Raw genomic sequence first — 72,089 nt, forward strand, 5'->3', positions numbered from 1 at the left:
AGAAAAAAAAGAAGAGGGGATGGTGGCAGATACAATGGTGTATGGCGGAGATACAGTGGTGTCTTGGGTGGGAAAAGAAAAATGATGGTAAAGAGAAGAAGAAAAGGTAGAGAGAGAAAACAAAAAAGAGAATAAAATAAGAACGAAGTAGTATACAAGAAAAATGGACGGACACAGTAAAAATATGTATCTATTTTTAACCTTTTTCCCTCTTACATGCGAGTTAAAGTTAAGGTGCGTAAATAATTTTTTTGGACAAGTTTGATGGGCAACTTATGTCTTTTCTCTTGAAATTATGATGTCTGCCGTACGTGTTGGAGTTTGCTGCAAAAGAAAAATATAACTTCATATTTACGTGAATCTGTTTGATTGGGCATAAAATTTAAGAAAAAATAAAAATATTTTAAATTTATGATCTTAAACAAGTTAAAAATGAGTCCACAGTAGTTGTGTGGTTATAAAAGCTTCCCATTAAGGATAGACTTGGAAGTTTAAGCTAAATTATTTTTAAATTTAGAAAGGGCACGTAAATTGGAACGGCGGATCAAAAAGAAAATAGATTCATGTAAACTGAAACGGAGAGAGTAGGTTTTAACACGTGTCTCTTTGTGAAGAAAAGATTTTCTTTTAAAAGTAGGACTACTTCTTTTCTATTATTTTCCGTTAAATTGCAACATAATATTTATAATAAATATTACTGATTTCACGTGAAGAATCCAACTCTTTGAAAACTCTTTGTATAATGTCTTCTGATCTATGCTGACTTCTTTTCCTGTCAAACTTGGTTTTTGTCTTTGTGTTTGATATTATATTCGCTTAATAGTATGTCAATTATTATTTTCAATGTATTAAGATGGCAATACATCAATTTATGCAAATATTAAAGAAAAAACAATTGAGATACGATAAGTGCAATACTTTGAGAATCTACAATTAAGAAATATAATAATAGTACTTGCTAGTACACCATTGAAAGGAATAGGCAAAATTACATTTTTTTTATTTTATTTTTATACGTTTTCTTTTTTTGCTCTCAGATTGTTCCTTCTTTAATTATATATCAACATCTTGGTAATTTAACCCTAAGTCACACCATTAAAGGATAAGAATCCTTTTTCGTCACAATAACCGATGATTAGCCGGGGAAGCAAGATTTTCACCGATAGGATATTCAAAAAATTTAAAAAGCAAACATACTTAAAAGGAATTCAACACCTAATATATATATGAAAAAAATTTAACTTTCTATATACAGTATAATTTTTGGCGAAGGGGGTTCGGCTAAACCCTCTTCCGTCCACCTGCTCTGCCCCTATCGATGACCCTTCGCTTTGCATCGCTTTAAACGATGGAGCTATTGCTTTGACCACACTAGTTGGGATCTCAAGCTAATGAAAGGAAATACTAGATGAATTGTGTTAGATGCTCCTCCAAATTTGAGATATGAGATTCTTCTGCTTTTGCGCGGGTCAATTATACACGGCGTTGAAGAGGAAGGCACCATTTACTGTACTACTATCGGCCACAAAATGATGGCATTGTGGATATTCTTATTCCACTTTTTTGGACAAAGTTAGAGTAGCATAGTATTAAGTAAAAGGTTCTTAATTTCCTAGGAGCGAATGAAAGGGCGGGGCTCTTTTCGTAATAATAGTGGGCGGGTCTCATGAGATCTATGTCGACCGTCGGAATCAAACTAAGGTCAAAAGACCATGTGATTCATTACGGGGCATAGCGACACCCTCGCCCGACGCCATTTCTAGGCCTAGCAGCAGACGAGCGGGTCGTGCCTGAATTCAAACCAGACCAAACACTTCTTTATTTATGCTGGTCCCAAGCATGCAGACCGAACGAAACTATCGATATAGTCTATATCATTGATAACTAATTGTCATTAATACTCGATTATAACTTGTATTTGATATTCTAATTAATAGTTGTATATGTATATTACTGTTCTAAATTTTCAAGGTGGGTCGTCTTTTGGTAACACTTCAAGATGCTTTGGCCGCAATTGATGAACGTCACGAGAGAAACGGATGATTTCGTCTATTTATCAATTGACACTTTTACTTGTTCGATTTTGATATTTTAGCCCCTCTAGTCTATGAGATTTCATCTAGATATCTGAACTTGATCAAAACAAATGTTTTAAACCCCTTTAAAGTTGTATTACTCTCAGTCGCTTGATATCAGAATCCTCATCACATAAATTTTTGTATATATAAAATAAAATTAAAAAAACTTTTGACTTTTTCCTTTGTTTTTTGTTTACTTTCTCTTTTTTCATATTCTTTCTTACCTTTCATTTGTAAACACTAAGTCCCTAATGCATAAGTCCAAATTCTGAATCAAATTTTGTAACTACTTATTGAGATAGTAAGGTATCAACCCACATTCGATAATATCATAATAAATGGAGTTTTGTTTTTCACTTTTAGCCTGCGCCAGAAACTATTTACATTTGATAACTGAAAAAATATATAATTTTTTATAATTTTTTTATATAACACAAATGTATGTGTGTGTGTATATATATATATACAAATAAATAAATAAATAAATATATAAATATAAATATATATATATATATATATATATATATATATATATATATATATATATATATATATATACGCGATTATTATTTTGATAGCGGCTATATAGTGTTATTTTCCCTAATAAATGCTTGTGTTATCACATATGGACCTAAAAAGTAGTTGATTAGTTTTATAATATGTGCAATTACCAAATATTTCTTAGTACTAGGTTGGTCTTTTGTCTAATGCTATCCAAATTAAGCTTTATCTGAAAAGGATTTCGGATCCGAGAAAAACAAAAGGAAAATTATCTGGGAAAAAGTTGTCCTCTGAAAAGCACGTGAAACTAGAGGACAAAGGTCTCTTAGTGGGCCCAACTTTGGGCTTAAACTATTACGGGCCTTTGGATTTTTGTGGGTCCATATTAATTACCTATTTCTTTGGGGTATTATCATTTTTAGCCCGCACTAGAAACTATTTATATTCGGTAATTGAAAAAGTGTATAAAATTTATATAATTTTTTTATATGACATACAAAATATATATTATAAAAAAAAAAAAAAAAAAAATTCGATAATTATTTTGAGAGCGGCTAGACATGTCATTTTTCTTATTTCTTCTTTCCAGGTAGTTATCCTACGCAACATATAGCACAATAATTAGAGTAGCACTATTTATGATAACTTTGATTTTCCTCATATTTGGTGAGAGAGATAATTGTTTTCAGCTTCAATAAAAGTCTAAGAAATTTATAATTTAATTGGTACCTATATAAGGGCTCTGGCATTCATTTGTTACCCAATATGTATAATTGTGTGATAAAAATTTATTCCCATTCGATGTTTACACCAAATTAATTATTAATTAATAATATTATGTGTCTTTCATATACATATTTATTACTTAACCATGCTAATTAATATATTTATCAATTTAATTTTTAATAGTTCAGGATAAATTAAACACTGGGTGGGGGCAAATGTTTACCCAACTGCATTTGGAATTCCACATCTTAAAGAAGATGCAAATTACTTCAAAATGACATACTAGGGCCTTTTATATTGCACAATTAATTTTGAATGCTAAAAACTAACATAAAATTACAAATTTTTATTGAAACAAATTTCATGAAAAAATATTACTAATTAATTTTCATTGTGTTATCCAAAAAGAAATTAGCCTATATTTTTTAGGGAAAAAAAGAGTAGATTCTGTCAATACATTTGTGATTGTGTACCCAACTCAGTGAACCAATTAGTCTAATCTTGTGGTTAAATTGCAAGCATATTAATTTTTGTTTTAAAAATAATTATCATAATATTATTTATTTGAGTGTCGTCTAGTTATCAATAAAATGAGAAGAAAATCATGAGGTCTCATATTTAAATCCAAGTCGGGGCAAAAAATAGTTGGCGATTCTTTCGTACAAGTCTAAGCATTGTTGGACAGAATCACTTGGTATGGTGGTACCTGTGCTACTGAAAGATACCAAATACTCGGAAAAATAATAAAGATGCACACAATTTCGCTCAAACACCAAAAAGACAACCCGGTGCACGAAATATATCTTGCATTCTTGCAGAGTCCGAGGAAGGGCCACATCCCAAAAGAGTATGATGTAGGCAACATACCCTAATACAAACGTCAATTGCTAATTTCACGGCTCGAACCCGTCACATATAGGTCATGCGGAGACAACTTTATCGTTGTTCTAACTTTACACCGAAACAACTTTATCGTTTTTAGAACACCGCTATCGTTAAAAAGAAAAAGTTTCAACTATGGAAATGAATAATACTCCTATTGTAAAAAAATTCTACGTTTATTGGTGGCCCAATAAGTTTAAGGCCCATAATTAATATTTAATTAATGAGCAAATCTCATCCGTCTGATTGGTTACTTGATGGACGTACCGGATTAAGTGAGAACCTCTATAAATTGGTCCTCTCTCCACCCATTAGGGTTATCGTATTTTATTTTTCTCTTCCATCACTAAAGTCGGCGGTAACGAAAGCTAGAGCAAGGGGAGAGAAAGTAATTTGAATTAACGCTTCCGCTTCACGATGATGGCTTACGATTCAGGTATGTTTTCTATATGATTTTGTGTAAGATTATCATGTTCAAGATCCTGGTATGCAATTAAAATTTATGCTCACATGTGGTATCAGAGTCTGGATTGTTTGAACTGATAATTTTCATCAAAGAAGTTTTATATATTTTGATTATGTCAGCGTTATGATGCTGCTTTATAAAATCAGAACTTCACATATTTTTAAATAATTTAATTGTGCGTGTGAAGTCTTCTGTTTATAGATAAAATATTACGATGGATATAAACTCTAGTGACTTTCTGTTTGATTTGTCGATTTCAGTTTTGGATGGTGGAAGTTACATCCCTAATTATTGATTATGAATTCATTGATTTTATCCGCTAAATTCATCTCTGTTTTTAACTCTTAAAAGTAGCATGAGAATTCTTACGCCTCCGCTTCAGATTATTTGATGTTAAAATAATAAAAGTATATTGAAGATAGAAAACGGCAGCTTTGGGGTTTTGATCAAAAATACCATGATAATTGGATTATGGCCCACTAAATATAAAATATAATAGGTAATAATGAGATACTTTATGTAGCAGTTTATCTAATCCTTGCCTTTTAACAATTGTTTGATATAAAGTTTGGCTCGTTATTGTTTCTGTTTGAGAGGTAGAAGTCAATATTTAAGTAATATGTTGTGGACTATTGGTTGATAAAGCCATTCATTGTTTATTTTATGTATGTAATTATTGATTATATAGTTTGTTAGTCATCAAAGTGACCAAACTGGATTATTTAAAGTATTCACATGCATAAAATCTTATAATCTCTATTTTGTGTGTGCACTTATGTTATATAGTTAAAGTGGCCAAACTAGTTTGTTTATGAAAATATGCATACATAAAATTATAATTTATCCATAAAATTAATTAAATGCCTATAATTAAAAATTAGTGGATAAATTAATTCTCACTATTGCTATAACTTAAGGATTTACCCAGAGGTGAATTAATTATTCTATGAATAGTGAATATAATGAGGTAAATTAATATTCTTAGTCAAATATATATTGTCTGTCCAAAGATGGCATATATATATTTGGTTAAAAATATTTAATTACCTATTAAAGACTAAATGATATTTAAATTATGATAGTGTGTCGTAGTATTTACCCAAAGGAGAATTGCGATATGCTTTAACTGTTTTGTTGAATCCATATTGATTTGTGAGCATGTATTATCTATTTTGCAGCTATTCCTTTTAATTCGCTTGCTTCGTCTGTTACTGTGTTCAACGGATTGAACTTCTCTGAATGGCGTGAACAAGTCCAGTTCCACTTAGGTGTGATGGATCTTGACTTGGCTCTGCTGAATGATAAGTCCACTGCCATTACTGATTCGAGCAGTGCGGATAAGAAGTCTTTCCATAAAGCATGAGAACGCTCTAACAGGCTAAGCCTTATGTTTATACGAATGAATATTGCCAACAACATTAAGAGTACTATTCCACAAACAGAAAGTGCCAGGGAATACCTGAAGTTTGTGGAAGAACGTTTTCGTTCTGCAGATAAGTCTCTCGCTGGTACACTAATGGCTGAACTCACGACCATGAAGTTTGATGGGTCGCGTAGTATGCAAAACTATATCATCGAGATGACTAACATTGCATCAAGGCTTCAGACCTTGGGGATGAAAGTGGATGATTCCTTCTTGGCTCAGTTTATTCTGAACTCGTTGCCTCCTGAGTATGGGCCTTTTCAAATTAACTATAACACTATTAAGGATAAGTGGAATGTTAATGAATTGTCCAGTATGCTTACTCAGGAGGAGTCAAGACTTAAGAAACAAGGGAGTCATTCAATTAACCTCATGGGTCAAGGAGTTGATAAATGACTTAAAGTGAAGCCCAACAAGTTCAAGAAGAAGAAAGCACTTGCTAAAGCTCCACATGATGCTAAGAAGGAACATAAGGTAGATACGTGTCATTTCTGTAACAAGGAAGGACACTATCAGAAAGATTGTCTGAAACGTAAAGCTTGATTCGAAAAGAAAGGTACAATGAGTGTTTTTGTATGTTTCGAATCAAATTTAATAGAAGTTCCAAAAAATACTTGGTGGCTTGATTCTGGTGCAACTGCTCATGTACCTACTACGTTACAGGGATCCTTTATGATCCAAACTACAAATCCAAATAAGGATTTCTTGTTCATGGGAAATCGTATAAAGGCTCCAATTGAAGGCATATGCACTTATCGTTTGATCATGGAGACTGGACGTCACCTTGATCTATTACAGACTCTTTATGTACATTCAGTTTCTAGAAATTTGATTTCTCTTTCAAGATTTGATGTTTCTGGATTTGATTTAAAGTTTGAAAATGGATGTTTCAATTTATATAAGAATACTGTTTTTATGGTTCTGGTTTTCTTAGTGATGGTTTATATAAATTGAAACTCGATATTGATTTTTCTGAATCCCTTCTTACTGTTCAACATAATGTTGGAATTAAACGTAGTTCACTAGATGAAAGTTCTGCTTATTTGTGGCATAGACGTTTGGGTCATATATCCAAAGAAAGATCAGAAAGATTAGTAAAGAATGAGATTCTTCTGATTCTAAATTTGACTGATCTTACTATATGTTTGGATTGCATTAAGGGAAAGCAAACCAAGCAAAATAAGAAAGGTTCCACAAGAAGCACCCGACTTCTTGAAATTATACACACCGATATTTGTGGATCCTTTGATGTTCCATCTTTTGGTGGAGAGATATATTTTATCACTTTTATCGATGATTTTTCATGTTATGGATACATCTATTTGCTGAAAAAAAATCTCAAGCAACAGATGCTCCCAAAGTGTTTGTTAATGAGATTGAAAGGCAATTAGATAAAAAGGTAAAGATTATTAGGTCAGATAGATGTGGCGAATATTATAAAAAATATAATAAATCGGGATAATATCCAGGTCCATTTGCAAAGTTCCTCGAGGAACATGGCATATGTGCACAGTATACTATGCCGGGAACACCTCAATAAAATGATGTTGCAGAAAGGCGTAATCGAATACTTATGGATATGGTTAGGAGCATGATAAGTAATTCCTCATTACCCAAATCATTGTGGATGTATGCTCTTAAAAATGCTGTATATTTATTAAACAGGGTTTCTAATAAGGCAGTTCCAAAGACCCCTTTTGAACTGTGGATAGGAAGGAAACCTAGTTTAAGGCACCTGCATGTTTGGGGTTGCCCAGCGGAAGTTAGAGTTTATAATCCACAAGAAAAGAAATTAGATTCTCGAACAGTAAGTGGTTACTTTATTGGTTACCCAGAGAAATCTAAAGGGTATGTGTTTTACTGTTCAAACCATAATTCGAGAATTGTTGAAACCGGTAATGCAAGATTCATTGAGAATGGTAAAGTTAGTAGAAGTGTTGAAAAGCAAAGTGTGGAAATAAAAGAGGTGAGGGTCAATATTCTATTACCCACGAATGTGCCTACTTTCACACAAATACCAAATATTGTTCAAGTTGTTGAAAAACACTTTGATAATACCGAGCAACATTTGGATGAAACACTTTATGAAGAAACTAACTTACAAATATATGACACAAATGAACCACAAGAAATGCCATTAATAAAATCTCAAAGAGTTAGAAAATCGGCTATTTCGGATGATTACGTGGTTTATTTGCAAGAGTCAGATTTTAACATTGGTCTTAATAAGGATCCGATTTCATTTTCACAAGTCATAGAAAGTAATGAGTCTGACAAATGAATTGATGCCGGGAAGGAAGAGCTAAAATCCATGGAATACAATAAAGTTTGAGATCTCGTTGAATTGCCAGAAAGTTCTAAAAGAATCGGGTGTAGATGGGTCTTTAAGACCAAATATGATTCAAATGAAAATATTGAACGATACAAAGCCAGACTTATTTCCAAGGGTTATACTCAGAAAGGAGGCATTGATTATAAATAGACCTTTTCACCGGTCTCAAAGAAAGACTCGTTAAGAATTATTATGGCGTTGGTGGCTCATTATGATTTAGAGTTACACCAAATGGATGTGAAAACTGCCTTTCTTAATGGAGACCTCGAGGGGGAAGTTTATATGGACCAACCATAGGGTTTCGAAACTAAAGAAAAAAGTCAAATGGTGTGTAAACTGAAGAAATCAATATATGGACTTAAACAAGCCTCACGACAATGGTATATAAAGTTTAATGATACCATAACATCTTTTGGATTTGTGAAAAATACCGTTGATCGATGTATATACCAAAAGATCAGTGGGAGCAAGTTTATATTTTTAGTCCTATATGTTGATGATATTCTAATTACTGCTAATAATTTAGTCATATTGCGTGAGACTAAAGATTTTCTCTCTAAGAATTTTGAAATAAAAGATATGGGTGAGGCATCTTATGTGATAGGAATAGAAATATTCCATTATAGATCATAAGGATTATTAGTATTGTCACAAAAAGGTTATATCAAAAGAGTTCTAGAGAGATTTAACATGAATAACTGTTCAGCAGGAATTGTTCCAATTCAAAAAGGGGACAAATTTAGTCTCATGCAATTCTCTAAGAATGATGTAGAACGAAAGAAAATGGAATCAATTCCTTACTCTTCTATTATTGGTAGTCTGATGTATGCTCAGACTTGCACAAGACCAGATATTAATTTTACGGTCGGGATGCTGGGAAGATACCAGAGTAACCCAGGAATTGATCACTGAAAAGCTGCAAAGAAAGTTTTGAGGTACCTGAAAGGAACGAAGGATTACATGCTCATGTATAGGAGATCCAAGCATTTGAAAGTTGTTGGATACTCAGATTCAGATTTCGCTGGATGTATTGACACTAGAAAGTCCACGTTTGGTTATTTGTTCCAATTAGCTGAATGGGCAATATCGTGGAAGAGTGCCAAACAGTCTGTCATTGCTACATCCACGATGAAAGCAGAATTCGTGGCATGTTTTGAAGCCACAATTCATGCATTATGGCTGCGAAACTTTATTTTAGGACTTGGGGTTGTCGACGCCATTACCAAGCCGCTGAAAATTCACTGTGATAAATCTGCAATAATATTCTTCTCCAATAATGATAAGTACTCCAAAGGTGCCAAACATATGAAATTAAAGTACTTTACCGTCAAGGAGGAAGTTCAGAAACAAAGAGTGTCACTTGAGCATATTAGAACTGATCTCATGATTGCAGATCCATTAACGAAAGGTTTACGGCCAAAGATATTTAAAGAACATGTACATAGAATGGGTCTTGGTTGTATTTATGATTGATGTATTTATGATGTTTTGACACTCTGAGCCCATTTATATGTTTATGATATACATTAATGATTCATGTTTCTCATAATGGTGTACACATTATTGTTTTGAGATGTTACATGATAAGTCTCAATTAGACATTATTGTGGACCATAATATTTTATAGCTTATGGACCTGGTACGATGAGCTGCTAATGTTGTAGTATATGGAAGGGAGTATGTAGACAAATTATATATAACCGCCATAACTCACATTTAGTAGTTTATCGTGTTATAGAATTTATGATGGAGATTATAGAAGAGATTTGTTTATGCGCAACTAATGTTTATATGATTAAATATTAATGCTATATGATTATTGGGCCAAGTGGGAGAATATAAGATTTTTTTACATGTTTAAGGCCCAAAATTAATATTTAATTAATGAACAAATCTCATCCGTCCGATCGGTTACTTGATGGACGTACCGGATTAAGTGAGAATCTCTATAAATTGGTCCTCACCCCACCCATTAGGGTTACCGTATTTTATTTTTCTCTCTTCCATCACTAAAGTCGGCGGTAACGAAAGCTAGGGCAATGGGCGAAAAACTAATTTGAATTACCGCTTCCGCTTCACGATGATGACTTATGATTCAGATATATTTTCTGTACAATTTTGTATAAAATTATCATGTTTAAGATCCTGATATGCAATTAAAGTTTATGCTCACACCTATATAAAAATAAATGCTGGATCTGACTCCTACAAAAGCATGAGTTTGTTGAAAGCATATTATTAATTTGTCTCCACTTATGTTTTAAAAAAAAGATGCTTGTAACAATGGAGTCATTTGCACAAGAATCAACAATATAAATTCATAAAGAAACCTTTTTAAATTGCTTGTCAAATTCTTTTACCAAATTAATAATTGTGACGTATATTATTTTAATCAATATAATTAATTTGAATATTCAGGTATTAACATCTCTTGTCACTTAGATTCTATCGACAATGGTTGATTAAATGCTTCAAATTAAATAATAGTCCATAATATAAAATCCACTGTCAGTGACTTTATATCGACACCTTCTGGACCCTTATATTAGTCTCTCTCTCTTTTTTTTTTTTTTTTTTTTGGTTTTCCACTTAGTTTTTTATATACTTTAGGATCTCGACTAATTTTGATTCGCGCCTTGTAAGTTTTATTTTAGGGAAAAACGCTCCCTCTTAGGATTTTCTTTTTTTCATTATCAAGGTGCAAAATCAAAACCTCTAATTAAGGGTAAAGTAATCTTATTCATCCCATCATAAATCTTCGTCCATATATTTATCTATGAAAACTGGCATTTGGTTTGAAATTCTGAAAAAATGTTTTGCAAAAACATTTCACTTTCTTTTTGCAAAAAATGTTTTTTAACTAAATGTCAAAGGAAAAACTTCTCCAAAATAGTTTGTAACTTGGAAAACGTTTTTCTTCTTCTTGGGTTCGGGTAATTTCGAAATTCTGAAAAAATGTTTTTGCAAAACATTTCACTTTCTTTTTACAAGAAATGTGTTTAACTAAACGTCAAAGAAAAAATTCTCCAAAATAGTTTGTAACTTGGAAATCTTTTTTCTTCTTCTTGGGTTTGCATAAATAACAATTTTTATGTTCCCTCCTGTTTATATTATTCGTATTTTAAAATTTTGCAGACACACTATAAAACATTTAATAGCCTAAATTAGACTAATTCTCTATATTCCTTATCTCTTCTAAAACTTTAACTTAACTAATAATGGGCTAATTAAAACAGTAAGAGTGATCTAGAAAAAAATAAAAGATTTTCTATTTTTCAAAAGTTTTTTAACAAATTCAATTTGCAGAACGATTAGTGTTTGGTAGCCAATGTAACAACTTTTTTTTTAATTGCTCTTGAAAATTTAGAACCAAAAATCCAACTTAAAGACTTTGTTTGTTTTTCTTTTTTTAGTTTTCATTTGGTGTATTGTCACCCGATTTTGTTGACTTAGGTTAAGATGCTTAACCACATAATTAGATTGTGATTAATATAATAGTCACAGGCATGTGACAACACTTTCTGTTGGATAATAACAATGCATTTTAATTGCCCAACCACGACGAATCTGCTTATTTGTCCGCTTGTTTATGCTTCCCAAAAAGGAGACTCAACAAAATAAATACTCCATCCGTTTCAATTTTGACGAAGTTGTTTGACTCGATACGGAGTTTTAAAAAAAAAAAATTTTAAAATTTATGGTCTTAAAAGCTTAAGGGTAAAAGCTTTGTGGGGTCATAATATTTTTGTGGTTATAAAAGTTTCTCATTAAGGATAAATGAAGAGTTTAAAGTTGAATTATTTTTAAATTTAGAAATGTGCCATTTATTTTGGAACAAACTAAAAAAGAAAGTACCTCATCTAATTTGAAACGGAGGGAATAAATAAATAAATAAATAAAAGAACAAAAATAATAAAGAGGAAAATGACAGTAATCTTGATGCATATGTGGTAGTACCTTATAAAACTGAAAAAGATACATGAAATTAGACCGTTGGATCCTCTTAATTATATATATATATATATATATATATTATTTTTTTATTTTTTATTTTTTTTAAAAAAATTTCACTCTGTCTGATATTTGATTTAAAATTCGGCTAATCTGAATTTGTATTTGAAAAATCTCACTTTAAAAGATACAAGTGTTTTCTAGCAAGAAGCGACTCAATATCTAAGACTCGACTAGTGGCGAAGCCACATGGTCACAAGCTGACCACCCTTCGTCGAAAAATTACACTGTGTATATAGATAAAATATTACGTTTTAGAGGTATACAACACATATTTAACACCCTTTGTCGGGAATCTTTTTCCACTTCTTTCAAATTTGAATATCTTTAGAAAAAATTCTAGTTTCGCCACTGGACTCGACCCTCTTGTTAAGGACTAAGCTCATATATTTGAACTGTGCTCACTTGCTTAAATATAACTGCTGGTCTTTTTGTTACTGTGACCAATTAATTTGACATTTTACCATATTAAACTAATTCCTGAAAATCATATTATTGAAAACAAGAGAAATCCCCTTTTATATAATTAGTCGGAAAATCGTTACTATTTGATTCAGGCACATATTTCATATAGATATTTTAATAAATCATCAATGTCCGAAAGTCAATAATAAATATGAATTTGGCGTTTTGATTGACTACAAAGGTATTAGTTGTATAATAATTTATTTAAATTTTCTAAAAAATGAAAAATGATGGAAGGTGCGGTCCGAAAGTCAACCATTTTCATAGGTATTCTAATCAAGAACACTATTTCTTTTTAATTTTCTTTTTTTCTTCTTCTTTTTTTTATTGGGAAAATCAGTAGCCTATAATTTGCAAAAACCTTCCTAGTAAGCTAAGTGAATGATGGAAATATTCTTTATTCAGTCGAAAAGATCAAAGCAGAGTTATCAATTCAACCTAAAAGTACAAGAGGGGTGAATTGCTTATTTTTATATTTTAATCGCTACTAGTTGACTAGTTTTCTAATTAGTCGACTAGATGTAATAACGAGATAATATGAAGAGCAGAAATTAAGATACAGAAATAAAGTGCAGGAATTAAAAATACCGAAATTTTTATACTGGTTCGGATTTAATGTGAATCCTAGTCCAGTCCCCTTGGGTTGCAAGGGAGTTCTCTTTCAGTGAATGAGTTTCTAGAGTACAATCGTGAATGGTGTGATTTACATCAATGGCTCAGTTTCTATGTCACTTGTTTCTTTTTGATACAATGCCTCGCTAGTATTTTTCTCTCTTTCTTCTCTAACTTGTTACACAACAGATCTAATAGAGCTACAATGCTTGTTTGCAGTAGAACAAAGAGAGGGTATTTGGTTCAATCAAAGTATATTTTTCTAAGGCTTAAGGATGTGTATAAATACTTTGTAAGAGGCCGTTGCTGAAGAGATTTGCCAACCCAAGAGATTTGATCCTTGGAAAGAAATTGATTATTTCCAAGAATAAGGTTATTTGCCGTTGCTCTTCCTTGATAAAAGGACTTTAATAGCTTTCCTTCTACAGGTCTTGATAGCGCCGGATTTACTTCTTGATTTTTGGTCCTTCTAGTAATAGCAACTTGATTGATCATCTTGCAAGATCTTCGATACTTCTTTTCCTCTTCAATTATTCTCGGATTGATTTCCTTGTCTTTGATTAATTCCTTAAATCTTGGATGTTTTTCTTGAGTTCCTTTAATTGATTCCTCCAATTTTGGATACTTTCCTTGAGTCCCTATACCAAGAGAAATTATATTATTTCATCATTAAAACTAAAACCTAACAATCTCCCTCTTTTTGACGATGACAAAATAATATATGTAAACATCAGTTGACTTCCCTGTATTTTACTCCCCCTCAATGAGTGTGGTTGACTTTGCTGTTGAGACTACTTCCTTTAGTTGACTTCTTCTGCAGGATCTATGACTCCCCCTCAAGAGGTGACGCGTGTACCTCTAGTCTACTTCCCTGTATGTACCTGCACGACTATATATATATATCCCTTCTCCCCCTTTTGGGCATCAGCAAAACAACAGATAACAACATACTATATACTAAATAGGATTTATAGCATGATATGTCTAACAAAACAGTCCAACAACGCAAGAAATATTGTCTAAAACTTCCACATTAGTGACGCAAGAAATAGGTAAGAGTGTTGCAAATCGCCTCCTTCAATTGATCAAAGTTGGCACTAGCTGAGACAATCACTCTATCAAGCATGTTGTGTACCTCCTTGAATGCCTTGACTGCGTTTTTCCTAACTCTGAGAACTGCAACTCTGATCTTTGACACATCAGACCATGTTTCTTTAGAGATCGCATGAATGTCTCCAATAATGGACTGGGTAGCAGCAAGAAGATCTTTGATGGTGGACAACTGATTGTCAATGACAGCAAGTTTCTCAGCAAGGTCAAGGTCACTAGGACTATGATGGGAAACAGAGGGTTTGGACTTTGACTCAGGTTGAACAAGTTTGATCTCACCTTCTTGTTTCTTAACCCATGAGCCCTTCACACACATATACCCCATACTCGCAAATACTCTGGAATTGTAAGATTTTAAAACAAAGATGAAGGGATATTCAAAGATGGAGATATTATGAGCTTTCAGAATGTGAGTGATGGTCATGCCATAGGACAGACTGATGGGATCAACAACACTTTCAATCATAAAATTGATGACTCAGGAGGACAGTTTGATCTTGAGTCTTGTCACAAGACAATAGACAAGAAAAGTATCTCTTTAAGAGAAGGTTGAGAAAGAACCAGTACGAGGAAGCAGCGTAGTTGCAATAATGTGGGTTAGAATACGAGTTTCAAAACTAACATCACTTAGACCTAACTGGTTTGGGAGAGATTCAGATGGACACTCAGCAATACACCATTTTGCTTGATCAAAAGAGATTTCAAAATCATCAGGCCAGTAATTTTTGAAAAGCATGGGAAAATCAGAACACTTACACTGGAAAATTGAGTCAAATATGGCACAATCAAGAACAACGCGCTTCCCTAACACTAAGGATTCCAACTTGTCAGACTTACTAGAGCGAAGATTTGCATAAAATATTTTCACTAGGGATTCATAAACTTTAGGAAGGGGAACAGAAAAGAATTTTGACCAGCCTTGATAGACGAATAGAACTTTTACCTTACAATTTAGGGCTTCCATATTATCAAAGTTGACTACCCTCCCATGAGCAATTGGCTTGTCTTTCAAAGCGATGAAAAAATCCATGTTTGGAGAATCCCAGAAATTTAGGCCAGACTCTAAAGAGCTGGAGAGATCTATTTTCGACTTCTTTGGAGTAAAGGATTCATGGGGTTCTTCCATAGGTCTTTTTCCCAAGACTTTTTCTCCTGAAGTATGAGAATGATCTGAGAGGTCCGCCTGAGAGGAGGCAAAACCTTCTGAATGGTCGGACCCTAGGTCTACTTGTTCTGGAGGCTGAGAATGGGTTTTTGCTCTGGAGCGAGTACTCTTCCTGGTAGAGGCTGAGGGATTTTTGGAGTGTTTGGTCATGGGAAAGCTTTGGTTGAGGAAAGTTTTTGTAGATGGTTTCTAGGCGATAGAGACGATGGAGATTGAGAAGGGGTTTCAGGTATTAAAAGAAGGGTTTCTGACGGTTGAGTACTAAAAAGGAAGGGGTGTTAGTGATCAGACATGATGATTGGTTTTCCTTCTTTGAAATCTGCAACTAATGTGAAAAGAGAGGAAAAGAGAGGGAACTCGGAGGCGCAATTAATGATTAAAAAATGAGCATTAGCCATATAGTAACACATAGGTCCTAATATTAATGATTAATGCAAATAATACCAAGTAATTCTCTTAAAAAGCATACTCTGTCCTCTAGTAAAGGCTTAGTAAAAATATCCGCTAATTGATCAGTAGTTCTAACAAAAGATAGTTCTATATTTTCCTTAAGGACATGATCTCTAATAAAATGATGCTTGATGTCTATATGCTTTACCCTAGAATGATGCACATAATTTTTGGAGAGACATATAACACTAGAGTTATCACAGACAATTGGTATGAGTTTAAAGAATAATTCATAGTCACCCAATTGATGAGATATCCATAGTAATTGTGCACAACATTGTCCAATGGCGATATACTCAGCCTCAGTTGTGGATAATGCGACTGATCCTTACTTTTTACTGTTCCAAGATATCAGTGCCTTTCCAAGTAGTTGGCATGTTCCACTGGTACTTTTTCTGTCTTCCTTATCACCTGCAAGATCAGCATATGAAAAACCTTATAGTTTAAAATTATTAGAGTGTGGATACCACAATCCATGAGAGACAGTTCGAATAAGATATCGAATAATTCTCTTTACTACAGTCAGATGTGATTCTTTAGGAGCTGACTGAAACCTATCACATTTACAGACACTAAACATAATATCCGGTCGACTAGCAGTTAGATAAAGAAGTGAGCCAATCATTCCACGATACTTAGTTTCATCAACAGGACTTCCCTGTTCATCTTTGTCAAGACTGGTTGAAGGACTCATTGGTGTGCCAATAGCTTTGGCATTGCTCATACCGAACTTTTGAATCAACTCCTTTGTATATTTTGTCTAACATATGAACGTTCCTTCTTCGGATTGTTGAATTTGAAGTCCAAGAAAGAACGTTAGCTCCCCCATCATACTCATTTCAAACTCGTTTTGCATAAGATTTGAAAATTTCTTGCACAAAAGAGGATTAGCACTACCAAAAATAATATCATCAACGTAAACTTGAATAATGAGATTACCTTCTGATGATCTTTTAATAAACAGGGTAGTATCTACTTTATCTCTTGTGAATCCGTGATCAATAAGAAATGAGCTAAGTCTTTCGTACCATACTCGTGGAGCTTGTTTCAGTCCATACAATGCTTTGGTCGGTTTATACACATGGTAGGGAAACTTTAAATCTTCAAATCCAGGAGGTTGTTTCACGGATACCTCCTCTTCAATGAAATCATTCAAAAAGGCACTTTTAACATCCACCTGGAACAGCCCGAATCTTTTAAATGATGCATATGCAAGAAGAATTCGTATAGATTCTAGTCGAGTTACTGGAGCGAAGGTTTCGTTATAGTCGACTCCTTCTTGTTGAGAGTATCCTTGAGCAACTAATTTGGCTTTGTTTCTCACAACTTTTCCATCCCCATTCAGCTTATTTCTGAAAACCCACTTTGTTCCAATTACGAGAGCATTTTCAGGCTTGGGCATCAGTTTCCATACTTGATTTTTGTTGAATTGATCTAGCTCTTCTTGCATTGCTTGAAGCCAGCTTGAGTCTTTCAAAAGCTTCCTCTATTTTCTTTGGCTCAATCTGGGAAATCAGTGCTATGTTAGCTTTCTTCTTGAGAGCTCCACTGGTTTTTATTCCTTCGCTTGGATCCCCTATGATGAACTTTTGAGGATATTCCCGTTCGTTTCTCCATTCATTTGGACGAATTGTATGAGTAGTTGACTCCTCTGGAGGTTCTGATTGACTGTTGCTAATCTCATTAGTTGACTCTACCACACTGTCAGGTTTATTAGTCGACTCTTGAGATTTGTTAGTCTCCTGAATTACCTGTGTTTGATCTTCATCACCTGCAATAATTCCTTTCTTGGCCGAAGTGTTATTCTCATAAAGGATAACATGTACTGACTCTTCTACACACAATGTGCGTTTATTATAGACTGATCTACTATTCAATGAATAACCCAGAAAAATACCTTTGTCATTTCTTGGATCGAATTTTACAAGATTGTCCTTACCATTATTATGAATGAAACACTTGCTTCCAAAAGAATGAAAGTAACTTATATTGGGTCGTTTACCTTTTCACAGTTCACATGGAGTCTTCCTCAGGATGGGTCTTATGAGACATCGATTGAGAATGTGACAAGCTGTACTTACTCCTTCTGCCCAGAAGTGATTTGGCAGTGAATATTCTAGTATCATAGTTCTTGCCATATCCTGTAAAGTCCTATTTTTCCTTTCAAAAACTCCATTCTGTTGGGGTGACCTTGGAGCAGAGAAGTTGTGAGTGTATCCTTGATCGTTACAAAAATCTTCAAATGCTCTGCTTTCAAATTCTCCTCCATGATCACTTTGAATAGTTGTAATAAGATATCCCTTTTCTCTTTCGACTTTTTTTACAGAAGATCTCGAAATTTTTCAAAGCTTCATCTTTGTGAGATAGAAAAATTACCCAAGTAAAATGTGAGTAATCATCAACAATAACAAATGCATATCGTTTTCCTCCAATGCTAGCAGTTCTAGTAGGTCCAAATAAGTCCATATGAAGCAATTGCAAGGGTTTTGAAGTGGATACAACATCTTTATTTTTGAAAGAATTTCTAGTTTGTTTACCAATCTGACATGCATCACATATAGGATTTCTAGAAAAATTGAGTTTGGGTAAACCAAATAACTAAATCATGCTTGGAAAGTTTTTCTATCAAATGCATGCTTGCATGGCCAAGTTTCTTATGCCATAACATGGATCATCAGATATGAACGTTAAGCAAATATGACCATCTATATTTTCAAAACCATCAAGAATATAAATATTTTCATACCTTTTACATAGGAGGATTATTTTACCTGTCTCATCTTCAATAGCACAACCTGTTTTCTTGAACTTTACTTCATACCCTGAGTCGCATAGCTAACTTATACTCAGAAGGTTATAGTTAAGTCCGTCAACAAGATAAACTTCAGTGATATCACAGTTATTATTGAAAGGAACTGTTCCGGTACCGACTATCTTTCCTTTTGAGTCATCACCAAATTTGACATTTCCTCCATCTATTTTTGTAACTTCTTTAAACAGGTTTTTGTCACCTGTCATGTGACTGGAACATGCACTATCCAAGTACCATTTTCCTTCGTGACTCCTTATGTGGTGTTCCTACAAAACATAATTATCACTTTCTTTTAGGTACCCAAGCTTGTTTGGGTCCTTGTTGGTTAGTATTACTAGATTCAGGATTGTTTTTGGGGTTTCCAAATCCATTCTCAGACATTTGACTTATGAAATCGACAAAAATAATATTTGTGTCCATTTTTATTACAGTGGTGACACATAGGACTTGATCCATTTTTGGTTCTCCCATTTGTGTTGGTACTAGTGGACTCTGTTCTGGCAGGTCCTTCTCCAGTTGACTTGTAAGTTGCCTGGTTCGACTTTACAAAACTATGACTGGTGGATTTACGCATGCCATTGAGTTGCATTTGCAATTCATCAACTTCATCTTGAAGTACTTCTTTTTCAATTTCGCATACTTTAAGCTTGAGTTTCCAGTCTTTTATTTCTCTGTTGAGTCTCTTTATTTCATTCATCATCTTTTGAGACTCTTCCAAAGTGAGGTCAAGAATATCCTGCAATTTATTTCATCTTTCATAGTTAAAAGGTCTTACCTCACTTGTTTCACCTCGTGCCATGAAACAATTCTCATTGTCATCTTTGCAATCATCATCTGAGATGTCCTCGTCTGTCCAGCACCCTGAGAGCTTGTTCATGTCGTTTTCCAAAATTGTCATGAAGCATAGATTTTCTATCTCTTCATGTTCAGAACTGTCTTCATCACTCCAGCTTCCAAATGATTTGTTCTTGTTAAAACCTCTGGAGGCCTTTCGTTTAAGCTCAGGACATTCAGCTTGAACATACCCAAATCTTCCACATTCATAGCATTTGCCATCATTTTTGTCTTGTTCATTATATTGCCTAGTTCGCCTGGGTGGTATTCTGCCTCTTTTTGTATTCTTGTATCTCCTCATTAAACCATCCATGTTCCTTGATACCATGGCAATTTCTTCTTGAAGAACTTCAGGGTCGTCATCAATATCATTGTCTGTTCTTTCAGTTGTAGTCTTGAAAGCAACTGTTTTCTTCTTCTCTTCTTGATTTGTTTTCTTGAGATGAGTTTTCTCGAAAGCTATAAGTTCTCCTCAAAGTTCATCATATTATAATTTGTTCAAATCCTGTGACTCAAGAGTAACTACTTTTGTCTGCCAAGTAGTGGGCAGACTTCTCAGAATTTTTCTAACTTGATTACCACTTGAGTAGGGTTTGCCAAAATCTTTTAGATCACTGATGATTTTGCTAAATCTGGCAAACATTTCTTCAATAGATTCTCCTTCTTTCATCTGGAAAAGTTTGTAGTCATGGACCAACTTGTTGATATGGGTTTCTTTCACTTTACTGGTTCCTTCACAGGTGACTTCAAGTTTATCCCACATCTCTTTGGCTGTATCACAACTAGAGATTTTCTCATATTCCTTACCACTTATAGCATTATAGAGCAGATTCCTTGCATTAGCATTAACTTGCACAACCGCCATTTGTTCATCAGTATATTCATCTATATCTTCAGGATCAACGGGTGGTTGAGCTGCAGCCGGTAGTGGGTAATTTCCCTTTTTGATAACTCTCCAAACCTTGACATCATAAGATTTTACATATATTTTCATACGCACTTTTCAGTGAGAGAAATATTGTCCATTGAAGTATGGTGGCCTAACTTGTGATCTTCCTTCCTGAAAGAGTGCTCTGACAATAACTTAATTTGCCATGATCTTTTCTCACAAGTTGTTAAGTAAAAGAAAAAGTGTGAGCCTTGCTCTGATACCAATTGAAAGTACAAGGGGGGAGGGGATTGTTTATTTTATATTTTAATCGCTACTAGTTGACTAGTTTTCTAATTAGTCGACTAGATGTAATAACGAGATAATAAGAAGAGCAGAAATTAAGATGCAAAAATAAAGTGCAGGAATTAAAGACACCAGAATTTTTATACTGGTTCGGATTCAATGTGAATCCTAGTCTAGTTCCCTTGGGTTGCAAGGGAGTTCTCTTTCAGTGAATGAGTTTTTGGAGTACAATCGTGAATGGTGTGGTTTACACCAATTACTCAGTTTCTATGTCACTCGTTTCTTTTTGATACAATGCCTCACCGATATTTTTTTCTCTTTTTTCTCTAACTTGTTACACAACAGATCTAATAGAGATACAATATTTGTTTGGAGTAGAAGTGTAGAACAAAGAGAGGGTATTTGGTTCGATCAAAGTATATTTTTCTAAGGCTTAAGGATGTGTATAAATACTTTGTAAGAGGTCGTTGCTGAAGAGATTTGCCAACCCAAGAGATTTGATCCTTGGAAAGAAATTGATTATTTCCAAGAATAAGGTTATTTGCCGTTGCTCTTCCTTGATGAAAGGACTTTAATATCTTTCCTTCTACTGGTCTTGATAACGCCGGATTTACTCCTTGATTTTTGGTCCTTCCAGTAATAGCAACTTGATTGATTATCTTGCAAGATCTTCGATACTTCTTTTCCTCTTCAATCATTCTCAGATTGGTTTCCTTGCCTTTGATTGATTCCTTCAATTTTGGATGCTTTCCTTGAGTTCCTTTAATTGATTCCTCCAATCTTGAATGCTTTCCTTAAGTCCCTATACCAAGAGCAATTATATTATTTTTATCATTAAAACTAAAACCTAACACAACCATTTGGATTGGCATCACTATTTATCAACATAAACCGGAATTTTAATTTATTTTTAAAGTTAGAAAAGAAAATATTGACGCAATAGGCCTGAAGTATGTATTTCCCGAAACTGTCCAACTTTGATATTTTGGATTATCATGTTAAAACGGAATTACGATTTGTTTTTAAAGTTGAGAAAAAAAAAGATTTGATGCAATACACGTCATTGAAGTAGGTACTTTCTGACCAACTGTCAAATTTCGACATAATAAATTACGTATGAGCATCATATAATTATGGTTGACTAATTCTCTTAGTTTGATCACAAAACTTATTTTCTTCTTCACTTTCAAATGTTTGACTTGAATCTAGTAGAACTGAATTCCGGGCAATCAATATATTATTCAACAAATTTGATACGATCTAACTCATCTACTTTTAGTTTCTTTTTAATTTCCTTACCAAACTTAAAAAAAGAAATAATTTGTATTCCTTCATTTCTTACCAAAACAACCCAAACATTCTATAAATCCCTATACTTTAATTTTATTCCATATCAGATAAGGAAATAATCCATAAGAGTCTCACAAATATCAAGAAATTATAAAATATTGTGCTTTTTCTGTCTCAATTTCTTTTTACGGAAATGAGAGTCAACCTTCTCAATTTTAATTCGAATTCGAACGAATCTTCAATTTTTTAAAAACAAAATTTACATTTTTAAAAATTACATTAAAGTATTATAAGTCACAGTAATTAATAACTCAAAATATTTATAAAGCATATGAAGAAATCGTAATTAAAGAAAAATTCGTGTAACTCTCAAAATTTAAATTTATCAAATAAATTGAGACGGAGAAAATAATAATTAATTTATAATATTATAAACTTTGATAGGAAGCCAAAAACACTGTAAATTTAACTCATAATTATAGAAGAATTTTACTGGTATCACAAAACTTTAAGCTTTTGATGGTGTTTTAACATATGCACTATTTCAATAAATTTATGTCATTCGTCCGTTAAACACGGAGGGGAAGACTTGGAGCAATGATAAAATTGTATTCGTATGACTTATATGTTACGGATTCGAGCCGTGAAAACAATCATTAGTGATTGCATTAGTGTAAATTATCTATATTACACCCTTGGGGTGCGGCTTTCTCGGACCTTGCGTGAATGGGTAATATCTTGTACCTACCTTTTTTCATCTATTAAAAAGCATGAATCTCATTAATGTACAACCATTCCAAGCACACAACTTGACTCATTCAATCATACCCGAAGATTCCAAAGCATAGGATTCTAGTTCTAGTTAAAAGACAGGTATTGCAAATTTACTGTTTTTTATAACACACACACACACTCACATGTTGCAATATTATCCATTCTCATCATCAACACCCCAACCCCCAAACCCCACCCACCCCGGCAATCACACCCACCTCTTTGTCAATATCATATACTTTTCCAACTTTAATAACTCCTAAAGACTAATAAAGTCTTTCTTTCACATTTCTTCTCCTTTTAGTTAACAAAACCTTTTCTTTTTTTGTCCGTACTGCAGACTTGTTCATCTCCAGGTTTCACTTCTCTTGCTGTTTTTTTCACTCATTTTCTTGCTTTATGGAAAGCCAAGATCACAAATTTACTACCCCATCAGGTTAATATCTTCCTTTTCTCATTTGGGTTACTGAAATCTTGTTTTTTTATTTAAATTTTTTATTTTTCTTTGTATATAGTTTCTTGATTAGGGGTTTTAAGGGTTTGCTGAAGAATCTACATTTCTCATACTTTATTTGGTACTTTTTGTTTTTTGTGTTAATTGCCTTTCTGTAGTATCAAGTCATGTACTGGTCAAAATCTTGACTTTTGGTCAACATGAGTATGAGAGTGGTAAAATATGTTTAGTTTCATTTATGTTTAATTGTTCTGTGAATTTTGTTTTTGTTTATGGTTTTTTTTAGTTTATTGGGTGTTGGGAAATGGGGTTTTCTTTTGATTTTTGAAGATATGTGTATCTATTAATGTGTGAAATTTTGGTTAGTGATTGATTTTAATATACTTATTAAGCATCATTTCCTGTTATTGCTCTATGAATCTTTTTAATTTTCAATGTTTAATTTATGTTTTTTTTTTGTGTGTGTTGGGAGTTGTGAAATGGGGTTTTATTTAATCTTAAAAGCATGTACACAGATATAATCAGACATGTGTAGTTCATACTCTTCAGGGTGTAATTATTTGTAGCATTATTTCTTGTTTTTGCTCTGTTAATCTTTGTATTTTCATGTATAATTTTTTGTGAAACTGAGGTTTCTTACATTCAGGGCCTGAGAATCATGCGCCGCATTTGTGTCATAAATGCGGGTGGCCTTTTCCAAATCCACATCCTAGTGCTAGACACAGAAGATCACACAAGAAAGTCTGTGGAAAAATTGAAGGATATAAGCTTAGTGAATCTGAAACAGCAGATAATTCTACCCATTCGTCTGTTTCCGACGACGAGCACCACTCGGACGGGGATCAGCAAACTCCAAGTGAGTAAATCTCGAGCCTTCTGCACGAATGTAGTTTAGTTTCTCTTTTCAGCTGAATTCTTGTGTTTTATGTTGATCTTGTTTTTTTGGTTTTAGGTCCTATCGTTGGAAAGACAATTGTTAAAGAGATTAGTGGTATTAGTGACAAATCATATAGATCAGAAGATGAAACTTTCTCTGATGCGGTTACGGAGTTTTCTGATAGCGGGATTAGCCCTGGGTTGGAAGAGCATCCGGAGGATGTCAAAAGTTTGAGATCGAACGTGAAAAGAGTTGATGATGAGTTATTGAAGGCCGATTCAACTGGAGGTATTTATGCTAGATCAATGGCTTCTCAAATGTGCTGTATCTAGTTGTACTTAGCAATGTATATATTATTATGGTTTGCAAGCTTTTCCTGATTTCATCCTGATTCTGTGTTTGTCGTCAAATGACCTTTCGCAGAGTAGGGAAAAGACAATCTCTCATTCAGGGGAGGTTGATTCTTTATTTCTTGTCTTTTTCTTTTTCCTACTTGGGGATTCACGTGGGATTGTGACGAGTAGTGCATGAAACATGTTAGACTTTGAGGATATTCGTCATAAATGATAAAACACGTATGGCAGCTCATGCACGACAAACTCGCTGTAAACAAGGGCAAATGAAAGCTCTCCTGAAAATATGGCATGTGGAGTATGTATGTCTTCATAGAAGAACCTTCTAAGAAATTTTTAATCATTTTGATTGGAGAATAAGGTTTTGGGTATAAAATAAATTCTTGATTTAATTCAACGGGAGAAATGATATAATTAGGTGATAAGGACAAAGAGTGGCGTTTACAAAGGACTAGATTTGGTTGAATTAATATAGATAGGTCCGTTGATGTCCGTTGAAAACAGCGTCTCTGCCCTCCCATGGTAGGGGTAAGGTCTGCGTACGCACTTTCCTCCCCATACCCCACTTGTGGGAAATCACTGGGTTTGTTGTTGTTGTTCTTGTTGTCCGTTGATGTCTGCAAATAGTAGAAGCTAGATACCTCAACTGGTCAAAGTTCAAAGTAATGCCATTTTAGTTCTTTCCTTTAATTAGAATCTTGTTTCTGCATCTAACTTTCCTTTTTCCCTTGTTAGGAAATTAATTTCCCCTGCTACTTTTGGTAATTGGTGAGCCAAAATGGTTGTGTCTACAAATTCTTTTGATGAATTCTAAATGAGATGGACGGGATGAAGTTTACTTGTATTGATTCAACTAAAAAAACACATTAAACACTGAAAGGGGCAGTGTTAGATAGATGTTCCTCGAGTAATTTAATTATTTTATGAACAACTTTGCTTAATTTCTCAAAGTATTTATTTCCATTGTGTCAAGGTGGTTTAAATTAAATTTATACTGGATATTTTAAATCCTTGTTTTTGTACTTGTCTCTAAGCTCTATGACGACCATTAAATTCCCTTTGTCATATTTCCTGAATCGGCTATTTATGCCGGACACAGTAGCTGTGCCTTTGAAGACATTTATTTCAGGTCAATCCACAATTTTCAGCATAAATTTGTTCTGAATTGTCGTATCGCCATGTGGCCTGTTTCTTAGGTCCTCCTGAGGAGGAGTTGCTCCTTGAGGAGTTGGAATTGCCCAATATTATGTGATCAGGAAACCACCAAGACAGTGAAAGATGTGTTTAAAGCAATTTAGGGAGTACCAAAACCCGACATGTTTTTACCGCACGCCTTTTCCTTTACAATCAATTTCTATTAGGCTATTCGGTGAGATTGGAAGAAATGATGATCAAGAATGGAATGATGCTAAAATGAAGATATTTTTTTTATATACGTGGTGTCCAGGCGAGCTTGCGCGCACCTCGACTAATTCCACGGGATACCTGCCACCTCCCACCAACAACAGGTACTAGGTAACTCTATCCAACAAGGTTTGGATAGATAGGAAGAAATCACCTAGTGTTTTTTGCCTCCGCTGGGATTTGAACTTGAGACCTCAGGGTTCTCACCCACTTCATTGACCACTAGGCCACATCCTTGAGTGCCTAAAATGAAGATATTCTAACCAATTCAGTTGTTCTTTTCTTTTACTTTCATGCAATGAGTTTGTCCTTTCCCTCTGTTGGGTGGGCGGTGGGTACTTGGAGTGGTAGTTTATCTGAACTGCAGAACATCCTTTGAACTTGCTCTTTCTAATGAATGGTAATATGATGTTATGAATTCAACCGTGTGAACCAGTCCTACATTGTGATATTGTATGGAGGTCAGAGGAGAGCATCCTTCAATTATTTATTTATTTTTTGGAGAGAATTATGTCCTTGTAATCTGCTGGCCGCCAGTTCGATTTTATGTCATTACGACAACCTTTATTTACATATATTAAATTTTTAGGATCTTTGATTTTTGTCATTCTGCTATTTAGGTTTAGCAATCTGCCTTCACATTTGAAAGCTGCATTTTGTTCGTTAATTACATGTAATGTGGTTTTTGCCAATTTGGGGTGCACTTTCATGGTTGTAGGTATTTCAGGATCCTCAAATGATGCCCGACATGCGACTGAAGTGAATCATCTCGAATCATTTGAAAGTGCAATCAATCAGCCAGAAGTAGCTGAATCTTTCGGTACAAAGATTGATTGCGACCCTATTAAGTCAGAGATACCAGTGGATGCTTCTCTGCAGGAGAATAATACAACTGAATCTATTGAAGCCAGACACGTGCAGATGTCTTCTGGGCAGCCAAGCGATTTGAAGGAGATAGAAGATATTAATACCGGTGAAGGTTTAGTTGATGCTGTCGGTGTTGCTGTCGAAGTCTCTCAATCAGCAGTATCTGATACAGATGGAAAGACGTCAAATAATGCAAGTTATGAGTCAACGCCACAGGAGGCAGAGGGGAAAAATTCAGACCCTTTAAACTTCCCGTCTGATTTACTTGAGGCAGATGAGCAAGCTACAGTTAGTGTTCCGATTGAAGCCAAACTACAGCATGATGAGAATGAAAATCCTGATTCTGTGGACTTGAAACTGGACTTGTCTGAAGCTGGTGTTAAAGCTATGGCTGATGAGAACATTGATAAGGAGTGTGAGCAACCCGATAAGGTGGAGGACAAACAGAGAATCTCCGTTGAACTTTCACCTCTTGTACAGGCGCCTAATGTCCCTATGTTGGAATTGGAAGCTGATTCTTCCAAGGAAATAGATGGTGGTAGTCAAACAGAGTTTTCCGACTCATCCAAAACTGAGGAAGTGAGGGAAGATGTGCATGTGGTGTCTTTGGCAAAAGATTTACCTGCGTCAGACAACCCTGAACTCTTCTTGCTTAAAGACTTCAAAGACTACAATAAGTTCAAGTCTAGTTTGCCGTTGGATCTTGGCTCTTCTGAAGTACTCTGCTCTTCTGAACCTGAACCTGTTTCTATCGATGGTGACTCTTTAAAGAATTCTCTTCCTTCAGGTTCCCCGACCGACCACTCAGATACGAACACCATTACTTCATCTGTTCAGGAAGAAGCCAAGCAAACAACAAAAGTTGATGATCCTGTAATCGAAAGAACCGAAACAATTTTTACCATGGAAGAAGAGAACAAGGGTGGACATCCAGAAAATGAGCTTCTTGCAAACAAGGAAACAACCGTTGTAGACACTTCTTGTTTATCTGAAGCTAATCAAACTACGGTCACTCTTGGAGGAAGTGACCATGACGAACATGAAAAGGCTAGAACTGAACAGCCAATTGTAACTGGGGGTGAAACTGAGAAAGAAAGAACTAAGGAAAAGCTAGAAGGAGTTTTTGAAGGTGATAAAACTATCTACTCAGTTGGAGGGCATAATGACCCTGTTATAGTTACAGTCACGACTGTGCATGAAAGCAGAGATGAAATTTTTCATGAAGCCTCCGAAGACAGCAAAGTAAGCAACAATGCCAAAGCGTTGGAGCCTACCAGTGCAACTGGATTGGATTCCCAAATAATTAGTGATTGTGATGTGAAAGAGCCAGCTGGTTTGGTTGTCGATACTGATTTGAACGGTCGCGTTGTTGATAACTTCCATGCAGGAGATGGCCTTAAGAATGCCACTGGGGTCATTTCATCAGCCTCACTGAATGAGGGTAATGACAAGCTCATTAAACAGAACGACACGGTTTCTGCAGTGGATATATCAACGAATTCGAGCAGCAGAGCCGATAGCCTAGATGCCAACTGGGGTTCTGTTTCAGGTATAATCACTTCTGTTTTCTTTGTATAGATATCATTAAACCAGCTTATTGGAAGTTAATTTTTTGTTGCTTTTTGTTATTGAGGATGTATTTTCCTCCAATCTAATAATAGATTCTGCTATTTGTGATGAAACAGTGCTTTCCACCCAGTCGGAGTCGACAGCTGTTCCTGATGCCGAAGCAACTGATACTCGCGAGAAATCGGAGCGTGTCTTGCAGAAACCAACTTCTGGAGCTGAGGAGCGGCATCCTGATAAGCCAGATGTTTACGAGCCTCCGTCTTTCATGACATTGGTTGAATCCAGAGAAAACGCCGACAAGAAAGCTTCTGCTTCCGAGATTGAAGCACAGCTTATCGCTCAACAGCCCAAAACGGAAGCTCTAAAAGCCGGGTGGTTCCCTTCTATTACCAACGTGGTGAATGAATCTCAAGGGAGAAAGAAGAATGAGGAGATAATTGCAAAAGTAACAAACTGGAGCACAGGGAAGCAACACACTCCATTGAAAAATCTACTCGGTGAAGCCAAATCTCCAAACACAAAACAAGTGCCTTCTGTTAACCAGAAAGATGAAACTGCTGCCACTAAGAAGAATGGGGCTACAACCGTGACGACAGTGAACTCTATTCTAAGCTCGGAGGCACCAACTGAGCAGGCTGCCGCGAGTAAGGAGGCGGAGAAAGAATGGAATTCTCCCGCGAGGTATCCAGTTGACATTAAGAAGGAAAAGAGGAAGACGAAACCGTATTGGGTACCATTTGTTTGTTGCTCTTCAGTACATCAAGACGCATAGTTTTCTTCGTTCGTTTTCTTAAACTCATCATGTATTGTACGTAAATTCGGCTATGCACTTCTCTCTTATTATGTGCTGTGAACTCCTCAGACATTATTGATTCAACTGCAGGAGTTTGTGTAGCTTCTAAGTCATATCTTTGCTTCTACAATGTACATTTGGATGTTAAGATGCATAGGTTTCTCCTGCATGCAGTTGTCTTTTGCTTCATATGATATACCATAGCATTCTGTATTATTATGGCAGGAAAAAACACTCACCTTTTTTTCGATTTCTTTATAGACGAAATACGTGCCGAGGGTCTATCGGAAAAACAGTCTCTCTACCTTCTAAAGGTAGCGGTAAGGTCTGCGTATACACTACTCTTTCGAGACTCCACTTGTGGGATTACACTAGGCTTGTTGATGTTGATGTTGTTTATAGACAAAACACCTAATTCCTATGTGGAGCTAGACGGAAAATCTTATTAAAGGAAATTAGTGGTGGCAAAATGGTTAAAAGAAAACAGTTATCCACCCATATTATCCATTAAAAAATTGGTTAGATAATGAACTTTTTAAAAACGGGTTAAATATAGATTAAAGTCATATTATCCGCTTAGAAAATGAATAATCAATGGATAACTATGAGTTTAACTTTTACATTTGTAAAGTTTCAAGTTGGGGATTCCTGTGTTTGAGAGACTAGGAGACTCTACTTGTGGGATTACACTAGGCTTGTTGTTGATGTTGTTGTTGTTTATATACAAAACACCTAATTCCTATGTGGAGCTAAATGCAAAATCTTATCAAAGGAAATTAGTAGTGGCAAAATGGTTAAAAGAAATAATTATCCACCCATATTATCCATTAAAAAATAGGTTGGATAATGAACTTTTTAAAAACGGGTCAAATATGGATAAAAATCATATTATCCGCTTAGAAAATAAATAACTAATGTGTTTAACTTTTACATTTGTAAAACTTCAAGTTAGGGATTCTTCAAGTTTGGGAGACTAGGAATTCTCCCAAAAGTGATCATATTCAAGAAGTCATGGATAATATAGGCTTTCATACTATCCGCTGGTTAACTTGTATTTTATCCGTATTAAATATGGACGGGGTCGGATTATTATTTTTATTTTTTTGCATTATCCGTTTTCGACCCGCCCATATCCGATCCCGACCCGCCCGTTTGCCACCCCAAAAGGAAATGAACTAAAAAGGGAAGCATTTGCCAGTGTAAACATAGATTTGATAGTAACAAACAAGATAGGTAATATAGATGTGATAGTAAGAAACAAGATAGGAAAGCACATAGGAGCAAGGCTATGGGCTGCATCCACACGCCGCTGCTAGCTCCTTATTGTCCATCATAAACTACACCATTTACAGATGAGAATTAGAGGTGTTTCTTTTATTTTAAACCTAATTTGACAACCTTAAACAGAAAGAAAGTGCAAAAACTCATATATGACTAGGTCTACAGATAATTTTTAGGGACAAGGCAAAGGGCATTTTTCTTGTGCATAGTAAGTCCAGGCAAAACATCAGTGTCAATGTCTTCTTTCTTCATATCACAAGGCAACTCCCAATCAAATGCATAAACAAGGTTTGAAAGTATAAGCTCCAAAGTTGCAACACCAAGTGCAATACCTGCAAAGCAAATTCAAGATTTGAACTTTATAAATTCAAGATTCTGAACTCGTTAAAAATGAGTTAAAAACGTGATATTTAATTATATTTCTATTACTTTTAACATTTTCATGAATAAAACTCATCCTTTAAATTATACAACCGTCACTGAATACCTGGGCAAACTCTCCTGCCTGCTCCAAATGGAATAAACTCAAAATCTTGGCCCTTGTAATCGATATTGCTATTCAAAAATCTCTCTGGTATAAATTCTTCTGGATTTTCCCAGTATTCAGGATCCCTCGCGATAGCCCAATAATTAACGTAAATAATAGTTTTTGGTGGAATTTTATACCCTTCTAGTATGGAATTTTGAATTGTTTCTCTTGCCAAAAGAGTTGGAGCTGGAGGATACAATCTAAATGTCTCCTTTATCACTGCTTTAAGATAGTGAAAATTTTGTATATCATCTTCATTTACCATTCCTTTCTTTCCAACTGATTTTCTAATTTCTTCTTGAACTTTCTTCATGGCTTTCGGGTTCATTATCAAGGCTGTCATTGCCCAAACTAATGAAATCGCGACAGTGTCTGTTCCAGCAACAAATATATTCTACAAAATAATAAAATTGAGAGGAAAAAAATGAGTATATATATATCACTTCATTAGAAATATAGATAAGTAGTTGTGTATGCATGCACATGCAGTCAAACTTCTTTATAATAGTCTCGTTTGTTCCGATATGTTTTGGCTTCTACAGTGAAGTGCTATTATAGAGAACATATATTATAACATAACATAAAAATTGGTTCCAAGAAAACTTGGATTTTATAGTGAATGGATGTAATATAGAGATGATGTTATAGAGAGGTTTGACTGTAATTATGTATGAGTTTAATTTAGGTAAACCGGCGTTTTACACCATCACGTTAAATTAATCTGCAGCGTACTATAAGGTAATAAAGAATATAAGCAATTAAATAGTAGATTAATGACGTAAAAATTCTTTATGGTGTCGGTGTATATATTTATAGAAAAATGATTACTTACCATGAGAATTGCCTTTATATTGTCCAAAGTGATGTTGATTGGAGTTGAATGCTCTTTCTTTAATTGGAGCAAAAGATCAAGAATATCTCCTTCCATTGATTTTGGCCTATTGGGATTGAGATGCTGCTCAATAAGTCCTTCATAAAACTCATCTAAATATTTGAAATTCTTTTCAAGTCTATTTATTTTTCCAGAAATTTTATCAAACCAAAATAAAAAAGGAAAATAATCAGAGAAAAAAAACCCTGCCAACAATGCTTGTGTCTCTGTCAAAAGTTCATCAAATTTCCTCCTTTCTTGTGCTTCTTCATCATATCTAATACCAAAAGCACCTCTACAAATAATTGTACTAGTTATTGAAACCAATATACTACTCAAATTGGTAATTTGTGAATTTTTAGCTTGTTGTGATATTTTCTTGATCATTCTTGAAACTTCATCTTCGCGAATCGGACTAAAAGATTGAACTTTTTTGAGACTAAATAGATTAAGAATACAAATTTTTCTCATTTCTCTCCAATAGTCACTATAAGGTGCAAGTGCAATATCATGACTATTGTAAGATAATTTTTGTTGGCAAAGAACAGAAGGTCTACTACAAAATGCTAAATCTTGTGTTTTTGTTACCTCTTTTGCTAATTTTGCTGAAGAAACTACTACCACATTAGCAGAAGCAAGTTTTAATGAGAAGATTTTACCATATTTCTTGGAAAGTTTCCAAAAATAGATATGAGTGGTTAAACTATCATATTGATGCAAATTTCCAATGTATGGTAAACCTAAAGGACCTGGTGGTAGAATACTATTTCTACCTATTTTGGCTTTGAGAAGAAGAAAAAAGAGAATGGTAGGAAGAGATACTAAGAGTAGAAAGGGTATCATTTTGTTGTGTCACCTCCAAATGTTAACTTCAAATGTCTTCTATAAATAGATCTTGTATTAAAATGCAGGGGTATATATATATATATATATATATATATATATATATATATATACCTTTAAGCTAATGATTAGATATGCAATGACCTCACATAGTCAAATAAACACATCATGTGTTTTATGTACTAAATTAAGTATTATCAAAATGGATAAAAATGAATTCGATTACTCAATTAAAACAAGGTTTGTAATATATTATACTATATAGGGGAAATGGTGTTATAATGTCAAACGGAATGGGAGGTTTAAGTGATTAATTAGCCTAAGCAATCAAAGTAGATAAGCCTTCAAGTGGTATTCAATATTATTATTATTATTATTATTATTATTATTATTTTTTGCAACTTTAGCCGTGGCTTATTTAGGTTAATCTATGGAGGGTCATCACTGAAATAGTCATTTTTTTTTTAGCTTAGTCCAAAACAATATATAAATGTATATGGTGGATCGTTCAAGAGATTTACTTAACTTAGGGAATAAAATAGTGAGACTTCAAAAGAACATTCACACTTTGATTCGTGAGCAACTTCATAAGAATATTGTAAAAGGAAGAAATGATATCTGCCCGTACACTTTTCGAAAATAACGGAAATATAGTTCAGTATCGCAAAGATAATAATGACTTACCGGAGATCTCTGCAGAAACGGATACAGAAACCTTATAATCATATTAGATATCTATTCCTTGATTGGTGAAATAGTATCTTTTCCTCGATATGTAAATGTACTATGTATATGGTGGATGGTTCAAGAGAGTTACTTAAATTCAAAAGAACATTCAGACTTTGATTCGTGAACAACTTCATGAGAATATTGTAAAAGGAGGAAATGACAATTGTCCGTACACTTTTCGGAAATGACGGAATATAGTCCAGTGTCGCGAAGTTCATAATGACTTACGATCTGCAGATCTCTGCGGAAACAGATACGAAAACCTAATGATCATATTAGATACCTTTTCCTTGATTGGTGAAATAGTATCTTTTCCTCAAAAGCATATTTATTGCGAATGAACAAGATATTAAAAAATGTCGATATGTAAAATCAGAATTATTAATATAACAACAACTACTCAGTGAAATTCCACAAGTGGGATTTGGGAAGAGTAGTGTATACGTACATCTTACCATACCCTGTGCAGGTAGAGAGATTGTTTCCGATAAACCTTCGGCTCAAGGCAAGCATAAAATCAGAATTATTAATACGACTAATAAATTTCTCTTTGCTCCTCCCTACTCTTCCCCACCCTTAACTAGTAATGAACCAATTACCTGCGTAATCACGAGAACATTGTGAAAGTTGGAAAATGACGTCTGCCTGTACACTCTCCTTAAATAACAGAAATATAGTTCAGTATCGCAAGACTTGCGATCTGGAGATCTCTGCAGAAATTGATACGAAAACCTATGATCATGTTAGATACCTATTCCTTAATTGGTGAAATAATATATTTTCCTCAAAAAACCACATTTATTGCGAATGAACAAGATATTAAAAATTGTCGATAAGTAAAATCAAAATTATTAATACGACCAATAAATTTCTCTTTTCTTCTCCCTACTCTTCCCCCATCCTTAACCTTTAAGGAACCAAATTACATGCGTAATTACTGAACACTGAATTATATTCGACTTTCCCCCCCTTCTTTTTCTATAGTCGGTTTCAAGAAGAGACAATGTTATACAAAGATCAGATTCTGTGTAGTTCTCGCAAGTATGATGCATCACTGCACATCATGTAGCTTTAGGCGTGTCTGAAAAGCCAACTTCTCTCTCTATTTCTGCACCTAATTTGTCTGAAAGGATGAATGAATTAATGGTATGTTTGGTATGACGGAAAATAACTTTCAGTATAAGAAGTTGGTTTTCGAACGTAAGTCATGTTCTAGTGTTTTTCTGCACGAAATTTTCAAGAAAAACAATTTTCACCAAAATTTGGGGAAAATAATAATCTCTTATTTTGGACGAAGTCATTTTCCTTACAAACATCTTAACTTCTTAATTTCATATTATTATTTAAATACACTTAAACATTATTGTCAATCTTTAATACTCAGTATTTTGATCAAAATTTCTAATATTATTATCAATTCTTAATAAATATTTTGTATGTGTCCATGTGTTTGATGAAAGAATTGCAAATTTAGACACTCATCAATTGTGTGCTACCTCCATTCTATATTTAGGTTAATTAGATGAGTCTGAATTGTTTGCACCAACTTTCCATTATAGGAACACTTTTGCAAACGTCCTCGAACTTGGATTGATCATCTATATATAGAATATATGTCATCGTATGCTCCTGCATGCATAGTAAAGCCAAAACATTTGAACAAAAATCTTTCTTCAACTTAAAGATAATAATGCAGATATATTTGAAGTATATATATTTCAATCACATTTTTTTTAAACGGGAAAATATTCCGTGAGAGTTTTTGCGCGCGCTCAGGGCAAGGTATATATGCTTCCAGATATAGAACACAGAGGATCTATGCGCGAGCCTAGGGCAAGGTATATATGCTTCCGGATATAGAACACGAAGGATCTATGCGTGAGCCCAGGAAGGCTCAGAACGCACGCATGGTGTCGTGACACCCTGAAGTTGCTGAAAACTTTAGGCATGCGCGCAAATAAGGCTAGGCCTTGGAAGCGCGCATGGCTACTGTCCTAATACGTGATTTGGCTCATTTTTCTCATCTTTCAACCCTAGGGCATGAAACCAAAAGTTCCTTTTGGACACTCCAATCGTTGAGGTTTTATGGGTATGTTGTAGTCAATTTCACCATATTAACATTGGTATTAACATGGGATCACGTTGGAAATTAATAGATTCTTCTCCAAAATTTCACGATTTGTCAAGAACTCTGAATTGGATATTTTCAAGATTTGATTCTATTAAAGTAATTTAACCTACTCTATTACATATATTCATGAATGTTTATAACATTTATGGTGCTATTAAAATGAGTTAGTGGTTGAGGGTTGAACTTGATAAACCCTAGTTCTCCATTAAAGAAGTTAGTTAAAGGAATTGGTGTCACAACCCAAATTCGCATCTGTCATGATGACGCCTATCGTAATACTAGGCAAGCCGACAACCCCAATAAAACACGAAATTCCTTAAATTTGGAAACATAATAAAATAAGTTTAAGAGAAAAATCCCAAAATACTGATACCACATTCCCCAAGGACATGTAGTACAAATCATGAGCTTCTATGATTTAGAATTTTCAAAGTTGGTGTGAAATAAAATACATCATATGTTTGAAATATATATGAACAAATTAATAATTCTAAAGCTACCAAGAACAAGACGCAGCTGTGACTGGATCACTGGTACATCTTCAATGGCAGCTCCCGCCATACACATCAACATCAATATCCAAAATCTGCATGCAAGGTGCAGAAGTATAGTATGAGTACAACCGACCCTATATACTCAATAAGTAACAAACCTAACCTTAGGTTAAAAGTAGCGACGAGCTTGGGCAAAGGTCAAAATCCAACACCGACAATCAAGAAACAACTCAGAACAAAATAAATAAACAATGCAAGTAATATCTCAAAATATGATACTCCGCTCGTTCACAATTTTCGGAAAAATAAGTATGCCTTTTTCAAATACAATAGTAAAACCCAAATCATTCACCGAAATCACCAAAAATATGAGTAAATTTGAAAACTGTGATTTTTTCTAAAAACTTTCTTTCACAATAAGAAATTGCATTATCGGATGGTAGGAGAAAAGTACATCTCTATGCCTACATTTCAATGTGTATGCCAATGCAATGCAACATAGTGATAAAATCATATGCACACTCCTTAAGTATTAATTCACTCAGTCCTCCCATTCACTTAATCCTCACAATCACTCATGCTTCACAGCCACTCAGTCCTCACAGTTACTCATGCCTCACAGTCACTCAATTCTCCCAAATTACTAGTGCACTCGCACTTGCACTCAGTAGGTACCTGCGCTCACTGTGAGTGTGCAGACTCCGGAGGGGCGGATCCAGCCCAAGCGCTATAATAAGTCAATCATGGCATGAATCAATAGATGTTACAGCGTGCAGCCCGATCCCATAAATATCCACACAATCAGGCCCTCGACCTCACTCAGTCATCAATCTCTCTAGTCTCTCAGGCTCAAAATGTCATGAAAATCAGCCCAAAAATGATGATATAATGTGTCAATGAATGGTAACAGAGACTGAGATACGATATGAAATGAATGAATATGACTGAGTATGAAATTATAATTTAAACATATAACTCAACAACAGAAATGACCTCAGTGGGCCCCAATAATACCAGCATATGCCTAAACATGATTTTCAATATGAGTCATAACTCAGTTTCTCTAAGACATGGAAAATACATGGAAAATAACAAGTAACTAGCTAAAAACACAACACAAAATTATGCTCGCTTGTCGAATATAGTATAGAAAATATCGTATCCACATAGATTGGATTTAAACAGTGTTTTCGTAGCTTCTAGTTTTAATTGCTATCCAAGATGATCAACAATTTAAAGTTGTGTGATTTAAAACTAAAATTTACTAAAAGTCTAAACTATTGGCTAATGACAATCGCAACAAGAGTAAGCAAGAAGATATCAAATGGAGAAAATAGGGGTTGATTGGACAGGTGTAAGATACTTGTTTGGGAATTAACTCTAGTTACTTCACTTCTATGGTTCAAGTGAGTCTCTCGAATTCACTCTATTATGTTCAAATATTCAGTAGAAACTTCTCTCTCGATTAAGTCTCAACCTTACGATATGAACTAAGTTAAGCTTGGTGAATATATGCAAGAATTCATATTGGATTGATCCTTAGGAGAACCTCTTTCTATTATCCTCCTAACTAGGTCTAAACATTAATTCAACTATCCTCTTTCGATTACTAACGAGAATCAATGAATTCAACCAATAAGATAATGCAGAATATAAAAAATTATGCCTCTTTCGACTACATAAATAAGTGAATATATATGTAACAATAAAAACACCCAAAACAATTTAATATATAAAACTAGAGTTAATATCCACAAACAATTCTCAAAACACCAAATCCATCTCCCTAAGGAAGAATTACTCCATGGATATGGAGAAATTCATCACAATAAAGTTTAAGTCAAAGAAAAACATAAAACATCCAAACCCTTGTCTTGAGTGACGATGAATGGTGAAATCCTTGTGCTCTTGCTTCTCCCTCTTCTCCTTAGCTTCCTTAGGTTTAAATTATGTCAAAAGTCCTTAAAATACCGTTTTTCCATGTATATATACCAAGTAGGTTCGGGCCCAAATAAATACACCTTATCCTACGCGAGAAATGACACTTTTCCAGAGTTGGACGTGCGTGGCCGCGCACCTGGAAGTGTGCCCGCCCACTTGGCCGCGCACTTTTCACACTGTTCTGTCCCATATGCGCGGTCAGTGCGCGGCCGCGCACTTGCTGCTCACCGTTCACACTATTATGTTGGGAATTTGAAATGACGTAAAACATGAAACCTGTAGCCCTTTGAATTATATTTCCAACAATATATTGTAGAGCCCAAACGGAGTTCCGAGCCAAAAGTTATGTTCATTTAACTAGACACTGCGCAATATGCCTGCTCGATTCTTCGTTCGTTCTTAACTATCATCCGTTGATCCCCGAACACGATCCCGGATTAATTACTTGGGCTTTAACTCAGACTTCAAAACTCCAAATCACTTGAATGCATTCCATAATATCTACATAGCTCGGAATCACTCCTACAAGGTATAAACCACATAATTAGTGCAAAACACTAGCGATTAAAGCTCAAACTCAACTAAAGTGCATTAAATTGGAATGTAAAAATCGACTAAAACATGAGCTTATAGTCTACCATCAATACCCCACACTTAAACTATTACTCATCCTCGAGCAATCAAACCGTACTTTATATAGACACAACTTTACTAAGCAATTCTCCTACCTCATCACACCAAGAATATTTAAAATAGACTAAACACAATAGTGTAACATCTTCACCTCAAGATTTGACTCACAAGTACCGCGCATTATTCACAACTCACTCACTTACTCTAACATAGAGGTCAACGGCATTACCTTCCCTTCATGAATCAAGTTCTCTCACACAACAAAAGAGAGTAGTTCCACAAACAATAAAATTCAAGAATAATTAGGAACTCAAGATAGAAAGAATTCACTCACTCTCAGAAACGACATTCATGTGCCATAAAAGATGCATCATAGTCTTGCCCGTAGTGTACTACTCTACTAATTGAGCTCATTCAGTCAAGGATCAAGTAGGACTTTTAACTGGTTGTAATGTAGGCTGCGGGACGGGTATGATACATTTAGATATAAGAGTGACTACACCTCCCTAAGCACTTTAATACATATACTTTAACATTTAAAACCCCACACTTATGTTAGACAAATACTCTACCTTCACATCAATATACATTAACTCCCAACTTCTTTAAGCACAAATACATCAAGAGTTACCACTTATCAAAGATCATTTTTCACAATCATACAACTACATAAATTTTTACTTTTTCTTTTTCAATTCAAGTGGCTCTTATATTTTTTTTTAAAAAGTCCACCTTTCTCCTTATTTCATTACTTTCACTCAAAAGCCAAACCAACCACCCCACACTTCAACTTTTATAAAGTTCATATAATTTCAAGTGCTCACAAGAGGTAAATGGTTCAAATAGATTGTCAATTCAAACAATTGGGTAAGGCTTGTAATGTGGTTGCCAAAGAAACATGATTACATGCTCAAAGGGGTTAACTAAGATACATAACAATTAAGTGGGTAATAGAATATAACTGACTCAATAAAAAAAATGCCTAAATCACTTCCAAGACTGAACAAAACTACTATTTCTCTTTGCAAACATACATGGAAAGTTCTAGACATCAAATGCAATGCACAAAATACACAAACCTCACACACATGGCACATAACTCACTCAAGATTGGATTTATCAAGACACTCTAGTCAAAGCAGTTAAGCAAAGTTAAGATCATATAATTTAAGGTACTTATACAAGAGTAAAAACCTGAGCCTAAGCGTCACACTAAAGAACTCACTATTTAAAAACCTGAGCCTAAGCGTCACACTAAAGAACTCACTATTCTCAAGGCATAACAAAGTCAAGAGATATTGTTTTCATTTCAAACCATAGCACAAGGTTTCCTACTTCTAACAAAAATAAAAACTAACTACACCCGGTTCAAACAAAATCCTTGAAAAAGAACCGCGGCACAAAGAAAAACCAAGGGGAAATTATTACACTAACTACCAAAAGAAAATCTTTTTGTATTTTTCTTTCGACTTTAATCACTCAAGAAACCCGTCGAATGATATCCATCGTCGGGAAAAATAAAAAATTTTAATTTTTTTCAATTTTTTCAATTTTTTCTATCTCTAACTACTAAAATTAACAAACGCTAAAATACATATACATTCAACATACAAATACCCCCCTACCCCACACTTTAAGTTGTGGTATGTCCCATGACACACAATTAAAAAGCATAAGGTAAAGGAAACTTCCCTGAATTTTCTTCTTTTCCGAGAACTTATGAACTCCACCCCTAATTCTGAGTTCATTCCTCGTTTTCGCTCCTTGGGATTCTTTATGGAGCTCATTAAACCCAATTCTTTTGAGGATACCTGCAAGACCCGCTCTTTTCTTTCTTTCTTGTCATTATCTTGAGCGGTGAATTGCTCATTCAGGATCATTCTTAACTTGTTTCTGCATTCTTTTACAGGATCAATCCATACATATTCATGTAAATCCCCAAAAATAAAATTCACATGATCAAGTTTAGAATAAGAAAACAAAGAAGAAAGGTTAAGTGAATATTCTTCTGGTATGTCCAAGACCATTCGTTTCTCATTCTCTTCTATTAAAGGATGCAAATGTGAAAAGGTGGATGGAGGTTTGAACTGTTCTTCCGTTGCTTAACACTCAACCAGGACCTTATTCTCGATCATCTCAGTTGAATCAAAGTCTTGTTGTACCGTGGAAATCTCCCTATGTAGATGCTCATCCTCTTAAGTAGGCTCATTCTCGCAGGGTATCTCCTCCATATATTCCCCATTACAACGCAATGAGCTTTCTGAAAGTGTACTTATTATTTAACTCACTTTCATTATTAGGTTGTTAATGGCTTCATCATCTTGTGTAAATCTCTCTACCGGCTTATTTATGAACTTATACATAAGCTCTTCCAAACTATCATTCTCCCCTTGAGGTGGTTGTCTCACTTCGCTTTCACTATAATAAGGGTATTCATCCCAACCAGAGTCAAGATTGTGCCCATATGAATTCTCATACCTGTACGAACTAAAAGAAGAGTGAGATTGTTCAAAATACGAACCATATGAAGAATAAATAACTGTTTGACAGTCAACCCTTAGATGATTTCTACCGTATTTAAAACACATAGCAGACCGCTGATAATATTCAGCTTCTAACTCATCAACCGTTTTGTTAGGCTGGTTGTACTCTATCTTCACACCATTTAGAGTTCAATATCTACAGTATCTTCTCCAACTTTTTAGGTACTACAAAAAAAATCTTGAAAAGAAGTAAACTAATAACGAAAATAAAATAGAAAGGGAAAAAGAAAAAAAATAAAATAAAAAAATAAAACCTAATTTCTGAATTAGCACCACAAAACCTAGCCGCTACAGTGGAGAGAGAAGCTCTGGAGAAACTTTGAGCGACCAAAGAATTTGAGCTTCAATGGCCGCTATGGCCGGCGGCCAGCCTACTGTTCCGACTGGTGTGCCTCCCCTTTCCATCGCCACAACCCATAATACAACAAACACCAATACCTAGCCATTAGATTACAGCCATACACTAAAACCAAAAGCATTAAATAGTTCCATGCACGCGACGTCCTCAAGCTCGAAAACTGTCGAGCCAATCCCCATAAAATCTGTTACGTATCTTCATGGATAGCCATTAATCAAGTGGACAGAAGCAGAAGTTGAAAGAATGAACATCATCGAGGGATTACAATATGTAGTGCTGGAAACATTTTCCTATGGTTGGCCAGACTTGCAAGAGATACGTCGAATCCTTCCTGCTCAATGTGGAATACAAGGTGAATGTAATATTGGTTTGCTTAGGGATCGTCATTTTTTAATCATATTAACATTGCTTGAGGATTATGCTAATCTTACTTCTAAAGGTGCGTACAATTTGAAAGCTAAGGATGGTTATGAATATCAAATGCATCCTTTAATCTATGATACTAAGTTTAAACTTGGTGAAGAAACTCCTAAAGTAATGGCACGGATCTCCTTTCCAAATTTGTTACCTATATTCTTTGTCAAGGAGTACTTGTTTTCTTTAGCATCAGCTGTGGGCACACCGTTACATTTAGATATGGCTACTGTTAATAAGACTAGGCCAAGTTGTACAAGGGTTAAAGTCCAGGTGGATCTGCTAGATGAGTTGCCCAAAAGAGTTAGAATGGATATCGAAGATGAAGCTACTGGCAGTGTTCGAACTGAATGGGTGAAAGTTCAGTATGACTATATTCCTAAGTACGGCAAGGAGTGCAAGCTACAAGGTCATAATGAGGAAACATGTTGGAGATTGCATCCAAAATTATTTGTGGAGAATGATAAAGAGAAGCAAAATACTATTGCCAAGGGAGATGCTAACAATAATACAAAGGCTCCAATTACGATCCTACCTAGTGGAAAAGTGGTTGGGAATATTAGAGAACAGTGAAAAGAAGTTAAGGATAATCGTGTGAATAATGGTGCAAAGCAGGTTGCCGTGCAAGGTCAAATTGGAAAAGAAATTGTTCCAGTTGGTTCTGGTAATGTTCAACAAGATCAAGGTACTTCAGGGAAAGAGATTGTTCGAGCTGGTGCTGTTATTGCTCAACAAATTCAAACTTCCAATAAGTTTGCTGCACTGGAGAATGATGAAGGTGAGACAGATGATAATAACCAGCTAGCTTTAATGAACACCAACAATCCTTAGAAAAATCCAAATCCTACTCCTAAAGAAATTGAGAGAAGATCAAACCCTGCAACACCTATGTTTACTCCTAGTTCACCTAGGATTATGGCAGTTAAGGAGGTTAGTAATATAAAAGAAGGCAACCAGAATAAGGAGAAGGAACCAAAAACAATGAAAGAAACCACAACTCAATGGGTGAATCGAGCTTTTGTAGGCAACAAAGTCATTATGAATCAGTCATACCAAGAAATATCATCACAATCACTTAATACATATGCCATTGTTGAGCAGGAATAATTAAAGGAAAAAAATTAATTTTTCAGATGGAAGAATTTGGTGTGATCAGATGGAGGATGACTCACATGAAGGAGATCTATTTGAAGGATGTGAAGATGAAGATAATGCCACATTTGATGCTCATGATGAGACAGAAGGAGAAGAAATCAATGTTAATGGAAAAAATAACAAAGATGTTGTGCAAACAGGTGATAAGGAGCCAAAAAGGACTGATGCTTCAGCTAAGTTTGTAGGTTCAAGTACCAAAGTTTAGAACCCAACCAATAGTCCTATTCCTAATAACTCTGCTATACATAAAACACCTGTTACTGAACCTATTGATCCTGGAGATACTGGTGGAGGTGAGAAGCAGAAAATTGCGGATAAGTTGAACAGAAATCCAGATCAGGGGAATTTGGAATTGAAAGGGAATGCTGAAGTCAGTGCAAAGAGCCCAGGTGTTATTGAACAGATGATCAAGGATAATGCAGCCAAAATTTTGATTCCTAAGCCAACAAAGAATCAGATTGTAGCATCTGAGCAGCAGAAGAAAATGGAGGACAACACTGGAGGTAAGGGAAGAGATTTGGATGTAGAATCAACATCTCAAAATTTCATGAATATTGCTAGGCAAGGGGACTTATCTCCTAAACATATAGAAAAAGGTAAATCAGTTGGTCGAGGTAGAAAAAAGCAAGTGAAGGAAATTCCTAATGTACAACCAGCTGGGGTCCAAATAAGGAGGATTGTATCTAAATCCGTTATTTAGAAATGAATGCTCTTATTTGGAATATTCAGTGAATATGAAAAGAGCTTTTGAAAGGCTTATCACAATGAATAAACAACATTATTTCCAATTTATTGGGATTATGGAACCAATGCAACAGTCAAAGAAGATAGAGAGATACAGAAGGCTGATTGGATTTGCACAGGAAATTGTGAACTTTTCAAATAAAATCCGGGCTTTCATTGATGGGAGATTTGATGTAACAGTGATGGTAGATATGGTACAACATCTAACATTGAAGCTTTATGATACTGAGGAGCACAAAGAATTCATTCTCACCCTTGTCTATGCCAAGTGTGATCATATTGAGAGAATTGAATTATGGGCTTCCTTATAATATCTAGCTCGAGATATGAATACACCTTGGTTGGTAGGGGGATTTCAATGTGATTTGGGATGAAGAAGAGAAATTTGGAAGGCTGCCAGTTTCCTTAAATGAGGTTGATGACTTCAGGCATTGTATGAACACTTGCAATCTGATAGATCTTGGCTTCAAAGGGAGTATATACACCTGGTGGAATGGACGGGCAGAAGAAGATTGCATTTTCAAGAGAATAGATATAGTATTTGCTAATATGGAATTGCAACAGTTATGTCCAAGTTTGGAGATCACTCACTTATCCAGATTGGGTCTGATCATTGTCCATTATTGATCACATATAATCCAAATACTGTCCAAATTAAGAAGAGTTTTAGATTTCTGAATTTATGGACAAAACATGAGTCGTTCAAGTCAGTAGTGGAGGAGAATTGGTAAGCAGACTTTCATGCTAATCCTTTTGTTCTGTTTAAACACAAGATTAAGAGATTGAAGAAGGCACTGACAACATGGAGCAGGGAAACATATGGTGACATCTTACAAAAGATTTCGAGTCTAGAAGAGGTGATACAAGTTCATGAAGCACAATTTGAGCTCAATCCTACGTTGCAAAACAGAGAAAGGTTACAGAAAGTACATGCAAAGATGTTTAGCTATCTAGCATTGGAGGAATAGTTTTAGAAGTAGAAATTTGGAATGACTTGGTTTAATGAGGGTGACAGGAATACCAAATTCTTTCATGCACATGTTAATGGGAAAAGGAAGACATTACAACGGAGGAGAATCCAAAACAGTGAAGGCAGTTGGATCGAAGATACTGATGCAATGGCTGGGGAAGCAGTGAAATCTTTTCAAGCTCAATTTCATGAAGACAATGTTCCTACAAACTTTGGAATAATTAATCATGTACCTCAACTGGTCACTAGGGAGCAGAATAAAAAATTAACAAAAATTCCTACCACAGAGGAAGTAAAACATGCAGTTTTTGGGCTTAATGGGGACAGTGCTGGGCCCAGATGGATTCAATGGCAACTTCTTTCATGCATGCTGGGATATAGTAGGTGAAGATGTGGTGAAAATGATGAAGGCATTCGTTGCTGGGTAGGAATTGCCTAGGTTCATCACCCATACAAACCTAGTGTTATTACCAAAGAAAAAAGAGATTAGCGCCTTCTAAGATATGAGACCTATAAGCCTAAGTAACTTCATAAACAAAGTCTTCTCCAGAGTCATACATGAGAGATTATTTGGTCTTTTTCCCAATCTTATTTCTGATGAACATGCAGGCTTTGTCAAATGTCGAAGTATTGTTGAGAATGTCCTGTTAACTCAGGAGATTGTCAAAGATATTAGGTTGAGAACTAAGTCATGACCTAATGTGGTTATCAAGCTATATATGACAAAGGCGTATGATAGATTGTCATGGATATTTTTGGCACAAGTGCTGAGAAGGATGGGCTTTGATGAGAGGTTTATTGTCCTAGTGTTTGGAACTATTTTGAATAATTGGTATTCAGTACTTATAAATGGGCAGCCTCATGGATTTTTCAAGTCGACAAGGGGAGTCAAGCAGGGTGATCCACTATCTCCTGCTTTGTTCATCATTGCAGCAGAAGCATCATCAAGAGGATTGAATGCTTTCCATTTAAACTTATACTTTTGTGGTTAAAAACTTGTTGGTTCCCCAAGTACACGCAAGTATACGTGACCGTCAAGTAATAAAATGACTCAAAAGTAGGATGTCGAACCCACAAAGACTTAGATTAACCGTTAACTAAGCAAACTAAAATCAGCTTACTGTCCAAGATGGTCAAAAGTTTAACTTTTCTATTACAACTACTATTACAAAATTCAAACACGTAACCAAGGGAGATATAGATTCCAGGGTTGTGATCGGTTTATCAATCCTATTGAGTTCGTAATTATACATGTTAATCCAAATTATCTATGATTGCTAGTTGACTGGATCGTTTATATAAATAGCATATTCCCATAATACTTTCCGTCTATCCATAATATATCAACCCTATATTCCTATGGTCTTGAATCTATCATGAATGAATATAATACAATATTCAACTAATCACGACTGTTAGGTATATTCCTATCCTAACTGTGAAATCTTTCCCCGAGCCATGGGTTCAGAAACAAGCTCTCTCTAATTCTACTATAATCTAAACACGGCTTTCCCAAGCATAGCATAGATAGTAAATAGAACTCAACTGCTGGCCAAACAATTAAGCAATTATGCACAGGATTAGAGAAACAACCAAAGATGATAACTCGAATTAACAATAATATAATTAATAAACTTCAATATTCATGACAACCGCAACCCTAGAATGTGAAGTTTAGCTCCACATAGTCATGGTAGCAAAATAACAAATCATCAAGAAAAAGTAAAGATTACTAAGTTTGATGGAATAAAGATGGAATCTGATGAATTCCGGCCTCCACGGCGACTCCGTGCTTTCCCTTCGTCTAAAGTCTGTCCAAAGTCGGTCTCTAAAAAACGTCCTTAAAATATTTTTTAATGACTATTTATATGTGTAGGGAAAAGATCTAGACGAAATAACCAAGTCCAAAATCATAAAGGAGACAAAATAACTTTAAAAAACCCGAATCCGGGCATCGCAGCGTGAAACGCCTCAACTTTCTCGCGCTGAATCTCGCGTCACTGCCTTTAATGCGAGGAAATAATCTCGTCTCGCCTGCTTCTTTGCTTCTTCACATTATTGCCTTAGGTGTTTGCAATCAAGTATATTTATTTGTGCTTCTTGTCTTCTGTTTCCTCCACGTATCCATTTTTTCAAGGTAATGACTTTACATTCCTTTCTTTATTTTTGTTTTACTTCATTCCATCATTGTCCTATAATGTCCGGTCATTAGATACTCATGACCTAATCACTAGTGTATAAAATACACCGCAGAATCTTTACTTTACTCCAATTTTATCTCCCAAATACCTGTATATAAAATAAACTAAATTAAGTACAAATATAATATAATTTTGCATTAAAGTATCAAAATGTGAGGTAACTAATGCACTAAAAATATATATTTATAGCCAAATATTACTACCCCACACTTAAATATTGCTCGTCCTCGAGTCAACCAGTAATGCACACTATCCTTGAGCACTTTATTTTTACACAATTGAGGCACACTACACCAATGACCATGGTTTATAGCAATAATTAAACTCTAGCATATGCAATCACATACACTTTCCTTTTCTTATGCCATACTTCACTAATATTCACAACAAAGACAACATGCTCCTAACAATTCTAGCCTCAAAAACTAACTCAATGTCACAATGCACTCATGGCTTGAACACCCAACATCACAGAGAGAAGTCTAATAACGTTACCTATCCCTTGTGAAACCATGTGCCCTTACAACAAGAACAAGAGAGTAAGTTGGTTCCATACATTCAAATCAAATGCTCAAATATATTTTAAGGACTCATATATATCAAAGAAAATCTCTCACTCTCACAAAGAAGTCACATGCATGCAATTGGCACCATAGGCTTGCCCTTAATGTAAATCTCTACTAATGTAGGGTCACTCAGTCTAAAATCAATTAGGACTTTTTTATGGTTGTAATGCGGGCTAAGGGACGGGAAGGATATATTTAGGAATAGTGGCTAACCCTCCTAAGCACTTTAACACATCACATAATCAACTGTAACCGTAAATTCTTCAATCGCAATTTTAATTTCACAAATAATATCATCCCTAACAACGTTCCCTCTTTCTTTAAGCACTACTTTAATTCATTTCCACTAGCAAGAACAAAATATCAATTTATTCATCTAATATTTTTTTCTTTTTCTCTTTTGCAATTTTCACTAGTGGTGTATTCTTTTACAAAATAAATGCACCTTTCTTCCTTTCACTGGTTCCACTCAAAATTCACCCCACACTTAGTCCCTTCTTACTCCTTTTAGCGCTCATTTCACAATTAAAGTGCTTTAAGAGGTAAAAGGATCAAAACAATGTCAATTTAGAACAAAAGAGGTTTAGGCTTGTAATGTGGGTGCCAAATAAAAGTCTATAAGCTCAAAATAGTTAACTAGGGATATATTTTATTTGTGATAAGCATTAAACTCAAAAAGAACAAAGATATCCTAAAATCATTTTTCAAACCGAGTATCACCTAAAATTTTGCTTCGACTCACATACCGGGCAAGTTCTAGACACAAGCACAATAACATGGACTATACAAAAATCTCACCACACATGACACATGACTCACTAAGGACGGTTTCATTCCCACTCTCAAACTAATGCAAGTATTCACGGAGCCACGAGATGTTAAGCATTAAGCACAAAGTGAACATAAGTCAAGAAAATGAGACATAAGCGTCACAAAACATGCTATCCAAATAACCAAGGCATCAAAAGCACTTTTAGCACATAGGGAAGATACTACGCATGCCAAAGCCTAAATATGCTACTATCAAACAAGTCAAGGGAGCCTATTAATTTCATTTTTCTTCCTCCATTTATTCCCTAATTTTTAATCTACTCTAAAAATAAAAAAAATAAAAAGAAAAACTACTACCCAGTTCAAACTGCATCCCATGGAAAAGAACCGAGGCACAAAGAAAAACCACAGGGGATTATTACTACCTAAAAAAAGCTAAAAGACATATTTTTGGATTTTTGTTTAGACTTTAATTCCTCAAGAAAACTGTCTAGGAGATCCATCGTCGGGAAAAGTCCAATTTTCTACTTTTTTTGATTTTTTTTTCTTATTTTCCACATTTTAAAAAAATAAATTAATCTACTAAAATACTACACAACTACGAAAACATAAATAAGAAGCTAAAATCAAAATAAGAAGTTAACATTTTCTAACATACTACTACTAATTATCTAGAGGAATTCTCCCACCTCACACTTAAAGGAGTGCAGTGTCCTCAATGCACAAATAAAGTAAAATAATAATGAGGGTGGACAAGAAACTCTCTGAAAGGCCAAAGGCCGAAGCAATAGCGGCTCACAAGTACTCAGACTTCCCCCAGGCATGGTCCTTTGTCTGGGCACCCCACACTTAGTTCTCACCATCTAGCTCGCTTTTGCACTCTTTCAATGGCTTTACCTCCTATGCTTATAATCCTACAAAACAAAAATAGATACTACAACAATAATAAGATAAAAATAAAAATAAAAGAAAGCAGTAAAGCCGGGTTGCCTCCCAACAAGCACCTGATTTAACGTCGCGGTACGACTTGTAGCACTTTTTGTCTCCATCTCGAACTTATGAATTGAGCCCCAAATTTGGCTTAAAGCTTTTTGCTATGCTCGCGGGGTGGTGGGATAAATGTAATTGGGCCAAGTAACCAATTTTGCATTCTACACTTCTTGGTCTTCAGAGGTATGTAATTCTTTCTCTCTGGCACAATAAATTCCAGAATGTAAGCACCTTGTTCCTCGTCCGTTGGCTCCTCCAAAGGCTCGAATGAATCAATTCCCATATCATCATCTAAACACAATGTCGAAAAATGCATGGAATGAGTACCAATACACCCCAACTCTAGATTTGCGTCACTATTTACATCCTCATATGTACACACACTAGAGTCTTCAAATATAACATTATCTACTTCCTCACAGGACTCTAGTGTGGTTTCCTCAACATGGACATCATCAATAAAAGTATGGTCGAATGATTGACTCTCCACTTTTAGCTCCTCAATTTGGCGTATAGCTCATTTTCAGTTTTACACAACTCAGAACAATTTTGTTGTGCGTTAGATGCAACAACCTTTGTATTCAATTGAGCTTCCAAGTCGTGAATAGTAGTGCCAACTTTTTTGATCTCTTGTCCCAGTTCAGCTCTTCATTCTATTAAGTCTTTTATCCCATATATAATTTTCTCACGTCTTTTGCTGGAACTCACTCTCTTCTCCAATTATAAGCTCTTCGTGACTATCAACTAAGGCTGCAACTTGTTGATCATCGAATGTTTTAACCCATTCTTCTACTTTGGCCTTCATTCTCTTCATTCTGGCCTTGAGATTTTCCATCTCTTTTTGACGTTCATGAGTTTGCTCCATTAAAAATTGAGTTTGCTCTATTATTTGCCTCAAGAGGTCCGTAGTTTGAGCATCATATTCCACATTCTCCATTTTTTTCCTATTAAACTCACAAAAATTATCAGAAACATCATAATAAGGGCTCGAAGAAGGATAAAAAGAATTAGTACAACCATCCCAATGGCCACCTTGACCACCACATATATTATAAATATTCCACTAAAAGGATTGAGATTGTGCACCGAACTCGCTCCCGGGAATATGTTGACAATTTTTCTACCAGTGGGGTCTTCCACAATATGGACAAAGATCATCAAAGTAAGAATAACTATCATTCAAATAATTTTCATTCCAAGATGCCATGTAAAAAAAAATATTATAATACTAACTAAATAAGAAAATTAAAAACTTGAATAGAAATCAATTAAAGCTTAACTTAGATAAACAATCAATAACTAAGTCCCCGACAACGACGCCAAAAACTTATTGGTCACCCAAGTACATGCAAGTATACGTGGCCGTCAAGTAATAAAGTGACTCGAAAGTCAGATGTCGAACTCACAGAGACTTAGATTAACCGTTAATCAAGCAAACTAAAATCAACTTACTGTCCAAGATGATCAAAAGTTTAACTTTTCTATTACAACCACTATTGCGAAATTCAAACACGCAACCAAGGGAGATATATATTCTAGGGTTGTGGTCGGTTAATCAATCCTATTGAGTTCGTAAGTACACCTGTTAATCCAAATTATCTATGATTGCTAGTTGACCAGATCGTTTATATAAATAGCATGTTCCCACAATACTATCCTTCTATCCATAATATATCAACCCTATATTCCTATGGTTTTGAATCTATCATGAATGAATATAATACAATATTCAACTAAGCAAGACTGTTAGGTATATTCCTATCCTAACTGCGAAATCTTTCCCCGATCCACGGGTTCAGAAATAAGCTCTCTCTAATTCTACTCTAATCTAAACACGGCTTTCCCAAGCATATCATAGATAGTAAATAGAACTCAACTGCTGGCCAAACAATTAAGCAATTATGCACAGGATTAGAGAAACAACCAAAGATGATAACTCGAATTAACGATAATATAATTAATAAACTTCAATATTCATGACAACCACAACCCTAAAACGTGAAGTTTAGCTCCACATAAATATGGTAGAAAAATAACAAATCATCAAGAAAAAGTAAAGATTACTAGGTTTGATGGAAGAAAGATGGAATATGATGAATTCCGGCCTCCACGGCGGCTCCGTGCTCTCCCTTCGTCTAAAGTCTGTCCAAAGTCGGTCTCTAAAAAAAGTCCTTAAAAATGGTGTTTAATGACTATTTATATGTGTAGGAAAAATATCTAGACGAAATAACCAAGTTCAAAATCAAAAAGGAGACAAAATAACTTTAAAACCCGGACCCGGGAGTCGCAGCGTGAAACACCTAAACTTTCTCGCGCTGGACCTCGCGTCGCTGCCTTTACGCGAGGAAATAATCTCGCCTTGCCTGCTTCTTTGCCTCTTCACGTTATTGCCTTAGAAGTTTGCAATCAAGTATATTTTTTTTGTGCTTCTCGTCTTCTGTTTCCTCCACGTATCCCTTTTTCCAAAGGTAATGACTTTACATTTCTTTCTTTATTTTTGTTTTACTTCATTCCATCATTGTCCCATAATGTCCAGTCATTAGATACTCATGACCTAATCATTAGTGTATAAAATAAACCGCATAATTTTTACTCTGCTCCAATTTATCTCCCAAACACCTATATATATAAAATAAACTAAATTAAGTACAAATATAATACAATTTCGCATTAAAGTACCAAAATATAAGGTAACTAATGCACTAAAAATATATAATTATAGCCAAACATCAGTTATGGTTTGCCTAAATAGAGCCCCAAGATCAATCATTTGGCTTATGCAGATGACACAATCATCTTCTTCTCTTCTGATGAAACTTCTCTAATTTTGATAATGAATGTATTGGCAGCTTATGAGGCATGGTCAGTTGATAAACAAATCTAAATCAACAGTGTATATGCATCACCTTATTGATGATTATGTGATAAGGAAGGTAGAAAGAGTGACTGGAATAGGGAGGCAAGAATTTTCATTCACCTACTTGGGATGTCAAATCTTTTATGCTAGAAGAAAGATGGACTATTATCAAGGACTATTCAATAACGTACTCGATAAGATACAGTCGTGGAAGGGGAAACTACTATATATATGAGGTCTAGAAGTGTTAATCTCTTATATTTTACAAAGTATGCCCATACACCTGCTCTCTGCAATCAATGCACCGGGATTTGTGATCAACAGATTACATAAGCTTATGGCTAGACTTTTTTGGAGTAATTCAGTAGATGGGAGGAATAGATATTGGGCTTCTTGGGATACTCTATGCTTGCCATATGAAGAAGGGAGAATAGGTTTTAGGTCTCTACATGATGTGTCTAAAGCCTTATTTTGCAAGCTATGGTGGAATTTTAGAACAAAACCTTCCTTGTGGAGTTCATTCATGAGTCAAAAATACTGTAAGAAGTTGAATACTATGGTAGTTCCTTGTAGGGGTGGATCACATGTGTGGAGGAAAATGCTTGAATGTAGAGACTATATAGAGTATCAAATTGCATGGCAATCAAAAATGGGTTCATCTCTATTTTGGTTTGAAAACTGGACGAGTTTGGGTGCTCTATATTTTGTCACTCCCCCAGATTTCTTTTGTGATGAAATAATCCAAAATATATATGAAATAGTGCAGGGGGATAGGTGGAATACAATTCGATTAAGGGAGCTGTTGCTTGAGGAGTTAGCTGATTATATACAGAACAATGTGAAGCCTCTAGTTCATCAAGGCATTCTGGACAAACCTATTTGGAAGCTTAAAACAAGAGGTGAGTTCAGTGTTAAATCTTCTTGGGAATATGTTAGGAAAAGAAAAGATCCAAGTACTGCATATAGGAATATTTATGTGAAGGGACTGCCATTCAAAATATCATTCTTCATGTGAAAGGTGTGGAAGAATAAGTTGCCACTAGATGATTTCTTCAAGAGACCGGGATATCTAATGACATCAAGGTGCTGGTGTTGTGTGCAACCACAAGAAGAAACAATGTCACACTTGTTTTTTACATCATATGCTGCCAGAAAAGTGTGGCATTATTTTCTAGCATGTGCAGGAATTGCTGTGGAAGGACTGACATTCCACCAAGCTGTGGTGAAATGCTGGACAATATAGGTTATTCCAAGATTGCAACCAATTCTTCAAGCTTTAAATTCGATCATTGTTAGGGAATTATGGAAAAGGAGAAATTGTTACAAGTATGAGGATGTAGTATCTGTGACTAGGGTCATATACCAGGTCTCTACTACTCTTCAAGCACTGATAAAATTAAGAAAACCAAGTATGAAGAATGCTCCACATAAATGGCCAGATTTAGTACACATGATGGAGCAATATACTCCCAAGTTGAAGTACACCAAAGTGCTATGGGAATTTTCTAAGCAAGGTTGGATAAAAGTAAATACAGATGGGGCATCGAGAGGCAACCCAGGAAGGAGCTCAATTGGTTATGTCTTGAGGAATGAGGAAGGGGATGTAGTATATGCATGTGGCAAGGAGATTCAGGAAGGAACAAATTTAGAAGCTGAAGTAAGGGCCATTTTAGAAGCTTTGAAATATTGTGTGTACAATGATTATATTCTCATTGATTTGCATACAGACTCGATGATGATAAAAAATGTGATACAAGGGCTGTGGTCTACACCTTGGTCAGTTGCAACAGAAGTTGAGGAGATAAAGGAGTTAATGGAGAGATATAATTTGAAACTCTCATACACACTCAGAGAAGGCAACCAACTAGCAGACCACATTGCTAATTATGCTCTAGATACAGGACCAATGCAATGCCACTGTTTTGGGGATCTAGATGTCAAAGGGAGAAGGATTGTGAATAGTGATAAGATGCAATGCCCATGCATAAGAGTAAAAGCTGCATGAAGCTAGGAGGTGAGGAGGTAAGGAGTAGAAATATTGGTCATCATACTCAAGTCCTCATGGAGGAGAGTATGGTGATCATATTTTCTACTAAAATAATTTTCTTTTTTGCAGGAGATGTTACTGTAATCATGCCCAACTCCTTGAACAACTACCATATGGTGGTATTTGTACTCTGTACTCATTCCAATGGGAGGGAAGCAAGGGTAGGCACAAACATGATACTGAAAAACCAAGATGTTCTGGTAGGGAATTCACACTTAAGAGCAAGAAATGCATGGTCACAAGGCACACAACAGGGATATGCTGATAGAAGATGTGAAATGTCAATTATGGGGGTCGTGTTTGACAACTACTATAGATGAAGAACTAACAAAAGTTTGGAATGCACTAGGAGAGTGGAGCAGTACACTGTGATAACACTGTTCGTTCAACTCATGCAAAGGAAAAGGCAGGTATGTATTCAATTCCCAAGTATTATGAGATCAAATAAACATCAACTCATCTTTCCAAGAAGAATAAAAGGGAACAAAAAAGACCCTCCGTCAGATTTATATGAAAGATTATTATATACATGGAGGAACACACATATCATAGAACACTTTTATGGAATAATGGAAAGAATGTTATGGTATGCGCGTTGGAGTAGGCAATGGCTGGTTTGGGAACGAGGAAAGGGCAAGAACAACAGGAATGCTAAGCCATTTTTTGATATTTCAAAATGTATACTACCAGATCATACATATTTTGAGGATCAAATAATCACATGGGATTAAGCTGGCAGAAACAAGGCCGTACAAGATATGAAGCTGGAAATTCAAAAACATGGAAAAATAGTAGAATTTGCGACATGAAATGATACTATTTTTTGGAAATGCTCAGATATGGATACAGGTTGGGAAAATAAATATGAGGATACACAATTGGATTCATCATGATTATTTTTGGAACAGCAAAGGGAAGATGGCCAAAATTGCAACAAGCGAAGATTACATAAGGGCCTCAATTGCGATGACTTAGCATAACTACTTTTTATAACTCATTTTAGTTGCTTTATTAGTTTGCAAATTGTAATATCAATGTTGAGTACCTCACACAACATTGATAATAGGAATTATGTTCTCGTCAAAGTTTATTTCTTTCATGACCTCCTGACACTTTATTATTTTTGTTCTCCTCTATATATAAAAATTATCCCTAGGCACATTACCTAGTTGATTAAAAATAAATTAGCACCAAAACCTATTTCAAATACTGTTGATTGCCAATCCCCAGCAAATTTTGACGAGCTAAAAACATAAACAAAAATTATGCTCGCTTGTCGAATATAATATAAAAAATATCATATCCACATGGATTGGATTTAAACAGTATTTTCGTAGCTTCTATTTTAATTGCTATACAAGATGATCAACAATTTAGAGTTGTGTGATTTAAAACTAAAATTTACTAAAAGTCTAAATTATTGGCTAATGACATTCGCAACAAGAGTAAGCAAGAATATATCAAAGGGAGAAAATATGGTTTGATTGGATAAGTATAAGATACTTGTTTGGGAATTAACTCTAGTTACTTCACTTCTATGGTTCAAGTGAGTCTCTCGAATTCACTCTAATATGTTCAAACATTCAGTAGAAACTCCTCTCTCGATTAAGTCTCAACCTTACGATATGAACTAAGTTAAGCTTGGTGAATATATGCAAGAAGTCGTAGTAGATTGATCCTTAGGAGAACCTCTTTCGATTATCCTCCTAACTAGGTCTAAACATTAATTCAACTAGCCTCTTTCGATTGTTAACAAGAATCAATGAATTCAACCAATAAGATAATACAGAATATCACAAATTATGCCTCTTTCAATTACATAAACAAGTGAATATATATGCAACAATAAAAACACCCAAAACGAATCAATACATAAAACTAGAGTAAATATCCACAAACAATTCTCAAAATACCAAATCCATCAATCCCTAAGGAAGAATTACTCCATGGATATAGATAAATTCATCACAATTAAGTTTAAATTAAAAGAAAATATAAAATATCCAAACCCTTGTCTTGAGTGACGATGAATGGTGAAATCCTTGTGCTCTTGCTTCTCCCTCTTCTCCTTAGCTTCCTTAGGTCTAAATTTTGTCAAAAGTCCTCAAATACTATTTTTTCATGTATATATACCAAGTAGGGTCGGGCCAAAAACAAATACACCTTATCCTACGTGAGAAATGACACTTTTCCAGAGTTGGACGTGCGCGACCGCGCACCTGGAAGTGTGCCCGCCCACTTGGCCGCGCACTTTTCACATTGTTCTGTCCCATATGCGCGGTCAGTGCGCGGCTGCGCACTTGCTGCGCTTTTTTCACCCTGTTATTTTGGGAATCTGAAGAACAGTAAAACATGTAAGCTGTAGTCCTTTAAATTATCTTTCTAACAATATATTGTGGAGCCCAAATAGAGTTCCGAGGGAAAGGTTATGCGCAATTTACTAGACACTGCACAATATGCCTGCTCGATTCTTCGTCCGTTCTTAACTATCATCCGTTGATCCACGAACACGATTCCGGCTTAATTCCTTCGGATTTTACTCATACGTCAAAGCTCCAAATCACTTGAATTCATTCCATAACATCTACATAGCTCGAAATCACTCCTACAAGACATAAAATACACAATTAGTGCAAAACACTAGCGATTAAAGCTCAAATTCAACTAAAGTACAGTAAATTGGAATGTAATAATCTACTAAAACATGAGATTATAGCCTACCATCGACAAGTCATTTGACTACACAACTCAACAGAATCGATTAAGCCATAATCTCTATGGTGCACGCCTACACGCCCGTCACCTAGCATGTGTGTCACCTCCAAACCAATCACATAACACGTATAATCAAGGGTTCATAACTCAGCACCAAGTTTAGAAGTGTTACTTACCTCAAGTCGTGCAAATCACTACTCCAATATGCCCTTGCCTCGCGAATTGGCCTCCGAATGCCTCGAATCTAGCCACAAATAGTTCGATACAATCAACACAAGCTATACGAATTAATTCCAAATGATAAAGGGCAAATCTTTAATCAAAACCCCGAAGTGAACCAATTTGAAACTTACGGGAACATCATGGAATTCGATTCCAAGGGAGAAGTTTAGCCAACATACCTGAAATTCGTCCCTTAATGATACTACAATGATCCACTACACTAAGCAACTTCAATCTACAATATCAACATCCAATGGGACCAACATTAGTAACAATTCGATAGTTGATGTTATTTAAACACTTTATCAAATACCTAGTAGGCATAAATCTCTACATCTCTTAACCATAGAATTAGTTCATCCAACTACCACCATTTACCAGCAATTTATCCCACCATCATTCTTAAACAATTCATACTCCCAACATCACATGCGTGACCAACCATTCATACTCAACCAACAAAATTCCACCAAATAACCACCCTTCAATCTCTACAATGGCTATGAACTTAAATTGGGAACATATGACTTCCAATCACTATTCAATAAGTTTCAATACTTAATTCATACTCACACACTCATAATAAATCCATGCACATATGTTTAGGGGGTGAAGAATTACCTTTTGGAAGAAATCTTGCAAAACCCTCCTTTGAGTTCTTGAAGAAATTTGTTGAAAATCTAGGTATTTTATGTGTATATTTTATCAATACTTGTATATAAATGATGGGATTTCACACCAAGATAATGGGGATTGCTTATCTTGAAGAAGAGAGGAGTTGGTGGTCTTGAGAGAGTGGAGAAGGGCTCCAAAATCCGTCCAAGTGATATGGGGGAAATGAACCCCCATGGTGAGTACTTAAGAAGGCTTCAGGTGGGGATAACGTGCTAGGTCCAACGCCAAATTCCTATACTTCACTGGTATTTCATAGTTGCTGAGAGGGCTGGCGTGCCAGAATCCGCGCGTTGCACGGACCCTAGCATGCTCCCAGTTATTTTTTTTCCATTTCTTGCGTCTCCACTCACCCTCATTTGATACCTTGCTATGATATAGACCCGAATTGACTTCAAATTTTGCACACAATGACAATACAGACCTATTCCAGCATCTGGGATCGGGATCCGAGCCCCATAGCCACAAAATCAACTCTCGGGCAAACTTCTAAATTTCTAAAACTTCTAATTTTCCAACTTTCGCAATTTCATGCCAAATTCAACTACGAACTTCCAAATGAAATTCTGGGGATATACCCAAGTACAAAATCACCATCCGAACCTAATGAAACCATCAAAACTCCGTTCCAAGGTCAAATTCTAAAAATCAAACTTGGTCAATTCTTCAAACTTAAAGCTTCCTAGTTGAGAATCTTTCTCCCAAATCCATTCCGATTAACCTGAAAACCAAAACCGACAATTCACACACGTCATAATACATCATATGGAGCTGATCAAGACTCATAATAGCTGAACAAAATGCAAATGCTCAAAAGGACCGTTCGGGTCGTTATATTCTCCCCCACTTAAACATATGTTCGTCCTCAAATGTGCCAAGGGTCGTTCCAAATCCATCAAATCGCCGCGTAACCTTACTATGCACATACGCGGGGGTGATCCCACGTCACCCTATTCCATATAGGTCTAACCACACAACATTTCTGAAGATCCTTAATTCAACCTTAGCCCATAAACCTTGGAACTCAATTTCCAACATCCAAATTTTTTTTACAAGACCCGAATCTCGCATCTACACACTATATAAGTCTGAAAAAGCTGTATTATGCCTTAACCATAACCCAAGATATAATCACGTAACATACCATACAACTCGCATACTCACAACACAATTCCTGATCACAATAACTACTCAAAACAAACCCGGTACTTGTATTAAACCCCATACCAAATAAAACCTCATCCCAAAACCTTCGTTCACTACCGATAATGAAAGAAACACGCAGAATCTCATAACCACTTATCATACCAACAATTCAAGAAGCTCTCTCGTCCGTCAAGGGCCATTGCCCAATTCTGAGCGGAAATAACCCTATCCCTCCAAACACTCCTCATTCTAACACGATAGTGCAAATTTCAGGTCTAGAAACCTCATCTCAGCCAATACGAGAAACCCAACTGAACTCATCACGGAACCACACGGATTCTCACATAACACAGTCCATACACCAAACAAGTAATAAGTCAGCCATGCAGCAAAATAAAAGGAAAGCAAGGTACGAGAATTATCTAAAGTGTAACAGATATAACAACAAAAGTACAATTGAGTTAACTCATCCCACCAAGGGAAAACGAGACACCGAATAAACATGAAAGTAATATTCCAATAGAACTCTGCTGCAATAAGTGACCCATCCAAACACCGATCTAGTAACAGTAACCAGCTTTCCTAGACTCACATCAACATCGACCGCACGGTCAACTCACGTGCTGCATGGACAACTCATGTGCTATAGTATCAATACCTGGATCCGTATGGACAACTCACATGCCAATAATATGATCTGCCCGGTATAGTCCCATGCCTCCAGTCCAAACATATTGTACAAGAGCAGTTAAACAAGTATACAAAATGCATGACCATAACCACAAGGAAGCAAATAACACAATATACCATGGCCCGATAAGAGCATAACCAAGGTACAATCAATCATTCAATATCCCAATATCCATCTCGCCCAAATTTCGCTGCAAGGACCAAATAGAACCGCATTATGTGTGCATATAACCGATAAATCACAACCCTCTGTATCATAGTAGAGTAACATATAGAACATTCCAAATACGAATACGACCAATTCTAATCTAATAGCACATCCCCCACAATAGCAGTACCGAGTTAACAAATCTGACCCGGTGTAGAATACACATCCTCATTAGGCCACCAATGAGCCCTCAAATCAACTCCGATTACCCACAAATAGTTAATTAACCCCCCGATGTCCACAATGACCTAACCATAATGCATACTATCATCTGGCTAGCTTCATCCACATGTTCACGGTATACAACTACGAAACAATCTGCTTCTAAGAACTCCTAGTCACCAAATTCATAGAACACATAAATCACCATAGTTGATCCCAACTCCAACACTCGAATGATTAACACATCTCTCATACATAATCAACCCACATGGAATACTGCTATAATTCTTCCGTTCCACATAGCAAAAATTTGAATATTAGCAGTCGATCAACCAAGTGAGTACCGAAATACCAACAAAACGTCCGTAAGTGAAAACACAGTGCGCCTACTGAAATTCGCACCCATCTTAGGAAATAGCAATTAGTAATAGCATTCATCTAGTCATCTGAAACTGCCCATGTTGTCTACGAATTCACGATCATTCCTTCAAAACTGAACAGTCACCTTATACATTCAAATCTCAATCCTACAGGACACACTGCCTCTATTAGGCCATCATATGAAAAGTACGAGAATCTCGTAATCAACTCTGAGTCACCAGCAAAATATATACCCGGTTAGTTAGAAACCGTCCATTATCTCCCATCCAGGAGGAAATCACAATACACAACATGTTCCTCATGCCGGTAGAAAATATCCACCTTAACCCAAGAGTATTACCACGTAGACACCGGTATAGACTACCAAGCTGTCATAATTCTCCGAGTTCCTCCGAATTACCCTCAAGTTAATAATTCTCCTTGTCGGAACACTACGATTCTTACCCAAAGCACACCACACAAGGGATCCTAGCATAAAACCACACCTCCCCAAGGCCCATAAGCCGTTGTATTTCTTCTTAAGCACCCCATAAGTACCACAACCGAGACACCCATTCTGAAGAGACCTCATGTGAATTTAAAATTGTCCCATTTTACCTTTATAATACTGAAATGCAGAATCCATAGTGACACAGAATTACCGCAAGTCTCGGCACCATCAAATGCAAATCTGAGATCTTAGCCATATATAAATCCAAAAAATTCTCAATTGCTACTTATAAATCTTTAACCCTTTAGAATCTTCTCGAGAGTCATCCATTCTACTTAAATCTCAATTGCACCGCCCAAACGGGCCAAACGACATGTGCTCTGTTAGCACAACAACACCCAAAGAAGTAACCCTGCCTTAACACCACCGATCAAATTCATATTCCATGCGCACTACATTCTTCACAAATAACAACTCACTCATCCCATGATTTTTCATATACTCATAAAGTGCAATATACCCCGTATCCAGGAATTTCATTGCTTAAGTCATCCTCAGAACCAGCCTCTGCAAGTCATAACAGATCCACAATTATGCCTCAGACCAAAACTAGTATTTAACACATAGCCATGAAATCAAATCGTCAATAGCAGGCTCCCCCACTTAGTTCAAAGCCATAGAATAAAATCTCTGATAACTCACCATACCCATACTCTATTACTGCCAAAATTCCCGCACTGAAATTCAACCAAGTCCTTCATAAACTCATGTAACACATACCATACAATACCTCAATCATCCGCTAAGCTCGCATTCATCTTCGTGACAGTCAAGTCAACTTTCTCAACCAATCCGAACTCAAATATCAACACATATACCCCACTGGTAGAAAAGAAACTCTCCACACAACATTATAATTATCACACCTCCATAGGTTACTTCGCAGGAGATAACCCACCTGCTTAGCCTCAAATTTGCATCTTGATATACCTCTTCGTAGCCTCAATTACTGCGCAATTACTTAATCTTCCGGAGTTCGAACTCAACAACAATATAAGAGAATTTAATTTGCCCCACAATTAGACAACGTGAAAGATCCTTCAATACACTCATAACTCAAGACTACACATCAAATCAAGACAGAAATTAAGCACCCAATAATTCTTTTTACATCTCAAGGAAACTATTTTTGTCATATTCAAACCCACCTGAATACATCCCGTAGTCACATCATACTCATCATATAGCTATTCAACCACTCATCGAGCCACAAATTCCACTCATAGGGACACTACCAGACATATGAGTCAAAAGGTACATGTTCACACAACTGAAACTACCGAGCCTAAGTTGCGGTCTAAACCTGGCCTCAAGTCCTTCAGATTGGCCCATCACCAAAACACAGAAAACTCATATCGTACCTCATTCATAGAATCACAAGCTATTGATTCATAGCTGATACCGAGAGTTCACATACACATACGAGTGAGTGGAAGAAATTCAAAGATATACGCTTCAAGCTGAATCGATGTCGCACGATAAAGAAGGAAAGATGGAAAGTTTTATCCTAAATGCTTTGTAGCCTCTCGGAAATAGGTAGGGACGTCATCATACCAATCCGCAATTCTCTACTAGACACTTGCTCATGACTCGTAGAACCTATGAACCTAGAGCTCTGATACTAACTTGTTATGACCCAAATTTGCATTTCTCATGATGGCGCCTATCGCAAAACTAGGCAAGCCGACAACACCAATAAAATACGAATTTCCTTAAATTTGGAAACATAATAAAGAAAAATCCCACAATACTGATACTACATTCCCCAAGGACTGGTAATACAAATCATGAGCTTCTAAGATTTAGAATTTTCAAAGTTGGTGTGAAATAAAATACATCATATGTTTGAAATATATATGAACAAATTAATAATTCTAAAGATACCAAGAACAAGACGCAACTATGACTAGATCGCAGGTACATCTTCAATGCCAGCTCCCGCTATACACAAGAACATCAACATCCAAAATCTGTACACAAAGTGCAGAAGTGTAGTATGAGTACAACCGACGCCATGCACTCTATAAGTAACAAACTTAACCTTAGGATGAAAGAAATGACGAGCTTGTACAAAGGTCAAAATCCAACACCGACGGTCAAGAAACAACTTAGAACAAAATAAATAAACAATGCAAGTAATAGCTCAAAATATGATACTCTGCTCGTTCACAATTTCCGAAAAAATAAGTATGCCTTTTTCAAGTACAATAGTGTAACCCAAATCTTTCACCGAAATCACCAAAAATATGAGTAAATTTGGAAACTGTGATTTTTCCTAAAATCTTTCTTCCACAATAAGAAATTGCATTATCTTGATGGTAGGAGGAAAGTACATCCCTATGCCTACATGTCAATATTCATGCCAATGCAATGCAACATAGTGATAAAATTATATACATGCTCCTTGAGTTTCAATTCAGTTAGTCCTCCCATTCACTCAATCCTCACAATCACTCATGCCTAACAACCACTCAGTCATCACAATCACTCATGCCTCACAGTTACTCAGTTCTCCCAAATCACTCGGCACTCGCACTCGGCACTCACACTCAGTAAGTAGCTGTGCTCACTGAGGGTGTGTAGACTTCGGAGGGGTGGATCTAGCCGAAGCGCTATAATAAGCCAATCATGGCATAAATCAATAAAGCATGCTGCAGCGTACATCCCGATCCATAAATATCATCACAGTCAGGATCTCGACCTTATTCAGTCATCAATCTTTCCAGTCTCTCGGGCTAAAAGGTCATGAAAATCAGCCCAAAAATGATGATATAATGTGTCAATGAATAGCAACAGAGACTGAGATATGATATGAAATGAATGAATATGACTGAGTATGAAATTACAATTTAAACATATAACTCAAAAGCATAAATGACCTCAGTGGGTTCCAATAATACCAGCATATGCCTAAGCATGATTTCCAACATGAGTCACATCTCAGTTTCTCTAACACATGGAAAATAACAAGTCATTTGACTACACAATTCCACAAAATCTATTAAATCACAATCTCTACGGTGCACGCCCACACGCCCGTCACTCAGCATGTGCGTTACCTCCAAACCAATCACATAACATGTATAATAAGGGGTTTATGCCCTCAGCACCAAGTTTATAATTGTTACTTACCTTAAGTCGTGCAAATCCCTACTCCAATATGCCCTTTCCTCATGAATTGGCATCCGAACGCCTCGAATCTAGACACGAATAGTTTGATACAATCAACACAAGCTAAAGGAATCAATTCCAAATGATAAAGGGTGAATCTTTAATCAAAACCCTGAAGTCAACCAACTTGAAACTTACGGAAACATCATGGAATTCGATTCCAAGAGAGAAGTTTAGCCAATATACCTGAAATTTGCCCCTTAATGATACTACAATGATCCACTACACTAAGTAACTTCAATCTACAGTATCAATATCCAATGAGACCAACATTAGTAACGATTCCATAGTTTAGGCCATTTATACACTTCATCAAACACCTAGTAGGCATAAATCTATCCATCTCTTAACCATAGAATTATTTCATCCAACTGCCACCATTTACCAACAATTTATTGATGACTTCCAAATCCACTACTAAAAAGTAAATGGACACCGTCGCACGCAATATAATTTACCTAACTATGACTCGGGGTCGAATCCCACAGAGAACAATATGCAGGCGACTAGGCATGTAAAGGAATTATCACTTATTACACTAAGCCAAACACTTTGAAAGGTTTTGGGAAAATATTTATGTCTAAATGCAAAAATGTAAACTAACCTAGAAAGCAAGTATAATAATCATTGGCTACAAATATGGATACACGAGGAATTACACTCAAGTAACGATCCAATGTATTTCACAATTTTACAAATATGAGCAAGTTTATATTAATTAGCCTCGGGTAATAATTATTTATTAGCTTCTTCCAAAGATTAACAAGACTTCCTAATTGAATTATCCCTAAAATAATTAAGAGATTAAGCATACCCGAATATGGCTATTAGTAGTTCAATCCTATCCTTAAGTCAAATATATAAAGTAAGGGTTAACGCCTCAAGTTCTTGTTAATTAATCTTTTCCAATCCCAAATTATCTTTTCCAAAATTAATTCGAAGTAAATGGGCCACTCCTAGGGTTAGCTAATCCCTTTGGAAACATTAAAGAACAAGAATAATTAAAGAAATAATAGCTCACTTCAATATAAATAAAAATCGTTCAATACATAAGCACAACAAGATATTTAATCCACACTTTAAATATGAATATTCCCATAAACAAGATTCAAGTGTTGGAAAAAATACTATACTTAGATATTCAATACAAAGCAAGAAAATACAGAAATGAACATAAATGGGTAAGAAATTCTCAACCAAAAGTTTCAAATCTTCAAGATCCAAGTGTGTGTGCAAGAACCCTAGCTCCAAAACTTGTGTTCTCTTCTCCAGATATGCCAAAAATGTCTAGAGATCGGCCAAAGATATCCCCTAGTCAGCCAAATATGTGTTTCCAATAAGCTAGGTTGTGTATTTGTGGGTTTGGGACAGAGCAAATGTGAATTGTGAATCCTGCCCAGGTCTGAAGCCAGTTGACCGCACTTGCGGAAGGATCATCACAAGTGCGGCTCAGCAGATACGGATACCTGCTCGCAGAAGCGATGTTTGGTGGAAATGGTTATTCCACAGAAGTGGACTTCATGCACAGAAGTTCGATCGCAGATGCAGAGATAAGGCGTAGAAGCGCACTTGCAGAAGCGGTTCTCTAGTATGGGAATAGCTCCGTATGATGATTTCGGTCTTAGGAGCGAGTCCGAAAGTGGATTTGGAGGTCCGTAGGTCATTTGGGCAAAAGTTGGAAATTTGGATAATTTTAGGAAGTTTAGCGGGAGTGGACTTTTTGATATCGGGGTCGGATTCTGATTTCGGAAGTTGGAATAGGTCCATAATGTCAAATGTGACTTGTGTGCAAAATTTGAGGTCAATCAGACGTGATTTGATAGAAATAGAGGGCAGCCCAGAATCCGCAGATGCAGAAGATTGGGCGCACCTACATGAGCGCTCGAGAGACATGGTCACAGGTGCGGCTAGGCTCGCAGAAGCGACCCTCTTTGTACGCAGATGCGGAGCTCGGCCAGGTGAGGGAAAGGCGCACCTGCGGGGCATTTGTTGAAGTGCGGGACCGCAGATGCGTCCCAAAGCACCGCAGGTGCGAAAGTCACTGGGCAGTGAGGTTTTATAAAACGGGGTTTTGGCTCATTTTCACTTCATTTCGTCCATGGGAGCCAATTTTGGAGCACTTTTGGAGTGCCATCTTCATCAACTATAATGGGGTAAGTGATTTCTTCACATTTTGAGTTAAATACATAATTTTTACATGGATTCAAGCATGAAAATTTGTAGAAATTTGGGATTTTTGAAGAAAAACCTAGAAATTGGTATTCTTGGATTTTGATCACAAATTTGGGCATGAAATTGAGAATAAATTATATATTGGAGTTCGTAGTGCTATGGGTAGTGTTTGTCTTCGAAAATTTTCGGAATCCGAGCACGTGGGCCCGAGGGTTGCTTTATCGATTTTTCGAGCGGAGTTGGAAATTGTTATAAATTTATTAATTATGAGTATTATAGTACATTTTTGATTGGGTTGCATCTATAGATAGGAATCTTGTAACTCATAGCTGATAGGTTTGTTTAGTTTCTTTTGATTTTGATGTAATAACTGGACTACAGACCAGAGCCTCGATGGAACCTCACTCGACTCTCCAACTCAGCATTCCATCCTTTTTTTTGAACTATACACGGCGTAATTTTCTTATAACCCGGGATATGTAGGTTGTCTATAACCAAGACTCGGTCGCACTCTTTTCTCTTATCTCTCTCCTTTTGAATAATGGTATGGCCAAAAATTAGTCATATCGCTCATCTTTTCTTTGCCTGAAAACTCTTCATGTTTTCAAGCAAAGAGGGGCATACTGTGAGCACTTAATTTTGACCGTGCTTGAATATTTCCCACTTATCTCGCCAATACCTCACTTCTCACTCCATCTTTCATGCTCCATCTTCCCACACGTGTCCCCACTCCACTTTCCCTTGCCCCCCACTCTTTGCCCCCCACACTTTGTCCCCACTCTACTTTTCCTTGTCCCCCATGCTTGTCCCCATTCACAACCCCCCACATGTCCCTCATTCAAAAGAACACACGAAAGGGGGAAGGAAAGATATAGATCCGGGAATAGGGAGAAACAAAAAAACAACAGTGAGGAAAGGGAAGTGAAGGAAAAATAACGGGCAACAGTTTTCCTCTTTTTCTTCCTAATCATACACTCATCTTCCTCACTTCATCTCTTCCAATAAACACCACCAAAATTTTAGCTAAAGCTAGAGTTGAAACCGGCCCTAAAATCATGTAAAATTTCATTAAAACAACCTTAAAACCACCAGAAAATAGCTGCGAAAATCAGCTCCAAACCAGTTCATCCCCATCAAAGAATCAGTTGCAACAGCTGGGAAAAAACGCAGCAACAATGGCTGCGAGAAACCAACCAAAAGTGACTGTTCCAGCACCTAAAACCAGTCTATAAGCCATCTAATGACAAGGTATTCTTGTTCGAGTTTGAGGATTTGTTGAGGTTGACAGTATTGTTCCGGTTCCGAGCTGTTATACAAGTTTCTTTTTTATCAATATATTGAAAAGCATTTGGCAACAGTGAAGGTCCGTTCCTTTTTATCTTGTCACTTGGTTAAGTTGATATCAATATGCTGCATATTTTCATGATCGAATGTTGTGAGCCGCAATAGAAGTTCATGAATCCGTAGTTTTTTATTGCTTTGTTTTATTTATTTTGTCTCGTCTTAGTTTATATTTTTCTTAGTCATGTTATTAATTTTGTACATAATCTGCTTTGTTTAAAAATGCTCAACGGTGAATTTTGTTTGATTTGCTAAATATTAGTTTAATATTTGATTTGCTAAATATTAGTTATGTTTAAAATGCTCAATGCTCAATCGTGATTGTGTACACGTTCGCGTGGCATAATTATGATTTTCAAAATTAAAACTGAAGTATGTGTTCCCACAACTTTGGCCAAAACAATCTTAATATAATAAACTTCTATTAATTGTGTTCACGTCCGCATGACGTAATTTTGGCACAATAAATAAAACGGATTCACACGCGTGATTCGTTTCAAAGATAATTTCATATTTTAACAATTAAAAGCGGATAGATAAAACATGAAAATCAATAAATCAGAGTTTATCCAAAATTAATTCAAGCCATTTTCAGTCAATAAAGCGACCGTGCTAGAACCACGGGACTCGGGGAATGCCTTACACCTTCTCCCCGGTCAACAAAATTTCTTACTCGGACTTTATTTTCGCAGACCAATAATAATAGAGTCAAACCTTCCTTTGACTAGGGATTCATATAAAAGGTGACTTGGAACACCCAAAAACTCAATTCCAAGTAGCGACTCTGTAAATAAAATAATCCCTATTCAAGTTTGTCACTTTAATTGGAAAAACTCTTTAACCCACAACAATTCACACACATATATTTTGTGGGGTAAAAAGGAGTGTGACAGCCTCGAATCCGGATCCCGGTACCTTATCTTCGTGCCGCGATCCGATCTACTTCGGAGTCGTCCTTCGATGCAAACTCTCGATTTCGATCGACCCGTCCGATTTTAATCGTATACACATGAATAACATAAATAATAGCAACTCATATTCATGCATGTTGTAGAAATTTCAAACCAACACGCCAACTTTTGTTGCATGATAGCCTCCTAAAATAGTATGTCAAATCAGATTAGCCAACTCAATATGAATTATATCATGACCTCTTAAGTGTAAATTCTAGTAGTCTATTTCACAAATAGTTTCTACAAAACCTATGGCTAGCTGTTGTTCTAACTTGAATATTGAAAAGATTCTAATTTGGTCCATATAACGGACGGATACATGTAAGGATAGATCTGGATGATATAACCGGCGAGAGTTGTGATGGAGCGGTAAGTATTCCTTTATCTATAATAAGAGGTCTCAGGTTTGAGTTCTAGGTATGAAGTCGCTTTTGTTAGGGAGCACTTTACTCCCTAACGTGGTACTTTCCGATATAAATTATAGTTTAATCGGGTCCCAATACAAGTACCGGATATCGGGTGGAAAACCAAAAAAAATATCTGTATGATATTGATTCAATAATGCAGTACCTGCCATATTCATCAAAATCCTAACAAACTGTGAAAGACAGCAAATTAGTTTCCATGTATTTTAGTGCAATTCGTAAGCTCAAACGTCATTATACTTCAATTTTGGTCTTCAAACGGGTTTTAAATTATATAAAAAAGTCTGAAGGATAAACTCGTCCCGGATTTAACTTAATTACAAATACTATACTGCTACTTTAACATCTTATAAAAAGTTATGTGTCTTGCAAAAATTTATTTACACTATTAACATATCTATCTATATCTATATATATATATATATACTATATTAAAAGCACGAATGCCTTTTACTCGACATGGTAGTGTACAATTTTTTTTATACAATCCGTATATAGATGTTGAACACTAAACTTTATTAGGAAAAAAAGAAGCAAATTACAAATAGGAAAACAATTGCTTAATTAGAAAGATGTCAGCAACCTTTGCCAACTTCTTGAACAAAAGCTTTTAGATTCATTTCCGAAGATCCGCCTTCTTTTACAGCTTCCCTTGCCAATTCTTTCCATTTTTGAGCATTTCTTCTCATTTCTTCTCCTTTCTCTCCACCATCCATTACCATTTCTATGCACCTTTTTATCTCTTCACTCTCAACCACACCATCTTCATTCTTTTTCAACCTTACACCTGTCTTCCAAACATCTTCAATTAGTTTAGCATTTGTCCCTTGATCCGTCCAATGAGGAAATGCCACTACTGGCACACCTGACGATAAACTTTCCAGAGTCGAATTCCATCCACAATGTGACACGAAACATCCTATAGATGGATGTGTTAAGACTTCAAGTTGTGAACACCATGGTACTATTTTCCCTTGCTTTTCCAACTCCATCATACAACTTAATTTCTCTTCTTTTTCATCTCCCTTACCATTTTCTTGATCTCTTATTACCCACAAGAATGGCTTTTTAATCTCTATCAACCCTTTTGCAATCTCTTCCTTTTGATCTTTTGACAAATTCAAGAGACTCCCAAATGAGATATAAACCACAGATGAGTTAGCCTTTGAGTTCAACCATTCAATATAGTCATTAGACTTTTGAAAAAGATCACCACCAAAGGAAGAATCCAAAGGGTCTTTTCCGTCCAAAAATGTTGAAGGAATCAATGGTCCAATCCCAATTAAATTATACTTTTCAATAGCTTTGAGTTCCTTTGGCTCTAATGCATCAAATGTGTTCACAAGTACTTTAGGATTTTCTTCAACATCTAATGTGTCAAGTTGCTCTTTAAATGTTGGTAGAGCAAAGCTATATTTTTCTTCATTACTAGAAGAAAGTAAAAAAGAAGGAAGATCTTGGCTTTTTAGTAGTGGAAGCCTAGGCAATTGAATACACCAATTTGGATCATTGGTGCTACCTTTTATGGCATCCTCATAGCCATTGAAGTAATAATAATATATGTCTAGCACAGTTGCTGGTTGAATCCATAGTAACGCGCACGGTATGTGAAATTCACGCGCTACCTTTGCAGCCCATGGAAGCAAAAGAGAATAGACGAGGGATGTCACAGGACGTCCCTCGTCTGAGCTCTTCAAAATGATATCTTTTAGGGTTTCAGAACCGCGACTTTTTATCTCCGACATGTAATGTTGAGAATCATGCTCATCGGCCTTGAAACCATCGTCGTACCCATCAGAGAATGCCGCAAAATTTAAGCCCTTGGATAGAGTGAAAGTCGTAGTTTTTGCCATACGACGATGGGCGAAAACGCTCGTGGCAAAAGTTACCTCAATGCCCATTCTAATTAGCCTGTTGGCAAATTGGAGACATGGATTAATATGGCCTTGTGCTGGAAAAGTCACCAAGAGGACATGGGGTTGCACCATTGTTACACTTAGATAAACTTATTGAGAATAGAAGTTAGAGAACCTATCCTAAAAAGAGTTGGATTAGAGAGAGGAAAGTATGTTGTTGTATTGTGTGAGAGAAAAGGGAAGAGAAATCTTGACTTGTATGACTCTTAATAATTGTGTGATATGATAATAATTAGAGTGGGATATATATAAGGGAGTAAGATGTTTGAGGACCAAATTTGGACTCATGACGTTTGAGGTGACGAAATTGATGAGAAGACAAAGTTGTGCAACTAAATTTTGTTTTGTCTAAAAGAAACATCAGGTGGGCAAATCAGAAAGTGACTGGCTCTTGTGTTACGGCGGCGGATCCAGAGCACAATTTATGGATTATATTCATGGGAATCCCAAAATTATATATATAAAAGAAACTTACCAAAGATATTTATAGAGTTTTGAATGTGTACTTAGTTATTATAATATATAATATGACATTGCCGAAATAAATTGATAAACTTTAAATTCTAGAGCGATAAAGTATATTTAGGAACTATCACTACTAAAAATTTGATAAAAATCGACCAAGGTCGACCGACCAAAAAAAATTTAAATTTTTTTTTTTTACGAAACCGATCAACTTTGGTCGGTTTTCTTTGGCGCAAAAATGCGGAAAACTATTTTTGAGTCCCGCGAAATTTATGTTTCAAGAAACCGACCAACTTTGGTCGGTTTTTCAATTAAAATAATTAAAAATTAATATTAAAAAAACCGACCAAAATTGGTCGGTTAATTCGGCGGGTCATTTAAAAAAACCGACCAACTTTGGTCGGTTATTTTCGTACGAAAATACAATTAAGGAGTATAAATCAAATAAAAGACAATCTTAAAACAAAATG

At 35.6% G+C, this 72,089-nt stretch overlaps 3 protein-coding genes and 1 pseudogene across 5 annotated transcripts; 1 reads left to right on the top strand and 3 right to left on the bottom strand.

The window, feature by feature from the left end:
* Positions 1-16,549: 16,549 nt before the first annotated feature.
* LOC138898337 (uncharacterized mitochondrial protein AtMg00810-like) lies at positions 16,550-17,260 on the bottom strand (annotated as a pseudogene).
* Positions 17,261-23,362: 6,102 nt separating this feature from the next.
* On the top strand, positions 23,363-29,591 carry LOC104096711 (uncharacterized). Of its 2 annotated transcripts, none has more exons than XM_009603124.4 (5): positions 23,363-23,541; positions 24,206-24,415; positions 24,512-24,724; positions 26,912-28,609; positions 28,746-29,591. In XM_009603124.4, exons 1-5 carry the CDS (start codon positions 23,505-23,507, stop codon positions 29,399-29,401), a joined length of 2,814 nt encoding a protein of 937 aa, XP_009601419.1. In that variant the 5' UTR covers positions 23,363-23,504; the 3' UTR covers positions 29,402-29,591. The 2 variants fall into 2 exon arrangements, with proteins under 2 accessions (XP_009601419.1, XP_009601420.1); XM_009603125.4 differs by having other exon boundaries at positions 26,921-28,609.
* A 1,184-nt stretch (positions 29,592-30,775) lies between these two features.
* LOC104096712 (6,7,8-trihydroxycoumarin synthase-like) lies at positions 30,776-33,005 on the bottom strand. Of its 2 annotated transcripts, none has more exons than XM_009603126.4 (3): positions 32,065-33,004; positions 31,191-31,626; positions 30,776-31,035 (listed from the first exon to the last, which is right to left on the bottom strand). In XM_009603126.4, the coding sequence occupies exons 1-3, from the start codon at positions 32,944-32,946 to the stop codon at positions 30,863-30,865; spliced, it is 1,491 nt and encodes a 496-aa protein (XP_009601421.1). In that variant the 5' UTR covers positions 32,947-33,004; the 3' UTR covers positions 30,776-30,862. The 2 variants fall into 2 exon arrangements, with proteins under 2 accessions (XP_009601421.1, XP_070042180.1); XM_070186079.1 differs by having other exon boundaries at positions 30,905-31,035; positions 31,178-31,626; positions 32,065-33,005.
* A 36,728-nt stretch (positions 33,006-69,733) lies between these two features.
* LOC104096713 (UDP-glycosyltransferase 75C1-like) lies at positions 69,734-71,506 on the bottom strand. The gene has a single exon (XM_009603127.4). It carries the CDS (start codon positions 71,224-71,226, stop codon positions 69,814-69,816), a length of 1,413 nt encoding a protein of 470 aa, XP_009601422.1. The 5' UTR covers positions 71,227-71,506; the 3' UTR covers positions 69,734-69,813.
* Positions 71,507-72,089: the final 583 nt, after the last annotated feature.

The sequence above is a fragment of the Nicotiana tomentosiformis genome, chromosome 9 (genome assembly GCF_000390325.3).
Source record: "Nicotiana tomentosiformis chromosome 9, ASM39032v3, whole genome shotgun sequence".
Lineage (NCBI taxonomy): Eukaryota > Viridiplantae > Streptophyta > Magnoliopsida > Solanales > Solanaceae > Nicotiana > Nicotiana tomentosiformis.

Excerpts from the sequence above, each read along its gene's own strand:
- LOC104096712 (XM_009603126.4), bottom strand. The coding sequence starts at position 32,946 with ATGATACCCTTTCTACTCTTAGTATCTCTTCCTACCATTCTCTTTTTT. Across the intron at positions 31,627-32,064 it reads ATATAAAGGCAATTCTCATG|AATATATTTGTTGCTGGAAC; the intron begins GTAAGTAATCAT and ends ATTATTTTGTAG. Across the intron at positions 31,036-31,190 it reads AGGCAGGAGAGTTTGCCCAG|GTATTGCACTTGGTGTTGCA; the intron begins GTATTCAGTGAC and ends TTTGCTTTGCAG.
- LOC104096713 (XM_009603127.4), bottom strand. The coding sequence starts at position 71,226 with ATGGTGCAACCCCATGTCCTCTTGGTGACTTTTCCAGCACAAGGCCAT.
- LOC104096711 (XM_009603124.4), top strand. The coding sequence starts at position 23,505 with ATGGAAAGCCAAGATCACAAATTTACTACCCCATCAG. Across the intron at positions 24,416-24,511 it reads CGGGGATCAGCAAACTCCAA|GTCCTATCGTTGGAAAGACA; the intron begins GTGAGTAAATCT and ends TTTTGGTTTTAG. Across the intron at positions 28,610-28,745 it reads CAACTGGGGTTCTGTTTCAG|TGCTTTCCACCCAGTCGGAG; the intron begins GTATAATCACTT and ends GTGATGAAACAG.